Raw genomic sequence first — 72,089 nt, 5'->3', positions numbered from 1 at the left:
GAAGGGATGACCATAACTACTTATCATAAGTATATAGGCAGGTATATAACAGTCAATAATGAAATAATATACTATTATCGCTAAAGCTGAGAATTTATCATTGTATGTGGTATGTATATTAAACATATCGGGCAGGGCTCCATCCACACTCAAAGAAGTCCATAATCAAGGATTCCGCCAGAAGAGTGCAAATACTCCTAGAGTCAAGCACCCAAAGGCAGGATGGGTATTAGATGAGGCCATCATCCCATGGTCCCATTGTAGGACTCCTGGGTGAGAATCGGCTCTCTTAAGAACCCTTTTACTCCCATTCAGGACTACATCACTTAATCTCGCATCACCCTATTGCCCTTAGTATTAATTCCCTCACAAAATGATTTAATCTACATAATCAACATTGCCCACTAAAAAAAATACCCTTACATTCTAGGTCATCCCTGTAGAAACGTGTAGAAACAAGACCGTAATGAAATGGTTCGGGAATATAGGGATGTTGACAGAATATTCAAGCATTCTTTCCATCAGAAGTGAAACGTTCACCTTCATCCGGACCTTCTTATGAGTGTCTGCAATTACATAAAAAAATTGTGTAAGTGATACATCTTTATATATAAAACTCAATGGCCCTCATTTACTATTGCAAACCCGACATGTTTTGTTGGGTTGTGCGCCAGATTCTGTTGCGTTGCTTCAGAAATTCTGTCTGTGCCAGATTTTGCTCCAGAATTTGCGCCAAAATTTGCACCAGAATTAAAAAAAAAAAAAGATTTTCTCCATTTTGCTGAGAAAACCCGGGAAAAGCTGCGTAACCGTTGTGAAAGGGGGCATGGTCTCTGAAAAGGGGCGTGTTTCTGACATTGTCACAAAAAACAACATATTTACTAAGGTTTCCACATAAAATGTGGTGGATTTGAGTTGAGGAAAACCCTACAGATCAGAGCATGTGTTAAAAAAAAGCAAAGTGTAAGGAAAGTGGAAACTGTAGGGAAACCTTAGTAAATACCGTGGAAAATAAATTGTAGGGAATTAAAACCCACAAAGAAACCTACACAACACTCTTTGTAAATGAGGGCCAATGTGTGTTTATGTATGTATGTATGTCTGTATGTGTGCATGTTCCAGCATCACGTCCAAACGGCTAAAGATATTGACATGAAACTTGGCCACATGTTACTTATATGTCAACAACAAATATAGGATAGGTGATTTAACCCTTACTCACCCCCATTTACCAGCGTCTGGGTTTTTGTTTAAAGTCCCATACAAGTCTATGGGAAATATATGTTACTGCATAACTTCCAAACTGCTGGAGATATTTCAATAATACTTGGTCACATGTTACTTAAAATATAGGATAGTTAATTTAACCCTTTACCACCCCCATTTGTGAGGGTCTGTTTTTTTTTATAAAGTCCCATGCAAATCAATGGGAAATGTATGTTCCCACATAACTTCCGTACGGCTGGAGATATTTCAATACCTGTACACATATCACGGGTAGGGATATGAGGACGGGATAGGAGGTCGGGATAGGAGGTCGAGATAGGAGGACGGGATAGGAGAACGGGATGTGAGGACGCGATAGTAGGTCGTGATAGGAGGTCGGGATAGAAGGTCAGGATAGGAGGTCGAGATAGGAGGTTGAGATAGGAGGATGGGATAGGAGGAGGGGATAGGTGGACGGGATGCGAGGTCGGGATAGGAGGTCGAGATAGGAGGACGGGATAGGAGGACGGGATAGGAGGTCAGGATAGGAGGTCAGAATAGGAGGTCGGGATAGGAGGTCGAGATAGGAGATCGAGATAGGAGGAAGGATAGGAGGTCGGGATAGGAGGTTGAGATAGGAGGATGGGATAGGAGGTCGGGATAGGAGGTTGGGATATGAGGTCAAGATAGGAGGATGGGATATGAGGACGGGATATGAGGACAGGATAGGAGGTCGGGATAGGAGGTCGAGATAGGAGGACGGGATAGGAGAACGGGATGTGAGGACGCGATAGTAGGTCGTGATAGGAGGTCGGGATAGAAGGTCAGGATAGGAGGTCGAGATAGGAGGTTGAGATAGGAGGATGGGATAGGAGGAAGGGATAGGTGGACGGGATGGGAGGTCGGGATAGGAGGTCGAGATAGGAGGACGGGATAGGAGGATGGGATAGGAGGTCAGGATAGGAGGTCAGGATAGGAGGTCGGGATAGGAGGTCGAGATAGGAGATCGAGATAGGAGGACGGGATAGGAGGTCAGGATAGGAGGTCGGGATAGGAGGTTGAGATAGGAGGATGGGATAGGAGGTCGGGATAGGAGGTTGGGATATGAGGTCAGGATATGAGGATGGGATATGAAGTCAAAAGCTTCCTCCTTTGTTGATTTTCCTCCCCAACAAGGATTAGGAAGGAAAATCTGGGCAACTCCGGGTACTCCGCTAGTATATAAGATATAAACATTACAACTCTACTACGGACTTGCTGACATCAGGTATCTAGTAGAACATCGTAGATTATGCAAATACTCTATCTACCACATATCAGAGGATCTCTAGCCATCGTGTAAACACCCGAACTGGAAAGTCAACAATCAAACCGGCTGGTTGTAATGAGCCTAGTCTGTGTATCCAAGTTACTACCCTTTGTTTTAATATCTTAACCCTGTCACCGCCTCTCTTGGGGACTGGGACGTGTTCTACAATAGAAAACCTTAACTGATTAATCCTGTGACCATGCTCTATAAAATGTTGCAGGATTGGTAATTCAGTTTTTTTTTGGTCCTGATCAAGGACTTGCGGTTGTTCAGTCTGATGCTGCATTCATTGCTGGTCTCACCAACATAAATCATCTGGCAGGGCAGGAAATCACATATATATCACATGGTCCGACTTATATGTCAAATGTTGTCTAATCTTGTATCTCTGTTGAGTCTGGGGATGCACAAAAATGTCACCTTTGATCATTAAACTGCAATTCTCACAACCAGAAAGACACGGAAAACACCCTGGTCTAAGCTGTGAAGCCAGATCCTGTACTTTTGGTGTGATGTCTGATTTTACCAGTTTGTCCCTTAAAGGGGTACTCCACTGCCCCAATGTTCTGAACGCTGGGTGAGGGGGTCGTAACATCATGGCCATGCCCCTCGTGATGTCACACCACGCCCCTCAATGTAAGTCTATAGGAGGGGCTTGGCATTTGCTACGCCCCCTTCAACAGACTTACATTGAGAGGGAATGGTGTGACGTCATGAGGAACGTGGCTATGATGTCACGACCTCCACAGCCCACACCTACCGTTCGGAACACAATGTTCCGAACACTGGGGCAGTGGAGTACCCATTTAAATTAGTTGTTCTTCGATAGGAAAATAATGGAGGAGTGTGTCATTCCGGAATGTTTTTGTATGTGTGAGACAACACCGACCAATGTCTATGAATAACCTAGCAACACCTGCACTGTAAGTGTTGTATGTAGAAATGAATAGTATTCTATTCTGTTGGTTCTCCTTATGAACAGGCTGTAATAATTGTGCCCTATCCTTATTTTTGGCTTTATCCTGTTGTTCCTTCACCAGTCTCTTCGGGTATCCTCTAGATATGATTTTTTTAAAATATAAAATGTATTTTTATATATGATAATACATCCAAGGGCTTGAGAAAGGTCTCATTGTGTAGACCGAAACGTAGCACCTTTTGACTTGATGGATGAATAAAACCACAATATCACGTTTATCTGGAGTGCCGCTTCTTCTTTCATGGATCTAAATATATACAGTACATACCAAAAGTTTGGACACACCTTCTCATTTAAAGAGTTTTCTTTATTTTCATGACTATGAAAATTGTAGATTCCCACTGAAAGCATCAAAACTATGAATTAACACATGTGGAATTATAGACATAACAAAAAAGTGTGAAACAACTGAAAACATGTCATATTCTATGTGGAAAGTGTCCCCAAGTGCAGTTACAAAAACCATCAAGAGCTACAAAGAAACTGGCTGACATGCGGACCACCCCAGGAAAGGAAGACCAAGAGTCACCTCTGCTGCGGAGGATAAGTTCATCCGAGTCACCAGCCTCAGAAATCGCAGGTTAACAGCAACTCAGACTAGAGACCAGGTCAATGCCACACAGAGTTCTAGCAGCAGACACATCTCTAGAACAACTGTTAAGAGGAGACTGTGTGAATCAGACCTTCATGGTAGACTATCTGCTAGGAAACCACTGCTAAGGACAGGCAACAAGCAGAAGAGACTTGTTTGGACTAAAGAACACAAGGAATGGACATTAGACCAGTGGAAATCTGTGTCTTTGTGTGACCCAGAAATGGTGAACGGATGGACTTTACATGCCTGGTTCCCACCGTAAAAAATGAGGAGGAGGTGTGATGGTGTGGGGGTGCTTTGCTGGTGACACTGTTGGGGATTTATTCAAAATTGAAGGCATACTGAACCAGCATGGCTACCACAGCATCTTGCAGCGGCATGCTATTCCATCCGGTTTGCGTTTAGTTGGACCACCATTTATTTTTCAACAGGACAATGACCTCAAACACACCTCCAGGCTGTGTAGGGGCTATATGACCAAGAAGGAGAGTGATGGGGTGCTACGCCAGATGACCTGGCCTCCACAGTCAGCAGACCTGAAACCAATAAAGGCAAAAGGGCCAACAAGGGCTAAGCATCTCTGGGAACTCCTTCTAGACTGTTGGAAGACCATTTCAGGTGTCTACCTCTTAAAGCTCATCAAGAGAATGCCAAGAGTATGCAAAGCAGTAATCAAAGCAAAAGGTGGCTACTTTGAAGAACCTAGAATATGACATATTTTCAGTTGTTTCACACTTTTTTGATATGCATATAATTCCACATGTGTTAATTCATAGTTTTGATGCCTTCGGTGTGAATCTACAATTTTCATAGTCATGAAAATAAAGAAAACTCTTTGAATGAGAAGGTGTGTCCAAACTTTTGGTCTGTACTGTGTATATATATATATATATATATATATATATATAATGGTAGCAGCACACTTGGTCAACAAAATGGAGGCTCTTAGCGCAATTTTGATCAAAACTTGTCCACCCATCCACCACGTGGAGGTGGCCTCATATCGGATGGGACCCTAACATTGACTCACCTCAGGCTGGGTGACATGCTGGATCCACTAACAACCTAAAACCACCTCCTGTGAAAATAGAGGAGGGGATGCACGGCTACAGAGGGAGCCACTCCCCCCAAATTGCACAGCAAGAACAAAAAAACAGGAGGTGGTTTTAAGTTGTTAGTGGATCCAGCATGTCACCCAGCCTGAGGTGAGTCAATGTTAGGGTCCCATCCGATAGGAGGCCACCTCCGCGTGGTGGAAGGGGGGACATGTTTTGATCAAAAAGTGTGCTAAGAGCCTCCATTTTGTTGACCAAGTGTGCTGCTGCCATTTTCCTTTTTTACATATTTTGTACCTGCCACAGCAGCGTGCACCCGTGTATTGGGTTTAGGTGCTGGCTAAATTTTTGTTTTATATATATATATATATATATATATATATATATATATATATATATATATAAAAACAAAAATTTTGACATTTTGTTATGTTGCAGCCTTGTGCTAATATATATATATATATATATATATATATATATATATATATATATTATTTTATTTTATTTTATTTTTTTTAAGCACAAGGCTGCAACATGACAAAATGTCAAACAAAATAAAGGGTCTTAAAGCTTTCTGAATGCCCTGTATGATTTTTTCCATGCCTTCATTTTACTGCAGTTGATTTAATAAAGACATGTATGTAGATAGAGAACAGCGAGGACACATCTGCACATTTATCACAACAATTATCTTTCTTGGCAAATCTTACAGATCATTGGTCTCAAGTGAAAAAATGTCTTTAGAGAAACTTTAATAACTGCTCCTGGGGCGAGAATAATGTCACCGATTACCAACATTGTGCCTTATATAAACCTATGCCTGGAATGTACTATATCCATTGGGCTCAGGGTGTTACGTTCTACAGATACCCCACTCATTCTCCAGATTGGAAACCTTTGAGATATTTCTTCACTGTAAGTATATTACTTATTACTATGGACATCCTTATCTGTATACATCAAAGCTTCATGATATAAATGCATTAAGTGTTTGGTCCAAATAATTCCCAAGTGAAGACCACCCGAATAATGTATTGGTAGCTGTCAGAGGTCACCAGACACACAATATTGTGATCTTTCTCTTAAGACGTATAACCTTATTTACAGGTACATCTTCTATGATGAATGACGTTCAGAAGAAGATGACAAGCCCAGACCAATAGATCGTATACTCACAATGTATTCAGAAAGTCTTCAGGTCCTTCACTATTTTTCACATTTTGTTATGTTGCTTCTTGTGCTAAAATAAAAAAAAAAAAAAAATCCCTCCATCATTCTGCCCTAAAGTACCCCAAAATGAATATGTGAAAACAGAATGTTATGAATCTTTGTTAATTTATTGAAAAGTAAAAACTTAAAGTGTACCTGTCAGATCCAACAAAAAACTTATTTATATATATATATATATATATATATATATGTATATATATATATATATATATATATATATATATATATATATATATATATCACTCAGTACCTAATCCTGACCATGTACATCTATTTTTTATGTGTCTAGCACCTTTATTTATTTTTTTATTACACTTTTAATTTAGCTCACTAGTCTGAATTCCTTGCAAAGGGAGGGGGCGTGGCCTTACTGTGCAGGTCTCCGCCCCCTCCCTCAGTATGCCGTCTGCTCACTTCTCCCCTAGCATTAGCAAAACTACAACTCCCAGCTTGTCCTCACTGACAGTAGGAGGACACAAGCTGACAATGGGAGGAGTTTTCCTCCAGCTCTGAGCCCGGCACTCACAGCTGTCAATCAAGGAAGTGTGTCCATGACATAGGTGATGACACATGGACACAGCAAGACTAGTATGTGTCCAAGCAGGCAGGGGGGAAGCTGTTTGACTGGCTTTTTCAGTATGAAATACTGAAAATGTTCTAATGAAAGCAATTGCAAAACCTATTGGTTCTACATGCCTTACAACATAATAAAAGTTTTTATATCTGACAGTGCCCATTTAAATCTTTCAGTGACATCAGTATTTCAACCCTTTACCCAGGACTTAGGTGAAGCCCCTTTGGCAGTGATTACAGCCTCTAGTCTTCTTGGGGAAGAGGCCACAAGGTTTGCACACCTGGATTTGGGGATTTTCTGCCATCCGTCTCCGCAGATCCTCTCAAGCTCTGTCAGGGTGGATAGGGACCATCAGTGGACGCCATTTTAAGGTATCTCCCGAAATATTCCATTTAGTTGACGTCAGGGCTCTGGCTGTGGGACATTTACAGAGTTGTCCCTTAGCCGCTCCTGTGTTGTTTCGGTTGTGAGCTCAGGATCATGGCCTTAATGGTAGGTAAACATTTTACCCAGTCTGTGGTCCAGAGCATCCTGGATAAGGTTTCCATTACGACTATCTATGTACTTTTCTCTATTCAGCTTTCCCTCAACACTGGCCAGTCTTCCTGTCCCAGCCACTGAAAACACCCCCATAACATGATGCTGCCCCCGCCATGCTTCACTGTAGTAATGGTCTTAAATGGTCGCTCTCATTAAAACAAATTTTTGCTATGGCACTCCTTATGGTAAATAAAAAATATTTCTAATATACTTTGTTTAAAAAAAAAAAAAAAAAAAAAAGCATATGGCAGTTAAGTGTGAGAGGAGATATGATTGGATCAGGCTGGACCCCCCCCCCCCCCCTCAGCACTCCAGGCTGCATTTCCTGTGTTTGACTTCGGTCCAAAGTCTATGTATAAGATGGGGGAAAACTTCATTTTTTTTAAACAAAGTGTTTTAGAAATATTTTTTATTTACCATAAGGGGTGCAATAGCTTTTAATGGGGTACTGCCGTGGAAAACATTTTTTTTTTTAAATCAACTGGTACCAGAAAGTTAAACAGATTTGTAAATCACTTCTATTAAAAAATCTTAATCCTTCCAGTACTTTTTAGGGGCTGTATACTAATGAAAAAACCAAAAAATAAATGCATTTCCTGTGATTTCCTGACCACAGTGCTCTCTGCTGACCCCTGCTGTCCATTTTAGGAACTGGAGAAAATCCCCATAGCAAACATATGCTTCTCTGGACAGTTCCTAAAATGGACAGCAGAGGTCAGCAGAGAGCACTGAGGTCATGACATCAGAGGAAATGCATTTCTTTTTGGATTTTTTCTTTAGTATACAGCCCCTAAAAAGTACTGGAAGGATTAAGATTTTTTTTTATAGAAGTGATTTACAAATCTGTTTAACTTTCTGGCACCAGTTGATTTAAAAAAAAAAAAAAAAAGTTTTCCACGGTAGTACCCCTTTAAGCAGGTGATGAGCAGTGCCTGGTTTCCTGCAGATGCTCAGACCAGACAATCTTGTTTCTTACAGCGGTTGACCACGTTTTTGCCTGCGGTCAGGAAACGGCATACGGCCGAAAACGCAGCCAACCGGAGGCTGCGGTTCACTCCGGTCGGCTCATAGACATGCATTAAATACGGTTCCCGAATACGGCTGAGTGTGGGCGCCACAATTAAGCCCCCCCCCCCCTCCTCTCAGCCGTATTCGGGAACCGTAAGTACAAAACGTGGTGTGAAAGCACCCTTAGTTGTGTTTTTGCACACTCCAGGAGGAAAAGGCCAGATTGTGTAGTACCGTAGTGATGGTTGACTTTCTGGAAGTTTCCCATCTGTACACAGGACCTTTTAGCTCAGCCAGAGTTATCATTGAGTTTTTGGTCATCTCTCTTGCCCAGGCTCTCTTCCCCTGATTACTAAGCTTGGTAGGGAAGGCAAATGTAAGAATTCTGGAGGTCACTTTTCTTTTGGAAACTTTCATTCCAGCAGGAATGTTTTGGTCCCATTTTGCAAATCTGTGTCTCCATACAATCCTGTTTCTCCCCCCTCCCATGACTTGGTTGTTGCTCTGATATACATTGTCAGCTGTGAGACCTTGTATAGGCCGACCTGTGTCTTTCCAAATCATGTCCATTCATCAACTGAATTTTCCACAGGTGACTCCAGTAAAGGTGTAGAAATATCGCAAAATTTAATTTTTTTATGCATAATAATCTTGCAAAAAAGTCAAAAATTCTGTTTTCACATTCTCATTATTGAATATTGAGTGCAGATTTTTTTTTTTTTTTTACTCAGTCTGAAACATAAAACTTTAAACAGTGAAACGGTCTGAAAACTTTCTGAATGTGTTGTGCATGTACAGAATAAACCTATTTCTGCTGTTTGGGTCGCAAACTCTTCCACATGGTCGAAAACTCTTGGGAACATTGACAGGAAAGGTCCAGTGTCCAATAAAACATCTAAATAATAATTTAAAGGGGTACTCCCGTTGAAAACTGTTTTTTTTTTTTAAATCAATTGGTGCTAGAAAGTTAAACAGATTTGTAAATCACTTCTATTACAAAATCTTAATCCTTCCAGTACTTTTTAGGGGCTGTATACTAATGAAAAATCCAAAAAAATAAATGCATTTCCTGTGATTTCCTGACCACAGTGCTCTCTGCTGACCCCTGCTGTCCATTTTAGGAACTGGAGAAAATCCCCATAGCAAACATATGCTTCTCTGGTCAGTTCCTAAAATGGACAGCAGAGGTCAGCAGAGAGCACTGAGGTCATGACATCACAGGAAATGCATTTCTTTTTGGATTTCTCTTTAGTATACAGCCCCTAAAAAGTACTGGAAGGATTAAGATTTTTTTTTATAGAAGTGATTTACAAATCTGTTTAACTTTCTGGCACCAGTTGATTTAAAAAAATAAAAAAAAGTTTTCCACAGTAGTACCCCTTTAAGCAGGTAATGTGCAGTGCCTGGTTTCCTGCAGATGCTCAGACCAGACAATCTTGTTTCTTACAGCCTGAAAATTCTTTTAGGGTGCTTTCACACCACGTTTTGTACTTACGGTTCCCGAATACGGCTGGGAGGAGGGGGAGCGGGGCTTAATCGCGGCGCCCGCACTCAGCCGTATTCGGGAACCGTATTTAATGCATGTCTATGAGCCGACCGGAGTGAACCGCAGCCTCCGGTCGGCTGCGTTTTCGGCCGTATGCGGTTTCCCGACCGTAGGCAAAAACGCGGTTGACCACGTTTTTGCCTGCGGTCGGGAAACCGCATACGGCCGAAAACGCAGCCGACCGGAGGCTGCGGTTCACTCCGGTCGGCTCATAGACATGCATTCAATACGGTTCCCGAATACGGCTGAGTGCGGGAGCCGTGATTAAGCCCCGCCCCCCCCCCACCCTCCTCCTAGCCGTATTCGGGAACCGTAAGTACAAAACGTGGTGTGAAAGCACCCTTAGTTGTGTCTTTGCACACTCCAGGAGGAAAAGACCAGATTGTGTAGTACCGTAGTGATGGTTGACTTTCTGGAAGTTTCCCATCTGTACACAGGATCTTTTAGCTCAGCCAGAGTTATCATTGAGTTTTTGGTCATCTCTCTTGCCCAGGCTCTCTTCCCCTGATTACTAAGCTTGGTAGGGAAGGCAAATGTAAGAATTCTGGAGGTCACTTTTCTTTTGGAAACTTTCATTCCAGCAGGAATGTTTTTGTCCCCTTTTGCAAATCTGTGTCTCCATACAATCCTGTTTCTCCCCCCTCCCATGACTTGGTTGTTGCTCTGATATACATTGTCAGCTGTGAGACCTTGTATAGGCCGACCTGTGTCTTTCCAAATCATGTCCATTCATCAACTGAATTTTCCGCAGGTGACTCCAGTAAAGGTGTAGAAATATCGCAAAATTTAATTTTTTTATGCATAATAATCTTGCAAAAAAGTCAAAAATTCTGTTTTCACATTCTCATTATTGGATATTGAGTGCAGATTTTTTTTTTACTCAGTCTGAAACATAAAACTTTAAACAGTGAAACGGTCTGAAAACTTTCTGAATGTGTTGTGCATGTACAGAATAAACCTATTTCTGCTGTTTGGGTCGCAAACTCTTCCACATGGTCGAAAACTCTTGGGAACATTGACAGGAAAGGTCCAGTGTCCAATAAAACATCTAAATAATAATTTAAAGGGGTACTCCCGTTGAAAACTGTTATATTTATTTATTTTTTTAAATCAACTGATGCTAGAAAGTTAAACAGATTTGTAAATCACTTCTATTACAAAATCTTAATCCTTCCAGTACTTTTTAGGGGCTGTATACTAAAGAGAAATCCAAAAAAGAAATGCATTTCCTCTGATGTCATCACCACAGTGCTCTCTGCTGACCTCTGCTGTCCATTTTAGGAACTGTCCAGAGCAGGAGAAAATCCCCATAGCAAACATATGCTGCTCTGGACATTTCCTAAAATGGACAGCAGAGGTCAGCAGAGAGCACTGTGGTCATGACATCAGAGGAAATGCATTTCTTTTTTGGATTTCTCTTTAGAATACAGCCCCTAAAAAGTACTGGAAGGATTAAGATTTTTTTTTATAGAAGTGATTTACAAATCTGAATTCAGGTAGAAGACAGACATGGTGCACATCTACAATCTTGCACAATGATCTAATTGCTTCTCAGCATAATTTCAAAAACTAACAGGTTGTTAGTATATACGTTTTGATCAAAAAGTACAAAGCCCACTCGCCACGGTGGTGGTCGCCGTCCAGTGCTACGCCATTTTATGCTAGGGACGTTAGGGACCCTCTCTAAATAGGTGGCCTTGACGTGGCGAGTGGGCTTGTACTTTTTGATCATGTTTGAACGTATATACTAACAACCTGTTAGTTTTTGAAAATTATGCTGAGAAGCAATCAGATCATTATACAAGATTGTAGATGTGCGACCATGTCTGTTTCTTCTACCTGAATTCACATTGTGTTTTCTATCCCCTCTTTTTTTTTTTTGAACATGTGCTGCACTCTTCCCCACCCCCTCAGCCCAAACCTATATAAGTAGTAGTTAGCTACACAAGGGCCATTTCTTTCCTAGCAGCCTCCTAGTCTGACTGGGAGAGCATGGTAAGTGAGCTATTACACCTTGTTCACACTGTTGTGGTGCTGTGCGGCATCTGTTGCTGCCGTGGCGCCATGTCTGCGGGGAGGTGCGACCCATGGACTGGTTTGAGTGGCATTGGGGCCGCTCTGCCAGTGGGTCGTTCCCCCTGTGGGCAATGGTGTCCTGGCGGTGGTGGTCGCCGCCCAGTGCTACGCCATTTTATGCTAGGGACGTTAGGGACCCACTCTAAATAGGTGGCCTTGATGTGGCGAGTGGGCTTTGTACTTTTTGATCAAAACGTATATATATATACTAACAACCTGTTAGTTTTTGAAATTATGCTGAGAAGCAATTGGATCATTGTGCAAGATTGTAGATGTGCGACCATGTCTGTCTTCTACCTGAATTCACATTGTGATTTACAAATCTGTTTAACTTTCTGGCAGCAGTTGATAAAAAATAAAGTTTTCCACGGGAGTACCCCTTTAATCTTGATTTAAGTTCATCAGAGTTTATGCGCTTCAAGCCGAAATCATCTGACAACCAGGTAAGAGGTGGTGTATAAAAAAACAGGGAAAGAATCATTACTTCTATAAACTCCTGAACAACAGTTAAAAATAACATTGTTAAAGGGGTACTCTGCTGCTCAGTGTTTGGAACAAACTGTCCTGAACAATGGACCCCATGCCGGGAGCTCGTGATGCCATAGCCCCGCCACCTCATGACTTCACACCCCGCCCCCTCAATGCAAGTCTATGGGAGGGGGCGTGACGGCTGCCACGCCCCCTCCCAAGACTTGCATTGAGGGGCCGGGGCGTGACATCATGGGGGCGGAGCTATGACATCACAAACTGCTGGCTCCAACGTTCAGAACAGTTTGTTCCAAACGCTGAGCAGCGGAGTACCCCTTTAATGAAGAATACATTCTTGTTTCTGGTTTAAACTATTTGCAGCACATTTTTATTGCATATATTTAGTTTGGTTCACAAGTTGTTCTGCCTGTTGTTTAGATAACACTCTGAATGATCGATGGTGGATTCCACACCCTATTTATATACCAGTATCGGCAGACACAACCAATAAGAGACCTGAATGTGTGGATCTCACCAAAGCTTTAAAGGGGTACTCCGGTGGAAGAAAAAAAAAAATTCAAATCAACTGGTGCCAGAAAGTTAAACAGATGTGTAAATTACTTCTATTTAAAAATCGTAATCCTTCCAGTACTTATCAGCTGCTGTATGCGCCACAGGAAGGTAAGTTGTTCTTTTCAGCCTGACCACAGTGCTCCCTGCTGACATCTCTGTCCATGTCAGGAACTGTCCAGAGCAGGAGAAAATGCTCATAGCAAACCTCTCCTGCTCTGGACAGTTCCTGACACGGACAGAAAAATGAAATGTATGAAATGGATAAGTGGCGATATTTAACTTTTCACATAGTATGACATTAAAGGGGTTATCCAGGAAAAAAACTTTCTATATATATATATATATATATATATATATATATATATATATATATATATATATATATATATATATATCAACTGGCTCTGGAAAGTCAAACAGATTTGTAAATTATTTCTATTAAAAAATCTTCATCCTTTCAGTACTTATGAGCTTCTGAAGTTGAGTTCTTCTTTTCTGTCTAAGTGCTCTCTGATGACATGTGTCTCGGGAATTGCCCAGTTTAGAAGAAAATACCCATAGCAAACCTCTTCTACTCTGTGCAGTTCCCGAGACTAGCAGAGATGTCAGCAGAGAGCACAGTTGCCAGACAGAAAACAACAACTCAACTTCAGCAGCTGATAATTATTGGAAGGAGTAAGATTTTTCAATAGAAGAAATTTACAAATTTGTTTAACTTTCTGGAGCCAGTTGAAATAAAGAAAAAGTTTTTTTCCTGGATAACCCCTTTAATATTTCCTCTTGTAACATTAGAAAAATTTAAAGAATTTAGATTTTAAAATGTATATTGATGATAGGAAGAATCATAATATTCGATAGAATGGTACATGATATTGAGGCAGGAGGCCATTGATGAAAGCTGGAACTAATATGGTGACTTTTATTTTGAAAATCCAAACCTTTTCTTCATTCTTTTTTTTTTTTCTCCCGTCTTTTCTTCCTATGGTGGTAAAAACAAGACCACCCTCTTCTATCCTGTCCCCTGTAAGATATTTAAATGTTAAAATGTAAACAAGATCCATAAAAAATTCAATACAAACCATTGTTCATCAATGGGGGGAAAATTTATTTTTATTTTATGATTTTTTTTTTCTATTAGTTAATTTAATTTATCTAATGTATCCAAGAGGTGGTGACTGCTGGCTCCAGAAAGTTAAGCAGATTTGTAAAATACTTCTATTAAAAAATCTTAGTCCTTCCAATAATTATCAGCTGCTGAAGTTGAGTTGTTCTTTTCTCTCTGGTAACAGTGCTCTCTGCTGACATCTCTGCTTGTCTCGGGAACTGCACAGAGTAGAATAGGTTTGCTATGGGAATTTGCTTTTACTTTGGACAGTTCCTGAGACACGTGTCATCAGAGAGCACTTAGACAGAAAAGAACCACTCAACTTCAGCAGCTAAAAAGTACTGAAAGGATTAAAGGGGTACTCCGGTGAAAACCTTTTTTCTTTTAAATCAACTGGTGCCAGAAAGTTAAACAGATTTGTAAATGACTTCTATGAAAAAATCTTAATCCTTCCTGTACTTATTAGCTGCTGAATACTACAGAGGAAATTCTTTTCTTTTTGCAATTCTCTCTGAAGACATCAAGAACACAGTGTTCTTTGCTAACGTCATTATAATAATAATAACTCTTTATTTATTGTTGTCCTTAGTGGGATTTGAACCCAAGGCCCCAGCACTGCAAGGCAGCAGTGCTAACCACTGAGCCACCATGCTGCCTTTAGCATACATCTGCTATGCACGGTTGCTAAAATGGACAGAGATGTCAGCAGAGAGCACTGTGCTCGTGATGTCATCAGTGTTCCAAAAAGAAAGGAATTTCCTCTGTAGCATTCAGCAGCTAATAAGTACTGGAAGGATTAAGATTTTTAATTAAAGTAACTTACAAATCTGTTTCACTTTCTAGAAACAGTTGAGATATGAAAAAAAAGTTTTTTCCTGGAATACCCCTTTAACCTCTTAAGGACCAATGACGTTGTGGAACGTCATGGCACCCTGGGCTTTAAGGACCAATGACGTTCCACAATGTCATGGCGTTTTCCGGTCTCTGCCACTCGCCGGGCAGAGATCGGAACCGGGTGCCTGCTGAAATCCTTCAGCAGGCATCCAGGGCAAACGCCGAGGGGGGCCATGTAGGACGGGGGAGTGCTGGGGACCGGCCCCGATACTTACTTCGTCCCTGAAGACCCGGATCCCGGCATGAAGACGGCGGCAGCGGCGACAGGTGAGTAGATCTTCAGCCGCGGTCGGGCCCTTTACAGCAATGCACGTCGCCGTAAAGCGACATGCATTGCTGTAATGGGACCCTGTAAACTGCAACTCCCAGCATGCCCAGACAGCCCTTGGCATCTAGGCATGCTGGGAGTTGCAGTTTTGCAACATCTGGAGGTCCACAGTTCGGAGACCACTGTGCCCTTCAGATGTTGCAAAACTACAACTCCCAGCATGCCTGGACAGTTTTGGCATACTGGGAGTTGTAGTTTTGCAACATCTGGAAGGGCACAAATTGGGAACCACTGTATTAGTGGTCTGCAACCTGTAGTCCTCCAGATGTTGCAAAACTACAACACCGAGCATGCTGGGAGTTGTAGTTCGGCAACATCTGGCTCTAAAGATGTTGCCGAACTACTACTCCCAGCATGCCTGAGAATGTTTGGGAGTTGTGGTTTTGCAACATCTGGAGGCACACTGGTTGGGAAACATTCTCTGTTTCCTAACTCAGTGTTTCCCAACCCGTGTGCCTCCAGCTGTTGCAAAACTATAACTACCAGCATGCACTGATGGACTGTGCATGCTGGGAGTTGTGGTTTTGCAACAGCTGGAGGTCCCCCCCTGTGAATGTACAGGGTACACTCACATGGGCAGGGGGCTTGCAGTGAGTATCAGGCTGCAAGTTTGCGATGCAGCAAATTTTGCGCGGCAGCTCAAACTCGCTGTAACCCCCCGCCCGTGTGACTGTACCCTAAAAACACTACACTACACTACACTAACACAAAATAAAATAAAAAGTAAAAAAACACTACATATACACATACCCCTACACAGCCCCCCTCCCCTCCTCAATAAAAATGAAAGCGTCTGGTACGCCACTGTTTCCAAAACGGAGCCTCCAGCTGTTGCAATACAACAACTCCCAGTATTACCGGACAGCCGTTGACTGTCCAGGCATGCTGGGAGTTTTGCAACAGCTGGAGGCACCCTGTTTGGGAATCACTGGTGTAGAATACCCCTATGTCCTCCCCTATGCAAATCCCTAATTCAGGCCTCAAATGCGCATGGCGCTCTCACTTCGAAGCCCTGTCGTATTTCAAGGCAACAGTTTAGGGTCACATATGGGGTATCGCCATACTCGGGAGAAATTGCCTAACAAATTTTGGGGGTCTTTTATTCCTTTAACCCCTTATGAAAAGGTGAAGTTGGGGGTCTACACCAGCATGTTAGTGTAAAAAACATTTTTTTTTACACTAACATGCTGGTGTTGCCCCATACTTTTCATTTTGACAAGAGGTAAAAGAGAAAAGCGCCCCCCAAAACTTGTAACGCAATTTCTCCTGAGTACGGAGATACCCCATAAGTGGGCGCAAAGTGCTCTGGGGGCGCACAACAAGGCCCAGAAGGGAGAGTGCACCATGTACATTTGAGGTGATTTGCACAGGGCTGGCTGATTGTTACAGCGGTTTTGACAAATGCAAAAAAAACAAAACCCCACATGTGACCCCATTTCGGAAACTACACCCCTCACGGAATGTAATGAGGGGTGCAGTGAGAATTTACCCCCCACTGGTGTCTGACAGATCTTTGGAACAGTGGGCTGTGCAAATTAAACATTTTGTACAGCCCACTGTTCCAAAGATCTGACAGACACCAGTGGGGGGTAAATGCTCATTGTACCCCTTGTTACGTTCCTCAAGGGGTCTAGTTTCCAAAATGGTATGCCATGTGGGGGTTATTTTGCTGTCCTGGCACCATAGGGGCTTCCTAAATGCGACATGCCCCCGAGCAAAATTTGCTCTCAAAAAGCCAAATATGACTCCTTCTCTTCTGAGCATTGTAGTTCGCCCGTAGTGCGCTTCAGGTCAACTTATGGGGTACCTTCATACTCAGAAGAGATGGGGTTACAAATTTTGGGGGGTATTTTCTGCTATTAACCCTTGCAAAAATGTGAAATTTGGGGGGGAAACACACATTTTAGTGAACAAAAATTTTTTTTTTTTACGTATGCAAAAGTCGTGAAACCCCTGTGGGGTATTAAGGCTCACTTTATTCCTTGTTACGTTCCTCAAGGGGTCTAGTTTCCAAAATGGTATGCCATGTGGGCATTTTTTGCTGTCCTGGCACCATAGGGGCTTCCTAAATGTGACATGCCCCCGAGCAAAATTTGCTCTCAAAAAGCCAAATATCACTCCTTCTCTTCTGAGCATTGTAGTTCGCCCTTAGTGCACTTCAGGTCAACTTATGGGGTACCTCCATACTCAGAAGAGATGGGGTTACAAATTTTGGGGGGTATTTTCTGCTATTAACCCTTGCATAAATGTGAAATTTGGGGGGAAACACACATTTTTGTGAAATTTCTTTAACAGTTTTTTAAATATGCAAAAGTCGTGAAACACCTGTGGGGTATTAAGGCTCACTTTATTCCTTGTTACATTCCTCAAGGGATCTAGTTTCCAAAATGGTATGCCATGTGGGTATTTTTTCCTGTTCTGGCACCATAGGGGCTTCCTAAATGCAACATGCCCCCCAAAAACCATTTCAGAAAAACGTACTCTCCAAAATTACCTTACTCGAAAGAAATTGGGCTACAAATATAAGTATACATTTTCTCTTTTTACCCCTTGTAAAAATTCAAAAATTGGGTCTACAAGAACATGCAAGTGTAAAAAATGAAGATTGTGAATTTTCTCCTTCACTTTGCTGCTATTCCTGTGAAACACCTAAAGGGTTAAAATGCTGACTGAATGTCATTTTGAATACTTTGGGGGTGCAGTTTTTATAATGGGGTCATTTATGGGGTATTTCTAAGATGAAGACCCTTCAAATCCACTTCAAACCTGAACTGGTCCCTGAAAAATTGGGATTTGGGAAATTTTGTGAAAAATTTGGAAAATTGCTGCTTAACTTTGAAGCCCTCTGGTGTCTTCCAAAAGTAAAAACTCGTAAATTTTATGATGCAAACATAAAGTGGACATATTCTATATGTGAATTAAAAAAAAAACATTATTTGAAATATCCATTTTCCTTACAAGCAGAGAGCTTCAAAGTTAGAAAAATGCAAAATTTTCAATTTTTTCATAAAATTTTGGAATTTTTCACTAAGAAACGATACAAGTATCGACAAAATTTTACCAATACCATAAAGTAGAATATGTCACGAAAAAACAATCTCGGAATCAGAATGATAGGTAAAAGCGTCTTAGAGTTATTAATGCTTAAAGTGACAGTGGTCAGATGTTCAAAAAACGCTCTGGTCCTAAGGTGTAAAATGGCCTGGTCCTTAAGGGGTTAAGCTGCTCCTCGTGTTAAAATATATATATATATATATATAAAAAAAAAATAATTATAATAATAATTCTGTACTCAGTACTAGTGTTGAGCGGCATAGGCCATATTCGAATTCGCGAATATTCGCGAATATATGGACGAATATTCGTCATATTCGCGAATATTCGCATATTCGTAATATTCTCGTTTTATTTTCGCATATGCGAATATTCGCATGTACGAAAATTTACATATACGAAAATTTGCATGTGAAAAAATTAGCATAAGCGGAAATTCGCATATGCGAAAATCAGCATATGCAAATTTTCGCATATGCAGAAATTCGCACACCAGTCTCACACAGTATTATTAGAGCCTTCTTACACCACATAAGCTGGAAGCAGAGAGGGATGATCACTGTGATGTGTACTGTGAAAAAAAAAACAACGAATATTCGTAATTATGAATATATAGCGCTATATTCGCGAATATTCGCGAATTCGCGAATATGCGATATTCGCGAATAAAATTCGAATTACGAATATTCGCGAGCAACACTACTCAGTACCCCATAATGACAAAGTGGCAACAAAAATTATTTGCTAATTTATTAAAAAGGAAAAAAAAATGAAACTTGTTTCAGAAGCTTATAAATGCGCCTGTAACCAACACCATTGTTATGTTTTGTAACAATTAGGTTTTGAAGATCTTGAGACAGCTCTTTGCTTTTACCCATCATGAGATGTGTCTTGTGTGACACCTTGGCAATGAGACCTTTTCTGTAGGTCATCACCTGAAGCAGCTGATAATAATTTTCACTGACAAGGGGCTGTATTTTTTTTTTTAATTACTGATATATTTCAGCTGTTGTCTTGGCTTTCCAAACCTTTTTTCACCTTCCTTTCTTCATGTGTTCAATACTTTTCCCTTGTGTCATTTCACATTATTACACAGAACTTAAAGGGGTGCTCCAGGGAAGTACATATATAAAAAAAAAAGCTCCAAAGCCACCACACTACCTGGATATGTTCCCTGTAAATGATCCTGCCTGATATGCATGGCTCACATGGCTCCTGTTGTCTTCTCTGGCTGCTTCATATTCTTGCTTCTGGCTGCTTCATACTGCATCTCTGTTCTCATTGTTGTTCAGCTCTTCCCAGCTCCCTCTCGGAGAGCAGCCCCCACCCTCTTCTCTGTGAGCAGAGAGTTACAGTGTGATTGATTGAATGAGGCTGCACACACCTCCTACCTAAAGGGAGAATGACTAATCAGTACAGGGCAGAAACCACGTGGTCTGTGTCTCTCAGGAGGGTGGGGGCTGCTCTCAGAGAGGGACTTGGACTGGACTGGGACTCGGAGATATCTGTCATCTGTAGTTAAGTCCCCCAATATTGCGTCCACATTTGTACTTAGGCTCCCATAACATATGCCCGTCTCTTCTTTTTCTCACTTGCTCCTGCCTCCCCCATGCTTGTACATGTTGAGCCGGAGGGGGTAGAGCTATAACAAGCCTGGCACTGGTCCAACCAACTGCTTAAAAATCCATGCCTCCACTCTGTGGGTGAAGGTGAATTGTTATCTGTAAGGTTAAAGGGGTACTCCGCCCCTAGACATCTTATCCCCTATCCAAAGGATAGGGGACAAGATGTCTGTTCACGGTGGTCCCATTGCTGGGGACTCCCAGGATCTTGGCTGCGGCACCCCAGACATATGGTGCACAGAGCGAACTTCGCTCCATGCCGGATGACTGGCGATGCTGGGCGGAAGCTTGTAAGGTCACGGCCACGCCACGCTCGTGATGTCACGTCCACACCCACTCAATGCAAGTCTATGAGAGGGGGCATGACAGACGTCATGCCCCCTCCTATAGACTTGCATTGAGGGGGGGGTGGCCGTGAGGTCACAAGCCTCCAGTGCTGCGGAGTACCCCTTTAACCATTTTTAACTTTTATAACAATTTTATAACATCCAGGGCACCCCAACTTCTATCAATCATAATACTGTACCAGGGTGCGCCCTGAGGATATCTCTTTACTAACACCTGTGCAGACCCCTCTTTACTGTGCTGGCCTAAGGAAGAATGGGATTTGCCCTGCAAGACGTTTTAATCACTAATGTGTATTTTTCTTATTTTTACAGCTCATTCTATAGCTAAACACTGGTGCATGGCTCATGTGTATGTAAGATTTCTGGAGGTTCTTTTTGTACATTTCATGTTATTGATTTGTTCCTCGGGTCAGATGTGTACATTACCACCTATGTCAGACCTGGAGGGGATAAGACAACCCGGAGATATCATGATAGGAGTATTACTACCCATTAACTCTGACAAGATCTACCAAACACCCACATTCAATGTACAACCACCCAGGACCACCTGCAAACCGTAAGTAAGCCCAATGCCAAGATGATGCTACTGGTTTAGAACTATTGCTTTCTTATGTGATGGTATAATTTATATATTAGGTGTAGAATAGTCTTTCTTTAGATTAAAGGGGTATTCCAGGAAAATACTTTTATATATACCGTATATACTCGAGTATAAGCCGACCCGAGTATAAGCCGAGACCCCTAATTTCAACCCAAAATCCCAGGAAAAGTTATTGACTCGAGTATAAGCCTAGGGTGGTAAATACCTCATCCCCCCGTCATCATCCAGACCCGTCATTAACATCCTCATCATCATCCCCTTGTCATCATCCCACACATCCCCCCTTCATCATCCCCTTATCATCCCACACATCCCCCCTTCATCATCCCCTTGTCATCATCCCACACATCCCCCCTTCATCATCCCCTTATCATCCCGCACATCCCCCCTTCATCATCCCCTTATCATCCCACACATCCCCCCTTCATCATCCCCTTGTAATCATCCCACACCCCCCCTTCATCATCCCCACCCCCCTTCATCATCCTCTTCTCAAGCCATCGGCTGTCCGGGCTTGCTGGGAGTTGTAGTTTTGAAACCTCCGGAGGTCCGCAGGTTGAAGACCACTGCGGCCTTCAACATCATCCAGCCCCCTCTCACCCCCTTTAGTTCTGAGTACTCACCTCCGCTCGGCGCTGGTCCGGTCCTGCAGGGCTGTCCGGAGAGGAGGTGGTCCGGTGAGGAGGTGGTCCGGGCTGCTATCTTCACCGGGGGCGCCTCTTCTCCGCGCTTCCGGCCCGGAATAGAGGCGTTGCCTTGACAATGACGCAGAAGTACGTTGGCAATGAACGCACCTCTGCGTCGTTGTCACGGCAACATGACTATTCTGAGGCCGGGCCCGAAGCGCTTAGAAGAGGCCTCCCCGGTGAAGATAGCAGCCCGGAACCACTATGCCACCGGACCACCTCCTCTCCGGACAGCCCTGCAGGACCGGACCAGCGCCGAGCGGAGGTGAGTACTGTACAGAACTAAAGGGGGTGAGAGGGGGCTGGATGATGTTGAAGGCCGCAGTGGTCTTCAACCTGCGGACCTCCGGAGGTTTCAAAACTACAACTCCCAGCAAGCCCGGACAGCCGATGGCTGCCCGGGCTTGCTGGGAGATGTAGTTTTGAAACCTCTGGAAGTCTGCAGGTTGAAGACCACTGCGGGTGGGGGAGTTCACTCGAGTATAAGCCGAGGGGGGTGTTTTCAGCACGAAAAATCGTGCTGAAAAACTCGGCTTATACTCGAGTATATACGGTATATATATATATATATATATATATATATATATATATATATATATATATATATATATATATATATATATATATATATATATATATATCAACTGGCTCCAGAAAGTTAAATAGATTTATAAATTACTTCTAGTAAAAAATCTTAATCCTTTTAGTACTTATGAGCTTCTGAAGTTAAGGTTGTTCTTTTCTGTCTAAGTGCTCTCTAGTGACACGTGTCTCAGGAACCGCCCAGTTTAGAAGAGGTTTGCTATGGGGATTTGCTTCTAAACTGGGCGTTTCCCGAGACACGTGTCATCAGAGAGCACTTAGACAAAAAAGAACAACCTTAACTTCAGAAGCTCATAAGTACTGAAAGGATTAAGATTTTTTTAATGGAAGTAATAAACAAATCTATTTAACTTTCTGGAGCCAGTTAAACGGGATCAGTATTTTCCTCAGGGAGAGGACACAACTTCTGGCATAGGACGGAGATTTAAGTAGGCCATTTAGCACTCTGCGGGCTCCTGGGTAAAAAAACATGCAAATTAGCTCACCACACCACCTACATAGGTAGTGCGTCCTGCAAAAAAGCTCAGGCTCCACTTAAGAAGTCTCAGAACTGATTGGGATTCATGCCAAGCCAGAACTCTCTCTCCAAAAGGAAAGAGGACCCATCTGCAGACAGCCAGTTCATATATTAAAAAAAAGTTTTTTCCTGGATAACCCCTTTAAGTGCATTTTCACATCTACACACATAAGAACGTCTAGAAGGGGAGCGGGCAACAGACGTAAATGTACATCCATTGTCCTTAAAGGGGTACTCCAGTGTAAAACTTTTTTTTTTAATCAAGTGATGCCAGAAAGTTAAACAGATTTCTAAATTACTTCTATTTAAAAATCTTAATCCTTCCAGTACTTATCAGCTGCTGTATACTCTACATGGAGTTATTTTCTTTTTTGAATTTCTTTCCAGTCTAACCACAGTGCTCTCTGCTGACACCTCTGTCCATGTCAGGAACTGTCCAGAGCAAGAGCAAATCCCCATAGCAAACCTCTCCTACTCTGGACAGTTCCTGACATGGACAGAGGTGTCAGCAGAGAGCACTGTGGTCAGACTGGAAAGAACTCGAGAAAGAAACAGAACTTCCTGTGGAGCATACAGCAGCTGATAAGTTCTGGAAGGATTAAGACTTTTAAATAGAAGTCATTTACAAATCTAGAATACAAAAGAGAAGACAGACCTCAAGGTATATATATATATATATATATATATATATATATATATATATATATATATATATATATATATATATATGTAAAGATGAACAAGCTAGTTAGATATGCATGAACAGTTTATTAATAAAATACAATTGAAAGTATGTCCAAGCAGGGCCCTTGCTGTGGACTATATACTCATTTGTGCTCAAAATTCATACATGAACAAAATGAACTGTTAAAATAATCTAAAATTATTTAAAATTATTAAAAAAGTCATTGGAGGTATATATGTTGTAAAAATGTTGTAAAATATCCTCAGTACGGCCACCCACAAGTAGTTCAATATATTGATATTGTATCCGTGGTATTTAGTAGCAAAGTATATTTGTAGCAAAATTATAGTTTGTAATAAGGGGCTGGTGCTGTGCACCACTCACCACGCCGCTTCTAAGATCACCGCTTCTAAGATCACCGCTTCTAAGATCTCTGCTGGACACACACGAGGACGCTGTCTGCCCACACTCACTGCTAGACTGGCGCCATCTTTCCAGTGCCAAAACACCAGCCAGACGCTAACCTGTGCCACTCCGGATACCAAGCCAGACCAGCGCACGGACATCACCCCGGGCCGGCCGCATAACCGTGCCGGTCCTAAGAAGCGAGGTTCCTCTTCCAGTGATCTTAGAAGCGGTGATCTTAGAAGCGGTGATCTTAGAAGCGGTGATCTTAGAAGCGGTGATCATAGAAGCGGTGCGGTGAGTGGTGCACAGCACCGGCCTCTTATTACAAACTATAATTTTGCTACAAATATACTTTGCTACTAAATACCACGGATACAATATCAATATATTGAGCTACTTGTGGGTGGCCGTACTGAGGATCTTTTACAACATGTTTACAACATATATACCTCCAATGACTTTTTATAGAAACATAGAATGTGTCGGCAGATAAGAACCATATGGCCCATCTAGTCTGCCCATTAATCGGAATACTATGAATAGTCCCTGGCCCTATCTTATATGGAGGATAGCCTTATGCTTATCCCATGCAGGTTTAAACTCCTTCACTGTATTTGCAGCGACCACTTCTGCAGGAAGGCTATTCCATGCATCCACTACTCTCTCAGTAAAGTAATACTTTTAAATAATTTTTAATAATTTTAGATTATTTTAACAGTTCATTTCGTTCATGTATGAATTTTGAGCACAAATGAGTATATAGTCCACAGCAAGGGCCCTACTTGGACATACTTTCAATTGTATTTTATTAATAAACTAGCTTAATACCCGGCGTTGCCCGGTTTTTCCTTCCTAATCCTTGTTGGGGAGGAAAATAAACCAAGGAGGAAGCTTTTGACTTCATATCCCATCCTCATACATTGTTGTCATATCCCAACCCCATATCCTGTCCTCATATCCCGACCTCCTATCCCGACCTTCAATCCCGTCCTCATATCCCATCTTCCTATCTCGACCTCCTATCTCAACCTCCTAACCCGACTTCCTAGCCCGTCCTCATATCTCGCTCTCCTATCTCGACCTCCTATCTCGACCTCCTATCACGACCTCCTATCCCATCCTGCTATCCCGTCCTCATATCCTGTCCTCATATCCCGACCTCCTATCCCGTCCTCATATCCCATCCTCCTATCTCGACCTCCTATCTCAACCTCCTATCCCAACCTCCTATCCCGACTTCCTAGCCCGTCCTCATATCCCATCCTCCTATCTCGACCTCCTATCTCAACCTCCTATCCCGTCCTCATATCCTGTCCTCATATCCCGACCTCCTATCCCGACCTCCTATCCCGTCCTCATATCCCATCCTCCTATCTCGACCTCCTATCTCAACCTCCTATCCCAACCTCCTATCCCGACTTCCCAGCCCGTCCTCATATCTCGTCCTCCTATCTCGAACTCCTATCTCGACCTCCTATCACGACCTCCTATCCGATCCTCCTATCCCGTCCTCATATCCCGACCTCCTATCCCGCCCTGTAATATGTGTACCAGGTATTGAAATATCTCCAGCCGTACGGAAGTTATGTGGGAAAATACATTTCCCATTGATTTGCATGGGACTTTAAACAAAAATCCTGACCCTCACAAATGGGGGTAGTTAAGGGTTAAATTAACTATCATGACAACAACAAAGAACGTGGTCTCAAATGGCTGGAGGTGCTCAACCCCAAACATTCTTTGTTGTTGTCTAAATTTTATACTTGGAGGTGTGTAAACTCCATATGTAATGCACCTTGAATATCTTCCAAGCAGCATTAAGGTAGCACCTGTGAGGCCATGCACCTATATTAGCCAACTTATGTGGGGCTTGCAGCTTGCCTCCCCCCTCCCATTGTATGTGTGCTTAGCCACACTGGAGGGTACCTGGGAGCAGGCTGTGAGTCGATCTAATGCTGCCGTAATTGCCCAATGGCCCCTGTTTTGCTTATCACGCACAGGTAGGTTTGGCGCTAGGTCCGGTGCCATTTTGAGAAACCTTGGCGTTGGTGTGCGGGCTCTGGTGTGTCCTTCATATAAGGATATACTGGCGAATGTCTCAATTTTAACATCAGTGTTGAGGGATAGCCAATGTCATTGTATACATCTACCACAGTAGTGTATTAAATTAAATATCATATATTTTAAGTGGACATATAAGTAACATATATTTCCCATTGACTTGTATGGGACTTTAAACATAAACCCCGCCCCTGGCAAATGGGGGTGAGTAAGGGTTAAATCACCTATCCTATGTTTGTTGTTGACATATAAGTAACGTGTGCAAAGTTTCATGTTAATATCTTTAGCCGTTTGGAGGTTTTTGTGGAACATACATACATACACACACACATTGAGTTTTATATATATTTTATGTATATATATATATATATATATATATATATATATATATATATATATGTAAATTGTTCATGCATATCTAACTAGCTTGTTCATCTTTACATAAATATACCTTGAGGTCTGTCCCTCCTCTTTATTCCTGTACCGTATCTTTTGACATGTAGGGTACGTGCAACACAAGTACCTCGGTATATATACATATAGCGTGAGCCCCCAATCTCCTAATTTACAAATCTGTTTACCTTTCTGGCACCAGTTGATTTAAAAAAAAAAAATTGTTTTCCACCAGAGTACCCCTTTAAGGGGTTATGCTTGAAGGGTGTTTAGGGAGTTTTTATTCATTACTTTTTTATTGATGATTAGGCTTAGGCTTCTATAGAATAAAGTACAATCCTATAAATACCTTCCTCACAGCCTTGTCACTTCCGCTCTGAAGGTGCCTGGCCCGGCTGTGCAGTGCTTCCTTGTGTCAGTGTGGTACAACGACCTGCTTAGCCTATTACTTGCCACAGTGGTCTCTTGTCTTGGCCAGTGATTAGCTAAGCAATGAAGTCCTGCTCAAAGCTTTTGTCTCGGAAGCATCAAAAGACAGAAGCAGCGGGGGACCAGACGCAGCCGAAGCGGGGGACCAGACACAGCCGAAACAGGTAGACTAGACTATAAATAGAGCTACTCATTAACATGCAATGTTTGGGATGTTTTATAGTTGTTTTTTTACTGTCAACATTAGAGATGAGTGAGCCAGATCCGGAAAACCCAGATTCGACCCGAACTTTAGGATTTTTCTCTGCGAACACTCGAGCTTTTACCTGTTCGGCTCACGCGAGCCGGTAAATAGCGTGAAAACACGTAAATGCATGTTTTTTTGTGAACGGAAGGAGCAGGGCGGGCAGGGGGCGGTGAGATGACGTAGGGAAAGCAGCAGATCACATCATAACCCAGATCTATGAAGTAGGTGATTGGCTGCTTACTGTGTCAATCAAGCACAAAGGCCAATAGGACACAGATAAAAGGGCAGTAGTCACCCACAGAGTTCAGAGCGCTTTTAACTTCTGCAGAGTGCGAGAGAAAAGTAAAAAAAAAAGGTAGGGGCGCGCTCTCATGTGTAATGGGGACATGGTTGGATGGCCAGAAACCACTACACTCAAGGTAATGTGATGTCCTGCTGAGGTTATCAGCGGCGGCAGCACCTCACCTGGGAAGTGGGTACAATGGAAGGTGGTAGCGGCAGTTGTGCAGCTCGAAACCCCTATCCGTATCCACAAAGGGTACGGAAACAGTGGAAACAGTGGAAGGAGAGGAAAAAGGGGGTTATAAACGAGTGCTACTGCTTTGAGAAATGAATTCAGGACGCCACTGTACCACAGGACAGTTTATTATGGTTCAGAGCTATAGGACAACGCGTTTTGGCACCAGCATGTCCCTTCTTCAGGTCCACAAAACAATTAATTTAAGACATCCTGTAGCCTGTGTTGTGCTAGGATGGCGTGCCCATCCAAAGGATAGGGGATAAGATGTCTGATCGCGAAGGACCCCCACAATCTCCCTGATGCAACCGGTGTTCGTTTAGAGCGTTAGATGCAGTCACACCTCCTCCCATAGACTTGCATTGAGGGGGCTTGGCTATGATGTCACGAGCCTCCACCCCGCATCGTAAGTCACCTGGCACGGAGAGAAATTCGCTCTGTGCACCACATGTCTGGGGTGCCGCAGCTGAGATCAGGCATCTAGGATGTCTAGGGGCGGAGTACCCCTTTAAGTGTACAGCGCTGTGGAATCTAAATGTGCTACATATAGAGAGAATTATTATAAAATTCACAATTGCAGATTTTAAAACCATTTTTACTCCGACCGCCCCCCCCCCCCCCCCCCCTCTAAATCTGCAGTCTGACACAAATTTGCATGGTTTGGTGCATATTTTCCACTGCAGCTTTCCCCGTGAAAATGCTTCAAATTTCCAGATCTATTTTTCCAGGCCTGCTGTCCAGTTGCTGTTGCACACAAGCATTAGCTGCCATGTATAAGAGGCACACACTGCTTCATACACTGGTGCACCTGGTGCTGCTGAACCCAAAAGTCGCACATTGAACATTAATCAATATTCTATCTATCTATCTCATATCTATCTATCTATCTCATATCTATCTATCTATCTATCTATCATCTGTCTATCTCATATCTATACATATCTATCTATCTTATATTATCTATCTATATCTATCGATATATCTCATATCTATCTCATATCAATATATATATATATATATATATATATATATATATATAGCATATCTATCTCTCATATCTATCTATTTATCTATCTCATATCTATCTATCTATATCATATCATATCTATCTCATATCTATCTATTTATCTATCTCTTTATCTCACATGTACAGTGGGTATAATAAGTCTTCACACCCTTTTAAAATGTCAGGTTCTTGTGATATTAAAGAATGAGACAAAGATAAATCTCGTCCGAACTTTAATGTTACCTATACGGGGAATAATTTAATTACAAAACAAACTGCAATCTTTGAGGGGAAAAGAAATTAAAAAAACACACACTATATCCTAGTTGCATAACTGTGCACACCCTCTTATAATTAGGGATATGTTCCATAGAAGTCATTGCACATCGGCTATCACTTAAAGTGACTGAATAATCACAAAAAAGTTCAGCTGTTCTAGTAGGATTTTCCTGACCTTTGCTTAGTTGCTCTTTATCTCAAAGCAAAAGCCACGGTCCGCAGAAAGCTTCCAAAGCATCAGAGGAATCTCATTGTTAGAAAATATCAGTCAGGAGAAGGGTACACAAGAATTTTTAAAGCATCAGATTTACCATGAAACATAGTGAAGACATTATCATCAAATGTAGAAGATCTGACACAATAAAGACATTAACAAGAACTGGATGTCCCTCCAAAATTGATGAAAATACGACAAGAAAACTGGTCAGGAAGGCTTCCAAAAGACCTACTGCAGCATTAAAAAAAAACTGCAGGAATTTTTGGCAAGTACTGGCTGTGTGTTACATGTAAGAACAATCTCCTGTATTCTTCAAATGACTGGGTCATGGGGTAGGGTGTCAAGATGGAAGCCTTTTATTACAAAGAAAAACATCCAAGCCTGGCTGAAGATTGCAAAAACAAACATCAAGTCCCCCAAAAGCAAGTGGAAATATGTGTTATGATCTGATGAAACCAAGGTTGAACTTTTTGGCCATAATGCCAAAAGGTATGTTTGGCTTAAAAACAACTTTGCACATCACCCAAAGAACACCATCTCCACAGTGAAGCATGGTGGTGGCAGCATCATGCTTGTGGGCTATTTTTCTGGGGCCTTAGTAAGGGTGGAGGGAATTAAACAGTTCCAAACAGCAGACAATTTTGGCATAAACCTTCAGGCGTTCATAGAAACCAAAATGACATTCAGTCAGTCATGGACCTCCATTAGGGAGGAAGACTAATGAATCGGTTGATGCATGTGTCTTTATAGAGGAAGAGGTTCTACGTTTGCTGTCTAAAGTGAAGACAAATAAGTCACAGGGGCCTGATGGGATACACCCAAAATTATTAAAAGAGCTTAGTGGTGATCTAGTAAAACCGTTAACAGATTTATTTAACCAATCACTGGTAACAGGGGTCGTCCCAGAAGATTGGAAATTAGCAAATGTCGTGCCCATTCACAAGAAAGGAAGTATGAAGAAATCAAGCAGCTATAGGCCAGTAAGTCTGACATCAATAGAGGGGAAATTAATGGAAACCATACTAAAGGATAGGATTGTGGAACATCTAAAATCCCATGGATTGCAAGATGAAAAACAACATGGGTTTACTTCAGGGAGATCATGTCAAACAAATCTTATCGATTTTTTTGACTGGGTGACTAAAATAATAGATGGCAGTGGGGCAGTAGACATCACATATCTAGATTTTAGTAAGGCTTTTGACACTGTCCCACATAGAAGACTTATCAATAAACTACAGTCATTGAGCTTGGACTCCCATATTGTTGAGTGGATTAGGCAGTGGCTGAGTGACAGACAACAGAGGGTTGTAGTCAATGGAGAATATTCAGAGCAAGGTCTTTTTACCAGTGGGGACCTCAGGGATCTGTCCTGGGACCAATTTTGTTTAATATCTTCATTAGTGATATCGCAAAAGTTCTCGATAGTAAGGTGTTGGTCTTTTTGCTGATGACACAAAGATATGTAACAGGGTTGATGTTCCTGGAGGGATCCGCCAAATGGAAAATAATTTAGGAAAACTAGAAGAATGGTCAGAACTCTGGCAACTGAAATTTAATGTTGGGAAGTGCAAGATAATGCACCTGGGGCATAAAAACCCTCGGGCAGAATATAGAATATATAACACTGTCCTGACCTCAGTATCTGAGGAAAGGGATTTACGAGTAATTATTTCAGAAGACCTAAAGGGGTTATCCAGGAAAAAACTTTTTTTTATATATCAACTGGCTCCAGAATGTTAAACAGATTTGTAAATGAGAGACAAAGGGTGCATACCCGAAACGCGTCCACACTGATCATTGGTTGTTTGTTACCTGGCTGAGTCCCGCTTGCATGCGGTTTTATGGGATCTGAATAAACAGAATTTTTCATCGCACCACTGGCTACCTATTTCTGTTCTAGATTTGTAAATGACTTCTATTAAAAAATCTTAATCCTTTCAGTACTTATGAGCTTCTGAAGTTAAGGTTGTTCTTTTCTGTCTCAGTGCCCTCTGATGATACGTGTCTCGGGAACCGCCCAGTTTAGAAGAGGTTTGCTATGGGGATTTGCTTCTAAACTGGGTGGTTCCCGAAACACGTGTCATCAGAGAGCACTTAGACAGAAAAGAACAACCTTAACTTCAGAAGCTCATAAGTACTGAAAGGATTAAGATTTTTTAATAGAAGTAATTTACAAATCTGTTTAACTTTCTGGAGTCAGTTGATATATATAAAAAAAGTTTTTTCCTGGATAACCCCTTTAAAGGTAGGAAGACAATGTAATAGAGCAGCAGGAAATGCTGGCAGAATGCTTGGATGTATAGGGAGAGCTATAAGCAGTAGAAGAAAGTGCTCATGCCGCTGTACTTAACACTAGTGAGACCTCACTTGGAGTATTGTGCGCAGTACTGGAGGCCGTATCTCCAAAAGGATATAGATACTCTAGAGAGAGTTCAGAGAAGATACTAAACTAGGATATGGATTGCAGGATAAAACATACCAGGAAAGATTAAAGGACCTTAACATGTATAGAAGAAAGAAGAGACAGAGGGGATATGATAGAGACTTTTAACTCCTTAAGGACCAGGCCAATTTCCACTGTAGGACCAGAGCGTTTTTTGCACATCTGACCACTTTCACTTTAAGCATTAATAACTATGGGATGCTTTCACCTTTCATTCTGATTCCGAGATTGTTTTTTTGTGCCATATTCTACTTTATGTTAGTGGTAACATTTTGTCGATACTTGCATAATTTTTTTGTGAAAATTCCCAAAATTAGAAAAAATTTGAAATTTTGCATTTTTCTAGCTTTGAAGCTCTCTGCTTGTAATGAAGGGGTGTAGTTTCCAAAATGGGGTCACATGTGGGTATTTATTTTTTTGCATTTATGTCAGAATCGCTGTAAAATCAGCCACCCATGTGCAAATCACCAATTTAGGCCTCAAATGTACATAGTGCTTTCTCACTCCTGAGCCTTGTTGTGCGCCCGCAGAGCATTTTATGCCCACATATAGGGTATTTTCGTACTCAGGAGAAAGTGCTTTACAAATTTTGGTGTCTTTTTTTCCTTTTACCTCTTGTTAAAATAAGGGCAACACCAGCATGTAAGTGTAATTTTTTTTTTTTTACACTAACAGGCTGGTGTTGACCCCAACTTTTCTTTTTCATGAGGGGTAAAAGGAGAAAAAGCCCCCAAAATTTGTAGTGTCATTTCCCGCGAGTACGGAAATACCCCATATGGGGCACTAAACTTTTTCCTTGAAATACGACAGGGCTCTGAAGTAAAAGAGCGCCATGTGCATTTGAGGACTAAATAAGGGATTGTATAGGGGTGGACATAGGGGTATTCTACACCAGTGATTCCCAAACAGGGTGCCTCCAGCTGTTGCTAAACTCTCAGCATGCCTGGACAGTCAGTGCTGTGAGTTGTTGTTTTGCAACAGCTGGAGGCTCCGTTTTGGAAACACTGCCGTACAATACGTTTTTTATTTTTATTGGAGGGACAGTGTAAGGGGTATATATGTAGTGTTTAACCCTTTATTATGTGTTAGTGTAGTGTACTGTTTTTAGGGTACGTTCACACTGGCGGCGGTTTAGACTGAGCTTACCGCTAGGAGTTTGTGCTGCGGTGAAAAATTTGCCGCAGCTCATATTTGAAGCAGGAAACTTACTGTAAACCTACCCGTGTGAATGTACCCTGTACATTCACATGGGGGGGGGGGGCAAACCTCCAGCTGTTTCAAAACTACAACTCCCAGCATGCACTGACAGACCGTGCATGCTGGGAGTTGTGCTTTTGCAACAGCTGGAGGCACACTGGTTGGAAAACCTTCAGTTAGGTTCTGTTACCTAACTTAGTATTTTCCAACCAGTGTGCCTCCAGCTGTTGCAAAACTACAACTCTCAACATGTACTGATCGCCAAAGGGCATGCTGGGAGATGTAGTTATGCAACAGCTGGAGGTACGCAACTACAACTTCCAGCATGCCGAGACAGCTGTTTGCTGTTTGGGCATGCTGGGATTTGCAGTTTTGCAACATCTGGAGGGCTACAGTTAGAGACCACTGCACAGTGATCTCCAAACTGTGGACCTCCAGATGTTGCAAAACTACAAATCTCAGCATGCCCAAACAGCAGTCTGGGTATGCTGGGAGTTGTAGTTTTGCAACATCTGGAAGGTTACAGTTTAGAGACCACTGTATAGTGGTCTCAAACTGTAGCCCCCCAGATGTAGCTAGGCAACTCACTGGCTTCCGTAGGGTCCAGGGAGCCAGCCGCACGATATTGCCGCCCACCGATCTCCGCAGCCAATCATCGCCCGCAGCTGGGTTAGTGGACTCCGGCGCCGGTCCCTTACGGTTTCCCCGTTCTTCCCACCTATTGTGGGCCCCCCCGATTTGCTATTGGTGGTCGCTTCTTGATGACCAATAGCAGGGATAGGAGGGGTGACACCCCTGCCACCTCACTCCTATCCCTTCAGGGGGACCGTGGGTGTCTTGGACAACCGTGATCCCCCTTATTTTCCCGGTCACCTGGTCACCATAGACCCGTATGACCCGGAATAGCCGTAAATCACAAGTGTGAGGGGTCTGATGACCCCCCTGGGCATTTGCGCGGGGTGCATGCTGATCAATATCAGCAGTCACCCCGGTCCGTTCCCCGCCCGGCGGGCAGTGGAGACCAAAATTCCCAAGGGCGTACAGGTACGCCCTTGGTCCTTAAGTACCGGGGAGCAAAGGCGTATCTGTATGCCCTTGGTCCTTAAGTGGTTAAATACATAAAGGGAATCAACACGGTAGGAGAGCATATTTAAAAGAAGAAATACTACCACAAGAGGACATAGTTTTAAATTAGAGGGGCAAAGGTTTAAAAGTAATATCAGGAAGTATTACTTTACTGAGAGAGTAGTGGATGCATGGTATAGCCTTCCTGCAGAAGTGGTCACTGCAAATACAGTGAAGGAGTTTAAACATGCATGGGATAAGCATAAGGCTATCCTTCATATAAGATAGGGCCAGGGACTATTGCTAGGACTCAGATTATTGGGCAGACTAGATGGGCCAAATGGTTCGTATCTGCCTACACATTCTATGTTTCTAAGGAGAAAATTCAAAATCTTAAATTTTTTACACTTGCATGTTCTTGTGGACCCAGTTTTGGAATTTTTAGATGTAAAAGGAGAGAAATCACCCTAAAATTTGTAACCCAATTTATCTCGAGTAAGGAAATATCTCATATGTGTATTTCAAGTGCTCTGTGGGTGCACTAGAGGGCTCAGAACGGAAGGAGCGACAATGGAATTTTGGAGAATGAATATTTCTGAAATGGTTTTTGCATACACATTTAGGAAGCCCCTATGGCGCCAGAACAGCAAAAAAAAAAAAAAACACATGGCATACTATTTTGGAAACGACATCCCTCAGGGAACACAACAAGGTCCAGTGAGCCTTAACACCCCACAGGTGTTTGACGACTTTTCGTTAAAGTTGGATGTGTAAATTAATTTTTTTTTTCACTAAAATTCTGGTTGTTCCCCAAGTTTTACATTTCTACAAGGGGTAATAGGAGAAAATTTCACCCAAAATGTGTAAACCCATCTCCTCATGTGTGGACGTCAAGTTCACTGCAGGTGAACTACTATGCTCAGAAGAAAAGGAGTCACATTTGGCTTTTGGAAAGCAAATTTTTCTGAAATGGTTTTTGGGGCATGTCACATTTAGGAAGCTCCTATGGTGCCAGAACAGCAAAAAAAAAAAAAACACATGGCATACTATTTTGGAAACTACACCCCTCAAGGAATGTAACAAGGAGTACAGTGAGCCTTTACACCCCACAGGTGTTTCATGACTTTTCGTTAAAGTTGGATGTGTTAATGAAAAAATATATATATTTTTCACTAAAATGCAGTTTTTTCCCCAAATTTAACATTTTTACAATGGGTAATAGGAGAAATTTGTAACCCCATTTCTTCTGAGTATGGAAATACTCGATATGTGGCTGTCAAGTGCTCTGCTGGCGCACTACAATGCTCAGAAGAAAATGAGAACCATTGAGCTTTTGGAGAAAGAATTAGTTTGGAATGGAAGTTAGGGGCCATGTGCGTTTACAAAGCCCCCCCGTGGTGCCAAAACGGTGGACCCCCCACATGTGACCCCATTTTGGAAACTACACCCCTCACAGAATTTAGGGGTGCAGTGAGCATTTACACCCCAATGGCGTTTGACAGGTCTTTGGAACAGTGGGCTGTGCAAATGAAAAATTACATCTTTAATTTTCATGGACCATTGTTCTAAAAATCTGTCAGATACCTGTGGGGTGTAAATGCTCACTGCCCCCCTTATTACATTCCGTGATGGGTGTAGTTTCCAAAATGGGGTCACATGTGGGGGGGGGGTCCATTGTTCTGGCACCCTGGAGGCTTTGTAAACACACGTGGCCTTCAATTCCAGACAAATTTTCTCTTCAAAAGCCCAAATGGTGCTCCTTCTCTTCTGAGCATTGTAGTTCGCCCGCAGAGCACTTTACATCCACATATGAGATATGTTCTTACCTTGTGAAAATGAAAAATTAAAGGCAACACCAGCATTAGTTCAAAAAAAAATTTTTTTTTCATTTCTCCATCCAACTGTAATGAAAATTCGGCAAACACTTGTTGGGTGTTCATACTCACTATACTCCTTGTTACGTTTGGTGCTGGATTTAGTTTCCAAAATTGGGTCACATGTGGGTATTTATTTTTTTGCGTTTATGTCAGAACCGCTGTAAAATCAGCCCCCCCCCTGTGCAAATCACCAATTTAGGCCTCAAATGCGCATAGTGCACTTTCACTCCTGAGCCTTGTTGTGCGCCCGCAGAGCATTTTACGTCCACACATGGGGTATTTCCGTACTCAGGAAAATTGTGTTACAAATTATGGGGGTCTTTTTTTTCCTTTTACCTCTTGTGAAAATAAAAAGTATGGGGCAACACCAGCATGTTAGTGTAAAAAAAAATGTTATCATTTATTTACACTAGCAGGCTGGTGTAGATCCCAACTTTTCCTTTTCATAAGGGGTAAAAGGAGAAAAAGGGCATGCTGGGAGATGTAGTTATGCAACAGCTGGAGGTACGCAACTACAACTTCAAGTATGGCGAGAAAGCCATTTGCTGTTCGTGCATGTTGGGAGTTGTAGTTTTGCAAGATTTAGAGGGCCACAGTTTAGAAACCACCGCACAGTGATCTCCAAACTGTAGCCCTCCAGCTGTTGCAAAACTACAAAGCCCAGCATGCCCAAACAGCAAACAGCTGTTTGGGCATGCTGAGAGTTGTAGTTTTGCAACATCTGGATGGTTACAGTTTAGAGACCATTGTATGCTTCAACAAAGCATTAGTTTAAGGATGTGCACACTTATGCAACCAGGTAATAGGTTTGTTTGTTTTTTCCCTGAAAGATTTCACTTTGTTTTGTAATTGAATTGGTCACGTTATCGGTCACATCAAAGGTGGAAAAAGTTCTGACATGATTTATCTTTGTCTCATTTTTCAACATTACAAAAAACTGGCATTTTAAAATGGTGTGTATACTTTTTATATCCACTGTATCTGTCTCATTATCTATCTATCTATCTATCTATTTATCTCATATCTATCTATCTATCTATCTCATATCTATCTATCTCATATCTATCTATCTATCTATCTATCTAGATAAAGTAAATATGATGCTGCACTCCACAGATAGCAAAAAGGTGGTTTTATTCCATCATGTGCAAAGACAACGTTTCACCAGTCTCACACTGGCACCCCGAATTTCTTTTCTACTCTGGATATTGGTAGTGCTGTTTTTATTTGCATTGTATCTATCTATCTATCTCTCATATCTATCTATCTCATATCTATCTATCCATCTCATATCTATATCATATATATCTATCTCATATCTATCCATCTCCTATCTATCTATCTCATATGTATCTATCTATCTATCAACAGGAGAATACAGCAGCACACTGCTAGCACAAAGATATAGATAAAACATGAGTATATAGATACAACATGAGAAGCTATTCAGCTCCTATTGCAGGATCTGGAACATCCAAATCACCTTATATACACCTGATAGAGGTGGGTGGGGTGCAAGAATCAACATGGAGGTAGCCACTCCCCCATATGTGTAATACAAACAAAGAATAAGTTGGCCAGCACTATTGATTCCAAACTATTAGACGGACCTGGCTTACAGGTGCAGGTTGTTGGGCTAAATATACAGCAACAGGAGAATACAGAAGCACACTGCTAGCACAAAGATATAGATATAACATGAGTATATAGATACAACATGAGAAGCTATTCAGCTATGGTGCAGTAATGAAATAGTGAGATACTTAGCTTGCAATTTGGCGGCCAAATAGCTTGGACCGTCCCACCACGGTAAGGTGATCTCATTGGGACAAACCCTACACTATGAATATGCCTCTGTGTGAATAGATCAGCAGGCATTGCAGGTTCTGGAACATCCAAATCACCTTATATACACATGATAGAGGTGGGTGGGGTGCAAGAACCTGCTGATCTATTCACACAGAGGCATATTCATAGTGTAGGGTCCGTCCTAATGAGATCACCGTACCGAGGTGGGACGGTCCAAGCTATTTGGCCGCCAAATTGCAAGCTAAGTTACTGCACCATAGCTGAATAGCTTCTCATGTTATATCTATATACTCATGTTTTATCTATATCTTTGTGCTAGCAGTGTGCAGCTGTATTCTCATGTTGCTGTATATTTAGCCCAGCAGCCTGCACCTGTAAGCCAGGTCCGTATGATAGTTTGGAATCAATAGTGCTGGCCAACTTATTCTTTGTTTTTATCTATCTATCTAACCAAAGGATAAACTGGCCAGCACTATTGATCCAAACTATTGTAAAAACCTGGCCTGCAGGTGCAAGCTGCAGGGCTAAATATACAGCAACAGGAAAATACAGCAGCACACTGCTAGCACAAAGATATAGATGAAACATGAGTATATAGATAACACATGAGTATATAGATAGAACATGAAAAAGCTATACAGCTGTAATGCAATAAATGAAAATATGAAACTATGAAAATATGAGGTACTTAGCTTGCAAATTTGGCGCCAAATAGCCAGGTTTTTACAATAGCCAGGTTTTTACAATAGTTTGGATCAATAGTGCTGGCCAGTTTATCCTTTGGTCGTATTACACATACGGGGGAGTGACTACCTCCATGTTGGCTCCTGCGCCCCACCCACCTCTATTAGGTGTATATAAGGTGCCTTGGATGTTTCAGACCTTGCAATGCCTGTTGTACTGTTCACACAGAGGCATATTCATAGTGTAGGGTCCGTCCCAGAAGGAGGTCACCTTACCGTGGTGGGACGGTCCACGCTATTTGGCGCCAAATTTGCAAGCTAAGTACCTCATATTTTCATAGTTTCATATTTTCATTTATTACATAACAGCTGTATAGCTTTTTCATGTTCTATCTATATACTCATGTGTTATCTATATACTCATGTTTCATCTATATCTTTGTGCTAGCAGTGTGCTGCTGTATTTTCCTGTTGCTATCTATCTATCTATCTATCTACTCATATCTATCTATCTATCTATCTATCTCATATCTATCTCATATCTAAAAAACATATACAAAAACTAACATAATTCTGTCCTATAGGTTTAGAGTGGAAACATATCAAATGCTTCAAACCTTGATGTTCACTATGGAGGAGATTAACAGTAATCCCAATATGTTGTCTAATAATACATTAGGTTACCAGATGTATGACACCTGTAATATACCTCACTATGAATTACAAGGGGCTTTACAGTTCCTGACTGACTCTAGTATTACTATCACCGACAACCAGTGTCAGTCTACATCGTCCTTCACAGCTGTTATTGGAAGCATAGCTTCAGCCAACTCAATAACCTTGGCTCATTTTTTGGGAACCTTCAAATATCCTCAGGTAAGAAGATATGTTGAGATGATACTTCTACTTTGCAGTGACATCAGTCATTTTTCCCAAAAATCTACGGCGAAACTGAAAAAAAAATCATTGTGCGACGAAATTGAAGAAAAAAAACGCCAGTTTGTGACTTTTGAGGGCTTCCGTTTCTATGTAGTACATTTTTTGGTAAAAGTGACACCTTATCTTTATTTTGTAGGTCCATACGATTCAAATGATACCCTACTTATGTAGGTTTGATTTTGTCGTACTTCTGTAAAAAATCATAACTGCATGCAGAAAAATGTATACGTTTAAAATTGTCATCTTCTGACCCCTATTACCTTTTTTTTTTTTTACCGCTTATGGGGCAGTATGAGCATTTTTTGCGCCGTGATCTGAAGTTTTTAGCGGTACCATTTTTGTATTGATCGGACTTTTTGATCGCTTTTTATTCATTTTTTCATGATATAAATGTGACCAAAAATACGTTATTTTGGACTTTGGAATTTTTTGCGTGTATGCCATTGACCGTGCGGTTTAATTAATGATATATTTTTATAGTTCGGACATTTACGCACACGGTCATACCACATATGTTTATATTTATTTTTATTTACATGTTTTTTATGGGAAAAGGGGGGGGGTGATTGGGACTTTTATTAGGGAAAGAGTTAAATTACATTTATTAACTTTTTTTTTTTACACTTTTTTTTTGCAGTGTTATAGCTCCCATAGAGGGCTATAACACTGCACACACTGATCTTATACCCTGTTCACTGCAAAGCCATAGCTTTGCAGTGATCAGGGTTATCGGCGGTTGATTGCTCAAGCCTGCATCTCAGGTTGGAGCAATCAATCGCCGAAGGGACATGCCGGAAGAAGGTAAGAGGACCTCCGCTCGTGTCCCAGCTGATCGGGACACCGCATTTTCACTGCGGTGGTCCCGATCAGCCCCACTGAGCAGCCGGGCAGCTTTCACTTTCAGTTTAGACGTGGCGTTCAACTTTGAACGCGGCGTCTAAAGGGTTAATAGCATGCAGTACCGTGATCGCTGCCGCTCACTATTAGCCCCTGGTCCCGGCTTCAGATACATGCCGGGACCGACCCGATATGACACTGGGTCACCGCGTGACCCCACGTTATATCGCGGGAGCCTGCCAAGGACGTAAATATACGTCCTTGGTCGTTAAGGGGTTAACCTGCAAAAAGGATCTCTGGTCCACCATGGTGACCTCCGGCAGGAAGAGACCCAACAAGCCGGGCGATTTCAGGTCCCTGCAGCAGTTTTTATGGCGGGGAAGCCCGGTTGCTCGGGAGCCTAAAGATGGCGCGGACCCTCCTGTCTCTCAACGAGAGAACTTCAGAACCCCGAGATCCCAACTACCGCTACCACAGAGAAAAGGCAGATCGGCCACCCTAAGGTAGGAGACATGAAGCTGCCTACCAGAGCCCAGAAGGACTGTGTGCTACCTCTTCTTCCAGCTGTGGAGTCCAACATGGCGGACACTGGAGAGGGTGATGATACCTTACCCCTGCCTCCAAGCGAAACCTCCACTACCTGGTGGCTCTCCCCACCAGTTTGCATCATCCCCGCAGGTCAGCCCTGTCAAGCAAAAACCTCAACTTACCTCAAACACTGTGAATGACTGGACGGCAGAGTAGGTAGAAGACCCGGGCAACCAGAGGGATGAGGGGGACATGTTTGCTACGTACCAGACCTCTGATAGAACCGTCTACAAGACTGCACTGAAAGATATGCTCCAACTTCTCTGATCCTCCCTTCATAGAGACTTCTCCTCCTTGCTGGCTCTGGTCAGAACTTCAGTGAGAGTCCTGGAACAGAAAGTGATGCATGTGGAAAGCAAAATCGTGTCCTTTGCTGAAGCGCACAACGGGCTGGTAGATTCCCACAATGCCTTAGATGATACAGTAGCTGCGGTTAACTCATTTACTACCAGTATTCAATGCGGCTGTAGAAACGGGTTCTCTTTCCACGGACATGCTGGACGCTCTTATCACGACATTTCCCAAACCTGGCAAACCTACTGGCCAATTATCGACCTAATTATCGAGCTATATTTCTACCTAATGGTAATGCAAAAATATATGCAAAGATATTGGCTTCGCAACTGTGCCCACATATACCGACGTTACTGGGACGGGATCAAGTAGGTTTTACTTTGGGGAGACAGGCCCCGGACAATACGAGGAGAGTGATTTCTATTTTACAACATTGCGTACGAGGACGAATAGCTAAATTTTTTTTTTACCTTAGATGCTGAGAAAGCATTCGACAGGGTGAACTGGCAATATTCATCTTCAGCCTTGAGAGCCTTCGGTTTTGAAGGTTCCATTCTTACTGTCATACAAGCTCTATATTCCAACCCGGTAACGAGTGTATTTACTAATGGTGCGAGATCCAGCTGGTTCACCCTGTCAAATGGCACGTGCTAGGGATGCCCCCTGTCGCCGTTAATTTTTCTAATCACCATAGAACCGCTGGCGCAGGTTATATGCCTGCGAGCAGACATCAAAGGGGTGACTATAGGCGGAGTAGAGCATAAATTGGCACTTTTCGCAAACGACGTCCTTCTAACTCTGACGGATCCCCTTTCCTCCCTGACATCCCTTTTTCAAACGCTCGACTCTTTTAGCCTACTATCATACTAAAAATTAAATGTTGCCAAATTACAAAAACTCCCAATTGACTTCCCCTCTGCCTTATTAAACGCACTAAAACCCAAATTTCCCCTGGACTGGCAGAAACCGTCTGTCTCGTATCTGGGGATACAACTCACGCACCCATCTTCTTCACTTTTTCAAACCAACTATCTCCCACTCCTCTCTAACTTCTCCTTCTCTATTACAAAATGTAAAAAGCAAATCATGTCCTGGTTTGGCAGACTAGCAGCCTTCAAAATGCTCCTGCTTCCGAAACTTTTGTACCTATTTCGTACTTTACCGATAGCAATCCCTAAATCATTTTTTATCTCGATGAACAAGTTACTTGATAGCTTCATCTGGAACCTAAAGCGCCCCAGAGTTTCCAGAGGGGTTATGATACATAATAGGTTATCGGGTGGTATGGGGAGGCCTGACATTGAAGGACACTATAAAGCATGTATCCTTGACCAGATGAGAAATTGGTGGTCCGGTAAGCCTGACAAGCTATGAGTCACATTGGAACAATCTTATAGCCCAGGGTGTTCCTTGAAATCTGGGATGATAGCCGCACTCTCTCATAAAAGTTTAGCCAAAACACACCTCTCAGCTATTGATCTTACAGAACAAATATGGAGATCTAGCCTTAAAACTTTCCCTAACCCTATCAAATGCCCCACTGGGTCTATACCAATAGATCACTTATCTCTCTATATCCCGGATCTGGATCTTACAGCCTGGATATTACAGACATCTTAGACGACAACGGCACAGTACATTTCCCAACAATTAGGGAGAGGTTCCTTATCTCACATAAAGAATTCTACAAGAGCCTATAAATTAGAAGTCTTATCAACACAGGGGTGCTTGATACTAAAAAAAATACCTGCAAGGCTATTAGGGCTCTTCAACTCCTCCAATAGGGGCATTTCCTATTTCTATGACTCTTTGGGAAACAAATCTAATGTGACCTCGTTTCCCTACATGCTGAGGTGGGAACATGATTTACAACTCACTATCACCCTAGAACAGTGGCAGGCTGCCTTTAGAAATATCTGTTGCATTTTCAAATGCGCAAATCACCAGGAAGCCATGTTAAAGACGATTCACCAATGGTTTTACGCACCTTACAGATTACATAAAATTGAACCTTCCTGCTCTGATAGCAGTTGGAGGAGCTGCAGGAATGTGGGTACTCTGTTGCATACACTGTGGGAATGTCCGGTACTTCAGCCAGTCTGGAGGGGTATTGAATTAGTAATAACTACAGTAGATTACTGGGAACTGCACAGCCCCTTTCCCCAAAGACAGCACTACTAATGGTAGACTTAGACAAGTACCCTCCCCCCCCCCCCCACTTCCAGAACCGTTATAGCTCATCTCCTTATGTCCACTAAGCTCTTCATATCTAGGAAATGGAAGACTCCACCGGTACCTATTCTGTCAGAGATTCATACATATGTTAACCTCACGTGTGAATATGAAAGAACATTTGGCTAGCAAACTCCCGGGATCTATACTTTTTGAAGCAATGGGATTTGTGGATTCATAGTCCACATTATGTTTCCCCTTTTTAAGACTATCCTGGACTGGGTGTCCTCAGCAATATACTTCTCTTTTTGTCTTTATTTTCTTCCCTTTCTTTCTTTCTTTCTCCCCCTTTATGAGAGAAGTTTACTACTTACCTCCATGATATGATTGAGAAGAGAACTTCTCATTTCTGTAGTAATTAGAGACTTAATAGCCTCCAGTCGTTTTTATTTTGTTTCACTAGGCAGTTTGTTTTTCTTATGCATTAATGCTCATTCAAGTTCCAATGACAATGCATATGGATGGACAACAAAGACTGGTCGACACTGGGACTCATCCATGTTTTTCCTGAAGGACTGTTGCTTTTCGGGAATTTGGACATTTATAACTGTTAGATTGTTAGCTGTTTCTGTTAGATTCCCTGATAGGGTTAGACGTTTTTACTCTGAGTGCCTTATGTCATGGTACTTTGTATACATTGTATCACACTATGTTTGTCTTTATGAAAACAATAAAATGTTTAAAATTAAACAAATATAGAAAGCAAAATGAGAAATGAGAAAAAATATCACCAAGAATTCTAAAAAAACATGTTTAACATAAAAACCTGATTTAAACAATAAGCCATTACCGATGACACATTCTCTTTAACAAAGGTTACAGCGAGATATTCTGTCATTATAGTGGAATATGCCACATGAAGACTCAACATGGCCCACAGAGTTGAGAGCAGAGGGACTAACATTAATAATATTTATTAATAGAGTATAGCAAACTTGGAAGGTGTTCAGTTTGCAGCAAAGAAAGGGTTAAGTTGTGTGCGAGCAGCAGCGCAACTTAACTCTTTTCTCACAGTATAGCAGCGCATCCGCTGGTTAACTGTAACATCTTGCTTGGCTGAGCGATATACGCCGACCCAGCAAGGAAGGAGTTAATTTGTGTTAACTCCTTTTTGGTGGGGGTAGGGTGCTGGTGGTGTATTTATTATACTGAATAATGTGTCCAGTGAAGAAAGCTGGTAGCTGGTTGGGGCCTTTTTTTGTGTAGCTCCGCCTCTAGTGATGATGTCACAAGGAGGGGGAGCTACACAAGAAAAGCACAAAACAAGCGACAAGATGGTAAGTATTACTCTCTTCACTTTACACATTATACAGCTGTATAATGTATACACCCCCTCCTCCAAGGAGTTAACTAGTGCTGCTCAGCAGTGCTAATTAATTTCTTCATTGCTGGGCTGAGCTGTAATCGTGGCTATCATCTACAGGCACAGCTCAGCCCCGACATTGCCAGGTTTGTGCAAATTCAGATCAAATCCGGGTTAGGGAGGTTCAGCTCACTCAACTCTATTTACTAATAATAATATTTATTTATATAACGCCAACAGATTTCACATAAGTTTACAATTCTGGGGATAAAAATAAATACAAGTATCAAACATTACAATATTTTGCACTAAATATTCAAACAGGAGGAGTGAGGACCCCACTCTCGAGCACTTACTGTCTATGAAGAATGGGGCTGAGACAAAAAGCAGAAATTGCTTTATTGATACAATGGTCCAGCCATGTTTTATAAAAAGGGTAGGTTACTTAACCCCTTAAGAACGCAGGGTGTATGGGTAAGCCCCCTTTCTCGAGTCCTTAAGGACTGAGGGCGTACCTGTACACCCTGATCCAGCTAATGGGGTTTAAACCGTTCTCACGAGCGGAGAATGGGTTAAACCCTGTGGGTCCCTGTTGCTATGGGCAGCCAGGATCCATGGTTAATGCCGGGCATCGCTGATCAGGCTAATGCACGGCATTAACCCCTTAGACGCTGCAATCAAAGTTGATTGCGGAGTCTAAACTGAAAGTGAAACTTTCCCAGCAGCTCAGCGGAGCTGATAGGGACTATCGCGACAGAATCGCGATGTCCCGATCAGCTTACTGGACGACGGGAGGGTCCTCACCTGCCTCCTCCTCGTCCGATAGGAGATCTACTGCTCCATGCTGGCAGCAGGCTAGAGTAGCAGAGCGCCGGCAACACTGATCAATGCTATGCTATGACATATCATTGAACAGTGTATGCAATCAAAGATTGCATGGTATAGCCCCCTAAGGGGGCTAAAAAAAAGTAAATAGTGGTAAAAAAAAATAAGAGAATAAATGTGAATAAACCCACCCCCTAATAAAAAATTTTAATCAGCCGCCTTTTCCTATCTTTTTTAATAAAATAAAGTAATAAATAATCATATGTGGTACCACCACGTGCGAAAATGTACGAACTATTAGAATATAAGGTTAGCTAAACAGTACAGTCGATGGTGTACACGTAAAAAGAAATACCATTAAAATGTTATAGGGGTCAGAAGATGACAATTTTAAACATACTAATTTTGGTGCAAGTAGTTATAATTTTTTTAAAGTAGTAAAATAAATAAAACCTACATAAATTGGGTATCCTTGTAACCGAATGGACCTATAGAATAAAGATAATGTTTCATTTTTACCGAAAAGTGCACTGGGTAGAAACAGAAGCCCTAAAAATTAGCAAAATAGGTTTTTTTCTTTTCATTTCACGCCACAAATAATTTTTTTGCCGCAGATTATGTTATAAAATAAGTAATGTTGTTACAAAATACAATTAGCACACAAAAAACAAGCCCTTATAAGGCTCTGTAGGTGCAAAATTAAACACGTTATGATTTTCAGAAGATGAGGAGGAAGAAACGAAAGTGCAAAAACGGAAAAACGCTCAGTCCTTAAGGTGAAAATGAGTCCTTAAGGGGCTAAGGAAGGCGAACCAGTCAAAAACTAATATTTGAATGTCTAAAGTGCATAGAGCCTGGGGGAGACTACCAAATATGGCATTCTTGATGTTTCTAAGACCCAGGGGTCTCAAAAAGCGCGAAAGTCATAACAGGGGAGACCGTAGTTATCGGCCTGCTTGAAGATATGTGTCTTTAGGGCACGGTTAAAACTGTGGGTGTTGTAAATGAGTCTGAAGGTTTGGGGTATCACATTTCGGGGAATTAGTGCAGTACGAGCAAAGTCTTGGAGATGACAGCAAGACAATAAGTTCAATAAAACATGAAAGAAAAGTTGGTAGGCAGCAAATTGAGAGGAAAATATGTACAGGACAACTAAGGGTAAAAAGATGAAAAATGAAAAGAAAAATAGTTGAGAAAGTTGAGTAAAAATTTGAAATATGGAAAAGATGTCAATTGATATAGAGGATCAAAGAAATGTCATGTGTCATACAGAGAGCACTGCTTGACATACCCCACAATATTTAAAATGTTATTTACCATTCTGGAGTTAGGATTCTCCTAAATTTGTTTATTTAAAAAAAAATGTTAAATTACTTTTGCTTTTGAATATATGGTTATGGTATAATCATCCTTCACCACTATAATCAAAGTTCTAAGTCTTTGTATGTTAAAGTTTTCACAATTATTATTTTTTTTTTTTAGATCAGTCCATTATCAAGTGCTTCTCTTCTAGGTAATAGGAAAATGTTTCCATCCTTCTTCAGGGTGGCCGCGAGTGATCAATACCAATCCATTGGACTGGCTCAACTTCTTCTGAAATTTGGCTGGAAATGGGTTGGTATTGTAGCAAGTGACAATGATTATGGCCTACAAGGAATTTCCCCGATTAGACAAGAGTTAATCAAAGCCGGAGCATGTTTGGCTTTTACTCAATATATTCGTTTGAGTCAACCTGATCGCAATGCTCCTCGAATAGTGCAGACCATCAAAGAGTCCACAGCGACGGTTGTCCTTGTGTTTGCCTTTGAAGTTGATTTTCTTCCTATTGCGAATGAGTTGGTGAAGCAGAATGTCACAGGGAGAATTTTTATTGGTAATGCCGGTTGGGCCAGATCGACATTTTTGTCAACAAGTTATTATTTCCCAGTTTTAATTGGTGCACTTGGCTTGGCTAGCAATGATTATGTAATACCGGGCTTCGACCAGTTCCTAAAGAATATTCGTCCTCTCGCATCTAAAGGACCAAATTGGGTGATGCAATATTGGGAGACTATCTATAACTGCACATTTTCTTATAGTGACAACAGTATAAGTTCTGTGAAGACTCCGGTGAGGAACTGCACCGGAATGGAACAGCGAGATGAAAGAATTTACAGTTCTACATTTGTCAAGAGTCTATTATATACTTCTTATATGTACGCTTCTGTGCACACCGTGGCTAGAGCTTTAAATGATCTAAAAATCTGCAAGCCAGGAGAGGGACCATTTTATAATGGGACCTGTGCGAACCTCTGGAATTTCAAACCATGGCAGGTAAATGTAGAGAATGGATCTGAATGATGAAATCTACCAACAATAATAACTTTCTGGTATAATGTACAGTGTTCACAAAGCTTTCCCAATTTAAAATCAAATGCAAATCTTTACCCAAAAGGGTACTCCAACGTTTACCATTTAAAAAAAAAAAAAAATCATGCCCAGACTGCCAACATGAAAACAAAAAGCCTCTTCTTATCTCCTGATGCTTCCCTGTTGCCTCCGGTATAGCTACTCTGATCCCCGCTGCAATATTCTTCCTGATGCCGGGGGTTGACCTGTCAGACTGCAGCTCAGCTAATTGTTGCCCTCAGTAATGTCACGCATCGGCCAATGATTAGTTAAATACCGGTGTGTCGTTTCAGCCCCAGCTCTGGTCTTCTTCCAGGTCACACTGCTGCTTAAAGGGGTACTCCGCCCCTAGACATCTTATCCCCTATCCAAAGGATAGGGGATAAGATGTCAGATCACGGGGGTCCTGCTGCTGGGGACCCCCGGGATCTCGGCTGCGGCACCCCACTATCATTATTGCACAGAGCAGACTCGCTCCATGCGTAATGACCAGCGATACACGGGCCGGAGCATCTAGACGTCATGGCTCCGCCCCCTCGTGACATCACAGCCCGCCCCTTAATGCAAGTCTATGTGAGGGGGCGTGATGGTCGCCACATCCCCTCCCATAGACTTGTATTGAGGGGGTAGGCCGTTACGTCACAAGGGGGCGGAGCCCTGACATAACAATGCTCCGGCCCCTGTATTGCTCGTCATAACGCAGTGAGTGAGTCTGCTCTGTGCAATAATGATAGTGGGGTGCCGCAGCCGAGATACCGGGGATTCCCAGCATAAGATGTCCAGGGGCAGAGTACCCCTTTAACCAATCACTGGCCAAGGTGGTACATAGCTGGGGCCATCTATTAGCTGAGCTGCTGTCTGATGAGTTGAACCCCGGCACCAGGAAAGGATTGTACTGGGCATCAGAGCAGAAATACTGAAGGCAATAGAGGAGCAGCGGGAGGTAAGTAAAGAATTTAATTTTTTTTTTATGCCGAAAGCCTGGGCAGGATTTGAAAAAAAAAAGTTAACCACTAATTCTTCAATTTGGGAAATCATTCTAAGTTTGTCCCTTAGACCCAATGCAAACTATTTGATCCCCTGCTGATTTTTTTGTTTGTCCACTGAAACATAGAATGTGTCGGCATATAAGAACTATTTAGCCCATCTAGTCTGCCCAATATTCTGAATACAATGAATAGTCCCTGGTCCTATCTTATATGAAGGATAGTCTTATGCCTATCCCATGCATGCTTAACCCCTTAAGGACTGAGCGATTTCACGTTTTTGCATTTTCGTTTTTCCTCCTTGCCTTTAAAAAATCATAACCCTTTCAATTTTGCACCTAAAAATCTGTATTATGGCTTATTTTTTGCGCCACCAATTCTGCTTTACAGTGACATTAGTCATTTTACCGAAAAATCCACGACAAAACGGAAATAAAATTCATTGTGCAACAAACTTGAAGAAAAAATGCCATTTTGTAAATTTTGGGGGCTTTCGTTTCTACGCAGTACATTTTTCGGTAAAAATTATACCCTACTTATAGGTTTGATTTTGTATCACTTCAGAAAAAAATCATAAATACATGCAGGAAAATGTATACGTTTAAAATTGTCATTTTCTGAGCCCTATAACTTTTTTATTTTTCTGTGTTCAGGGCGCTATTAGGGCTCATTTTTTTGCGCCGTGATCTTAAGTTTTTAGCGGTACCATTTTTGTTCTGATCAGACTTTTTGATCACTTTTCATTAACTTTTTTGGGGTATAAAAAGTGATCAAAAATGCGCTATTTTGGACTTTGGAATTTTTTTTGCGCGTACGCCATTGAACATGCGGTTTTAAAAGCAGTATATTTTTATAATTCTGACATTTCCGCACGCGGTGATACCACATATGTTTATTTTTATTAACACTGTTTTATTTTGTTACAAGGAAATGCTGGGTGATTTAAACTTTTAGTTCAGAACGGAATACCTGAAAGGGTTAACTTTTATTTTACACTTTTTTTTGCGAGCTCATAGCTCCTATAGGGACCTATGAGCTTGCAATGGCTGATTTCATTCACAGATTGTTGCCTTGCCGTTGCATGGCAACAAGCTGTGTAATCGGCGGTTGATTGCTCCAGCCTGTAACTCATGGAGCAATCAATCAGAGCCGGGACACCGACGGAAGAAGGTAGGGACCTTCTTCTCTCCAGGTAGCTGATCGGGGCATCGCGATTTTATCGCGATGACCCCGAACAGCCCGACTGAGCAGCCGGGAAGCATTTACTTTCACTTTCGATGCGGCGCTCAGCTTTGAGCGCCGCATCGGAAGGGTTAATAGCGTGTGACCGAACGATCGCGGCCGCATGCTATTAGCCGTGGGTCCCGGCTGTGAATAGGCGCCCGGACCATCCCGCTATGACGCGGGGTCCCGCCAGGACCCCACGTTATAGACAGGGACCGGACTTAGGACGGAAGGAGTTAAAGGGGTATTCCAGGAAAATACTTTTTTTTTTATATCAACTGGCTCCAGAAAGTTAAACAGATGTATAAATTACTTTCTATGAAAAAAAATCTTAATTCTTCCGGTAGTTATCAGCTAGAGATGAGCGAATTTACAGTGATTGGATTTGTCACAAACTTCTCGGCTCGGCAGTTGATGACTTTTCCTTCATAAATCAGTTCAGCTTTCAGGTGCTCCCGTGGGCTGGAAAAGGTGGATACAGTCCTAGGAGAGAGTCTTCAAGGACTGTATCCACTTTTCCAGCCCACCGGAGCACCTGAAAGCTGAACTGATTAATGCAGGATAAGTCATCAACTGCCGAGCCGAGAAGTTTGTGACGAATCAAATCACTGTAAATTTGCTCATCTCTATTATCAGCTGCTGAAGTTGAGTTGTTCTTTTCTGTCTGACAACAGTGCTCTCTGCTGACACCTCTGCTTGTCTCAGGAACTGTCCAGAGTAGGAGCAAATCCCCATAGCAAACCTGTAATGCTTCAAACATTTCCTTAGACACGTATAGGTGTCAGCAGAGAGCACTGTGGTCAGAAAGAACAACTCAACTTCAGCAGCTGATAACTACTGGAAGGATTAAGCTTTTTGTAATAGAAGTAATTTACAAATCTGTTTAACTTTCTGGAGCCAGTTGATATCATTTTTTTTCCTGGAACACCCCTTTAAAATCATTCCCTGTATTTGCAGCTGCTACTTTTGTAGGAAGGCTATTCCATGCATCAACTACTCTCTCAGTAAAATAAATGATCAGTCTGTAATTTCATTGGTCAGTTTATTTAAACAGAATAACAATAAAAAAATCCAGAAAAACACAGTTCTAATAGGATATGAATTGATTTGCATTTTACTAGTGAAATAAGTATTTTATCCCCTATTAATTAGCAACATTTCTGGCTCCGAGTTGTCTTTTATACAGATAATGAGCTTAGATTAGGAGCACTCTCTTAAAGCGCAACTGTCAGGACTGTTGACCCCCACAACTTAAAGGGGTACTCCGGCTCTAAGACATCTTATCCCCTATCCAAAGGATAGGGGATAAGATGCCTGATCGCGGAGGTCCTGCCGCTGGGGACCCCTGTGATCTTTCACGCAGCACCTTGTTACCATCAGCCCCCTGAGCATGTTCGCTACGGGTCTGATGACTGCCGATCATGGGGCCAGAGTATTGCTCCACCCCTGTGTGATGTCACGCCCCGCCCCCTCAATGCAAGCCTGTGTGTGACAGCTGTCATGCCCCCTCCCATAGGCATGCATTGAGGGGGTGCAGCGTGACGTCACACAGGGACGGAGCCGTGACATCACAATACTTCGGCCCCGTGATCGGCAGTTATCAGACCCGGAGCGAACATGCTCCTGGGGCTGATGGTAACGAGGTGCTGCGTGAAAGATCACGGTGGTCCGCAGTGGCTGGATCCCCGCGATCAGGCATCTTATCCCCTATCCTTTGGATAGGGGATAAGATGTCTTAGAGCCGGAGTACCCCTTTAAGTTGTGGGGGTCAACAGTCCTGACAGTTGCGCTTTAAGAGAGTGCCAGTTTGTGGAAGATGATGAGAAGCATAGTGCAGCTTTACCTGGCTGCTTTTTTAGTAATAAATACCTATAATGAATACCCATAATAAACACTAGACCAATGTATTAAATTACAATTACATGCTTATTAGAATATTAAATAAAAAACATTTAAAATGGACAGCGCGAGTCAGACTAACCTGACTACTGTGAGGTAAATAGAACAAACAAGATAAAGTGCGTAGACCACAGTCGGACACTATGGGGCCACCAGTATATTAACCATATACATAAATAATGAAGCTATGCAACAATCTTGAACTTTAATAGGTGTAAAAAACGACATAGTCATATTGCCGGCATGTACTGGGTCCGCAGAAAACATGGGAGACCTACAAATACTCTGCAGAGGTGTGAATCTGCTGCACAATTATGCACCACACTTCCTCCAATATAGCCAGCAGAGTCAAGAGAAAGGTATATTCACATAAGGCTGGGTTCACATCACGTTTTTCCCAATACGGGACCGCTTACGGCTGGGGGAGCTAAAACCTTGCACTCCGTATCTCAGCCGTATGCCGTCCGTATTTAAACACTGACTCCGGTTGGCTCATTTTTGCCCCGTATGCGGTTTCCCACCGGACCTAAAATCGTAGTCGACCCCGATTTTAGGTGCGGTGTGAAAACCGCATAAAGGGCAAAAATGAGCCGACCAGAGTCAGCGTTTCACTCCGGTTGGCTCATTGAAATGAATTACATACGGGCGGCATACGGCTGAGATAGGGAGCGCAAGGTTTTAGCTCCCCCAGCCGTAAGCGGTCCCGTATTGGGAAAAACGTGATGTGAACCCAGCCTACGCAAGCAGACAAAGTACCGAACCTAGCAAATACACCATCACAGAGCATCCGCACCCCAACACCATTTCACCATCAGGCTTCCTCAGGGAGGGAGGACTTATTTTACTGAGTAAAATACAAATCAATTCATAACTTTTATTAGTTTTTATGGCTTTTTTTAATGTTATTCTGTCTCTTACTGCTCAAATAAACCAACTGTTAAAACTACTGACTATTTTAGTCAAGGTCCTCTTTGGTCATTGAAACACTTTGTTGGCTTATGATTTCACTACTTGATTTTCCCATTGATTTGCAGCTTACATACTATATAAGGAAGGTCAAGTCAGCTTCGAACAATGGAAAAGAAAACTACTTCGATGAGAGTGAGGATTCAACTGTCGCCTATGGAATCGTGAACTGGCAAATGAAACCAGATGGAACTGTGACGCAAGTTAAGATTGGAAAATTTAGTATCTCAGGCCCCCCAGATAAAGCCCTGGTCCTTAACTCAAGTCTGATCTCATGGCCTACTGGAGGTCAACAGGTGAGATGTTAAAGGAGTACTCCGGTGGATTTTATTGATGTATTTTTTTAAATCAGCTGATGCCAGAAAGTTAAACAGATTTGTAAATTACTTCTATTAAAAAATCCTAATCCTTCCAGTACATATTAGGGGCTATATACTACAGAGGAAATTATTTTCTTTTTGGATTTCTTTTGTGTCACGACCACAGTGCTCTCTGCTGACACCTCTGTCCATGTCAGGAACTGTCCAGAGCAGGAGGAAAATCCCCAAACAGATGCTGCTCTGGACAGTTACTAAAGGATAGGGGATAAGATGTCTGATCATGGGGGTTCTGCCGCTGGGGACCCCCGTGATCTCCTTGCAGCATCTGGCGTTCGTTTAGAGCATCAGGTGCAGCGCCAGAGGCTCTTGATGTCGTGGCCATGCCTCGCTTGTGATGTCACGGCCAAGCCCCCTCAATGCAAGTCTATGGGAGGGGGTGTGAAGTTTGCTCCGTGCACCGGATGTCTGGAGTGCCACAGCCAATATCTTGGGGGTCCCCAGGGGCAGGACCCCCGTGATCAGACATCTTATCCCCTATCATTTGGATAGGGGATAAGATGTCTAGGGGCGAAGAACCCCTTTAAGGTGGTGGTTGTACCTTTATGATCTACACTGCTCTTCGTTATGAATAAGTGGTTGGCCTGAAAAGAGTCTAGATTATAATTATAAACCTTGTACTAATGTTTTCTGAGGACATTGACCCCTCCATCAACTTTCAACATATACATTATTTCTCGTTTGCATGTTGCATAGTAAATACAGTATACAGGTGAAACTCGAAAAAATTTGAATATCGTGCAAAAGTTCATTATTTCATTATTTCATTAGTGCAACTTAAAAGGAAAGGAAGCATGAAGTGCACCAAAATCTCCTGGTAGAAGGATGTGTTGACCTTGGACTTAAAGAGTATTCTGGCTTTATACATCTTTTCCCCTATCCAAAGGATAGGGGATAAGGTGTATGATCGCAGGGGTCCCGCCGCTGAGGACCCCCGTGATCTCGGTGTGGTCCCCGGCATTCTGTGCCGGCGCTGCCTCAAAGACGGGGACGTGACATCACGGCCATGACCCCTAGTGATGTCATGCACACCCCTTTTTCAGTGACCACACCCCCTTTCCCAGATGGTCACACCCCTTTTTGGGTTTTTTCCAAATCAAATAGAAAGTTGGTCGGGTTTTTAAAATTCTGTTGCAGATAAAATTCTGGCGCAATGAGCACATCTGGCGCAAACCTGACAAAACATGTCGGGTTTATAATAGTAAATCAGGGCCACTATTTCTTTGTGGTAGTCTGTGGCAATTCTTCTGTACCTTCCCAGAGGAAGAAAGCCAGGCACAGTGCCGCATCTGCAAGCGGAAAGCAATTACTGCTCTGCGTAAGCACATGGAGCGCCATCACAAGGCTGTGTGGGACTGTCAAAAGATCCCAAAATGTGATCAAAACCTTGAGGCTGCAGTTCCCAATCTGTGTAGTGTGTCTGGCAGCCCGGCCTCATCCACAGGCAGTGCAGTTTCTGTCTTGTTCTAATCACTGTCATGTAGTGTTCCTCCTACTCCATCCACTCAGCTATTTATAATGGAATCTATATCCCTCGGAAAAAAAAACTGTATTTACCCAGTCATCCAGATGTTGTGCAGTGTTGTAGGTGGTGCAGTTGCTTCGGTACCATCTAGTTAAATCCACAGCCTATAGGCATTTAATGGGGTACACCAAGCCTAGGTGGTATATATTTAGTTGCCATTACTTTTCTTAAAAAAAAAAAAAAAAGCCATCACCGCCTTTCACCATTATTTGGAGAACAGGGTGGGCTACTGCATTGAGTTGACAGTGTGCTGCTGGGGACCCCCGTGATCATGCACGCGGCACCCCGTTAAAATCAGACCCCGGAGTGTGTTCGCTCCGGGTCTGATTACTGTCGATCACAGGGCCGGAGCATTCTGAAGTTACGGCTCCGCCCCCTTGTGACGTCACGCTCCACCCCCTCAATGCAAGCCTATGGGACGGGGCGTGACGCCCCGTCCCATAGGCTTGCATTGAGGGGGCGGAGCGTGACATCATACGGGGTGGAGCCGTGACATCACAGATTCATCAATACATGTTTTATTGTTTCATAAATAAAACATTGCAGAAAAAAGTATCTAAAAAATGATCGGAATTATACAATAAAATCCTTTTATACTACCAGGTCCCACGTTCTGTCTGTAGCGAGAGTTGTCCTCTGGGATTTAGGAAGGCAGCTATTCAGGGCCAACCTATCTGCTGCTTTGAGTGTGTTCCTTGTCTACAAGATGAGATCAGCAATCAGACAGGTAAGTAGTCTCACAATAGTTTCCATGGATTTTTTTTTGTCAATTTTAAAATAATTATAATATTAATAACACCTCAAAAATAACAGCAACAATTATTATTATTTTATTCATATTTTGTTTTCTATGGAATGAAGTAAAAATGTGCAACTTTTTTTTATCTTCTCCAGATTCCATTAACTGTGTCAGGTGTCCATGGGACCAGTGGCCGAATTACGAAAAATCCAGCTGTCTCCCAAAACCCTTTGACTTCCTGTCTTATGAAGATGTGTTAGGAGCCATCTTAGCGGCATCCAGCTTGATTTCTTCCATTGTTCCTCTTCTTATTTTGAGGCTTTTTCTTAAATACAGAAATACCCCTATTGTAAAAGCCAGTAATTATTCTCTAAGTTGTCTTTTGTTGATGTCCCTTTGTCTCTGCTACTTCTCCTCCTTAGGGTTTATAGGATATCCAGAGCACACCAGATGTCTCCTGCGTCAGGTGACCTTTGGTCTGGTCTTCACTCTCTGTGTTGCTTGCATTTTGGCCAAGACGATCATGGTTGTATTTGCATTCATGGCCACCAAACCAGGAAGCAGTCTGAGAAAATGGACGACATTCAGGGTCTCCTATACGATTATTTTCATCTGTTGTCTGTTACAGTTCATCCTGTGTGCCACCTGGTTGTCCATTGCTCCGCCATTTGCACAACATAACACTGGCATTAGACCTGAAATCATCATTGTTGATTGTAATGAGGGATCACCCATCGCCTTCTGGACTATGTTGGGTTATCTCTTTCTTCTGGCCACCATAAGTTTCATTGTGGCATTCCTGGCCCGAAGACTTCCAGACCGTTTCAATGAAGCCCAGTATATTACATTCAGCATGTTGGCCTTCCTCAGTGTCTGGATATCTTACATCCCAGCCTCCCTCAGTGCACAGGGCAGGTACACAGTGGCTATGGAGATCTTCGCCATCTTAGCATCCAGTTGGGCTTTAGTCATATGTATGTTTCTTCCTAAATGTATTTTCATATTATTCATACCTAAGATGAATTCTAGGAACAATAACATACGAAAAACCAAGGATAGCACCGTATATGTTCTATGAAATTCTTCAAGGTTAACTGTTGATTCAATAACAACAATTATTAGTTTTAATACAAATTTGATACTGTATTATTATTAATAAATAATAAACTAAGATTGTATTTATTTATTATTGAGACAGGCCTGTGTTGGAAAGGTGTTGGTTTTGGTAAGTCAATATCAGTAAGATGTCTATATTCCATCATGATAAAAACTATTTCACTATTAAAGGTATATCCTATCAAAATGTCAAATAATGTATCTCTTTTTGTCATGTCCTAGTCCTCACAGAGAACTCCTAATGTGGAAAACGGCTGACCCCCACATTACAGTGGTCCCTCAACATACGATGGTAATCCGTTCCAAACTGACCATCGTTTGTTGAAACCATCGTATGTTGAGGGATCCGTGCAATGTAAAGTATAGGACAATGGTCTACAACCTGCGGACCGCAGGTTGTAGACCACTGTTAGAGGAACTTGTACTCACCTGTCCCCGTCGCTCCGGATCATCACCGCTGCCCGGGATGTCGCCGTCCATTGCTGTCGCCGCGTCCCCGGGGTGTCCCCGACGCTCCAGTAAGGCCTCTGCTTCCCCGACATCCGCGCTCTCCGTCGCTGCCATCGCGTCGCTACGCACGCCACTCCTATTGGATGACGGGACGGCGTGCGCAGCTACGTGATGACGACGATGAAGAGCGCCGACGATGCAGAGGATCCCAAAGAGGACGCGCCGGAGCCCCGAGGACAGGTAAGTGATCGTCAGCAAAGGGCATGGGGCACCGTAAACGGCTATCCGGCGGCAGCTGAAGCAGTCTGCGCTGCCGAATAGCCGTTTATGCGATGGCCCCGACATACAAAAGCATCGTATGTTGATACTGCCTCTGAGAGACCATCGCATGTTGAAATTATCGTATGTCGGGGCCATCGTAGGTCGAGGGGTCACTGTACATGTTCAATGATGATGTTATTGAAATAGAAGGCCCTAGCAAGACTTTACCTAGATAGCGAATATGTTTATTTTCCGCACATTTAAAAAGAAGGGCAGAAAGAAAGACATGGTCGCACATCCACATGTTATACCTTTATCTATTACTTCTCAGCACAATTGTAACAACTGACAACTGGTATATAGTATACATTTTGATCAATCTGTACTAGCCCACTTACCACTTAAAGGCTACAGGATTTAAGTGGGTGCCTAACTTGAATGGAGCTGGGGGGCAACGACCACCACCACAGCAACACCAGTGCTCATAGGAGGAATAACCTAGTGGTGCAGCAGTCCCACTACTGGCAGACCTAACCACACTACTGCACCAGTGGCGTTGCTTGGGAGATGCGGGGGGTTCGGACCGCATGGGGTGACACCCATAAATGGGGTGACACACCACCAAGTGGTAAGCATTCCCACAATGATGTTACCCCATCCACCCTTCAGTGCCTCTATACAGCAGTGTTTGCCAAGCAGTGTTCATCCTGCTATTGCAAAACTTCAGCTCCCAGCATGCCCAGACAACCAAAGGCTGTCCGGACATGCTGGGAGTTGTAGTTTGGCAGTGTCCGTAGGCACCTTGCTTGGGAAACACTACTATACACACAGTGATCTCAGCCTCCAGCTCAACTCCTCTCCCTGCTGGTCATGTGATCACAGACTCCTACGGAGGCCTGCTGGGGTCAGAGAAAAGACAAGAGTGCAGGAAAAAAGAGGATTATGGCCTGGTTGGCAGGATACACTATAAATACTGTGCCATCCCTCACTACACTACCACTTCATTGTGAATTCTAACCCTGTGTTGTTTTGTAACTGCATATTAACCCTGTACTGTGTATTATCCCTATACTGGAGTAGGGCCAATTGGACCCTTTATGTGAATAGGATTGCATGATCTCCTATTTCACAAGATATCTCATTATGCTATAGGGTGGGGCCTTTTTTTTTTATAAGAAATACCTAGGTGATAGTTTGGCATCAGGAGTTGGAATTAGTGGATATAGACAGACATGGATATGGGACCATTGGACATGGGATATTGTAGAGACACATATAGAGGAATTTCCTAAGGAGTTTACAGGTATGGACATATTTGGGTATAACTGCCCATTTAACTGTCCATTGTTTGTGCACATGATGGACATTGGTGTATAGGGAGTATGGGTGTCTTTGAGCACACCCAATTACATTTCTTTAAATGACTTGGGATATTGGATGTTCTTTCAGACACCCATGTATTAGTATCATCTAGTATTTATTTAATTTACATAAATTATATATATATAATCCTGAACATACCACAATCATAAATGTATATATGTATAAATATATATATATATATATATATATATATATATATATTTATATACATATATAAAATATTATATATATATATATATATATATATATATATATATATATATATATATATGTATGCATTTATGATTGCGGTATGTTCAGGATATGGCCCATTTAGTGTGAATATGAATATTTATAGATATATACACACTATCTGGGTTTCTATATTTGCATTTCTATATGAGATGTATTGGGGGTTTTAGTATTTTGACTGAGTGATCACATTCTATCCTCTGCATGTATATAGAAATCTTTATCCCATATAATAGCATTATTGTGTACTTACATAACAAGAATGTGGTTGCCGATATTGTAAGATAGTGGTTGTACTACTAATCATAGTCATACATTTTATATCCGCCTAACTTGCAAATTAGTGATATGCGCATGTGTCTTGTATTGAGATGCTGGAGCACTGATATGCATAAATAATGGACTGATACGTTGATATTCTTGTGCCGATATTGTTGTGTGATGTGCGCAGGCGTGATGTATTGAGTTGCCGAGATTGACAGCTACCCATACTGATATTGTCAGATACTTACATGCGCATGAGGGGCACAGAGTGTTTTGCCTTTCAGAGGTATGGTGTATATTATAAAGATTTTCTGGGGTTGTACAGTTTTAAGTGCCACAATATGTTGCTGTTTTGTATACAGAGGGTGCACTGTATGGTAAGGTTATCTTCAGAGGCGCAGTGTGTAATATAATTATATTCAAAGAGCACAGTGTGTGGTATTATTATATACAGATAATACAATGTGTGGCAGTATTATATTTAGAGGCACAGAGTGAGGTAGTATTATATTCAGAGGGTACAGTGTGTGGTAGTGTTATATACAGAGGACACAATGTGTGGCAGTATTATGTTCAGAGGCACAGTGTGAGGTAGTATTATATTCAGAGGGTACAGTGTGTGGTAGTGTTATATACAGAGGACACAATTTGTGGCAGTATTATATTCAGAGGTACAGTGTGAGGTAGTATTATATTCAGAGGGTACAGTGTGTGGTATTGTTATATACAGAGGATGCAATGTGTGGCAGTATTATACTCACAGGGTACAGTGTGTGGTAGTATTATATTCAAAGAGTGCAGAGTGCGATAATATTATATTCAGTGATTACAGTGAGGTAGTATTATAATAGGAGGGTACAGTGTGTGGCAGGTTTATATTCAGAGAGAGCAGTGTGTGGTAGTATTATATTCAGTTGGTATATTGTGTGGTAGTATTATATTCAGAGGGTACAATGTGTGGTAGTATTATATTCAGAGGGTACAGTGTGTGGTAGTATTATATTCAGAGGGTACAGTGCGTGGTAGTATTATATTCAGAGGGTACTGTAACGCTGCTGGATGTGGTTCCACTGACCTTTGTGGCTAATGACACGGGCCGTATCGGCATATGTTTGCTATGGGGATTTTCTCCTGCTCTGGACAGTTCTTAAAATGGTCAGAGATGTCAGCAGAGAGCACTGTGCTCGTGATGTCAGCAGAGAGCACTGTGTTCCAAAAAGAAAATAATTTCCTCTGTATTATTCAGCAGCTAATAAGTACTGGAAGGGTTGAGATTTTTTAATAGAAGTAATCTACAAATCTATAAATATTTAACCACACCTCAAGAATCTCACCATACTAGATGGAACACAACAATAGTGGTCCCTCAACATGCGATGGTAATCCGTTCCAAATGGACCATCGTTTGTTGAAACCATTGTATGTTGAGGTGTCCCCGACACTCCGGCAAGGCCTCTGCTTCCCCGTCATCCTCGCTCTCAATCGCCGCCATCATGTCGCTATGCACGCCGCTCCTATTGGATGACGGGTCGGCATGTGCAGCGTCGTGATGACGACGATGGAGAGTGCCGATGATGGAGTGGACCCCGAAGAGGACTCTCCGGAGCCCCGAGGACAGGTAAGTGATCGTCAGTGGACCACACGGGGCCCCGTAAACGGCAATTTGGTGGTAGCTGAAGCAGTCTGCGCTGCCGGATAGCCGTTTATGCGATGGCCCCGACATACAAAAGCATCGTATGTTGATGCTGCCTTCAACATGCGATGGTCTCTGAGATGGTCTCTGAAATTATTGTGTGTCCGGGCCATCGTAGGTCGGGGGGGGTCACTGTAGTTGGAAATAATGTGTTTGAAAAAGTTATAAAATTTATTATACACTTTAGATCATAAATTTAAACAAAATGGTTTCAAAGTTTCAATTTATGGTCTAAAGTGTATAATACATTTTATAACTTTTTCAAACACCTTGTTTCCAATTATTGTTGTGTACCATCTAGTATGGTGAGATCCTTGAGGTGTGGTTAAATATTTATTTATAGTTTTCCTTTATTTTGGGTTTGTGGGGATCGATATTTTAACCACTTATACCTTGGATCCTCGGTTGTGAGCTGCACACTCATTTTCTCTAATCTACAAATCTGTTAAACTTTCTGGCACCAGTTGATTTTTAAAAAAAAATTAAGTTTTCCACTGGAAACTCAAATGCACATAGCGCTCTCTCACTTCGGAGCCCTGTCTTATTTCAAGGCAACAGTTAAGGGCCATATATGGGGTATCTCCGTACTCGGGAGAAATTACACAACAAGTTTTGGGGGGCTTTTTCTCCTTTTACGCCTTATGAAAGGGTAAAGTTGGGGTCTACTCCAGCATGTTAGTGTAAAAAATGTAAAAAATGTACACTAACATGCTGGTGTTGCCCCATACTTTTCGTTTTATAAGAGGTAAAAAAATGACGCCCAAAATTTGAAATGCAATTTCTCCCAAGTACGGAAATACCCCAGATGTGGATGTAAAATGCTCAGTGGATGCACAACATGACTCAGGAGTGAAAGCGCACCATGTACATTTGAGGTCTAAACTGGTAATGTGAACAGGGGTGGCTGCTGGTTACAGCGGTTCTGACATAAATCCAAAAAAAAGTGACCCCATTTTGGAAACTACACCCCTCAAGGAATGAAACAAGGGGTGCTCTGTGCATTTATATCCCACTGGTGTCTGACATATTTTAGGAACAGTTGTCTTTGAAAATGAAAAATGTAATTTGGAATTCGCACAGCCCACAGTTCCAAAGATCTGTCAAGCGCCAGTGGGGTTTAAATGCTCACTGCACCCCTTGTTACATTCTGTGAGGGGAGTAGTTTCCAAAATGGCGTCACATGTGGGGGGTCCACCGTTCTGGTAGCACGGGGGTCTTTGTGAAAGCACATAGCCCCCGACTGCCATTCCAACCAAATTCTCTCTCCAATGGCACTCCTTCTCTTCTGAGCCCTGTAGTGTGCCCGCAGAGTACTTTACATCCACATATGGGGTATTTTCATACGCAGAAGAAAAAGCCCCCCAAAATTTCTAACACTATTTCTTCTATTATCCCTTGTAAAAATGAAAAATTTGGGGTAACACCAGCATTTTTGTGAAAAAAAATCTAATTTTTCATTTCCACATCAAACTTTAGTGAAACACCTGTGGGATGTTGAGGCTAACTGTACCGTTACATTCCTTGAGGGGTTTAGTTTCCCAAATTGTGTGCCATGTGTTATTTTTTGCTCTTCTATACATGCCCCCCAAAAATAATTTCAGCAAAATTCGCTTTCCAAAAGCCCAATGTCGCTCCTTCCCTTCTGAGCCCTCTAGTGCACCCTCAAAGCACTTTACATCCACACATGAGATAGTTCCTTACTCGAGAGAAATGGGGTTACTAATTTTGGGGGACAGTTTCACCTATTACCCCTTGTGAAAATGAAAAATGTAGGTTAACATCTGCATTTTTGTGAAAAAAATCTAATTTTTCATTTTCACATCCCACTTTCACAAATTTTTTTTCCAGTGGAGTACGCCTTTAAAGCTTCACTGCTTATTCCTGAGTGGCCTGTTGGCCTAGATTTCTGTGCAGGCCCAGAAAATGTTAACCAAGCAGTGATGCATGCCTTACTTCTTTGTGTTCAATAGCAGGAACTCCTGCATTTGGCAGAAGTTTTGCTCCTGTACATACAGTAGGTTCCAGGCACCCTACCCCATATTAAAATAAAACTGTGTACAGGAGCAAACTGAAGGCTCAGGCAAAAACATGCTAGAGCTTGGACCGCATGGGAATGTGCTGGACAAGGAAAATGGAATTTCCGATTTCCGTGCCGGTAACATCTGGCTTAGAAAGTCCGCCTTGTGCACAGTGCAGCAGAATCCTGTTGAATTCAACGAGACTCTGATGCAGTAGAATCTCTGTGCCGAATTTCATCTCTATAAGGGACAGAATTGTTTAGCACAGAATTGATTCATTTATCTCTATTAAACCCTTCCCGACCTATGACATACCTGTACGTCATGAGTGGCAAGGTGTTCCCGACCCATGACATACAGGTACATCATGAACATTTTTGCCGCTACTCGCGGCATCCCGCAGCGCCCGGTAAGATGGTGGCTATCACTGATAGCCAGCCATCTTACCATGCGACCACGGGGGGTTTCCTCCCCCACCCCACCCCCAGCGATCGCTGCTATCAGCTGGTCAAATCTGACTAGCTGATAGCAGCGTTTTGCTATCAGAATACTTAGCAGCGCGGTGTGTAAGTCCCGATCACGGGGATCGGGACACACACCGCTCTGCTAAGTGTCCCTGACCCGTCCCCCGGCGTCACTTACCCAGCCATGCGGTGTCCCGAGCGGTCCCGGCGCGAGCGACGTCCTCCAGGCGGTCCCGGCGGCGCTGCGTCCCGGCGGTGAGTTTCCGGCAGCAGTGCGGCATCTTCATTGGCAGCAGTGAGATCGCCGTAAAGCGATCTCACTGCTGCCTCTGGGAGTTTCAAAACTGCAACTCCCAGCATGCCCAGACAGCCTTTGGCTTTCTGGGCATGCTGGGAGTTGAGGTTTTGCAACATCTGGAGGTCCACAGTTTGGAGACCACTGTATAATGGTCTCCAATCTGTGCTCTTCCAGATGTTGCAAAACTACAACTCCCAGCATGCTCAGTCTGTCCAGGCATGCTGGAAGTTGTAGTTCGGCAACATCTGATCCTTCAGATATTGCCGAACTACAACTTCCAGCATGCCTGGGCAGTCTGGGCATTCTGGGAGTTGTAGTTTTGCAACAACTGGAGGCACACTAGTTGGAAACATTGTCCGTTTCCTACCTCAGTGCCTCCAGCTATTGCAATTATTGCAAAACTATAACTCCCAGCATGCACTGACAGACCATGCATGCTGGGAGTTTTAGTTTTGCAACAGCTGGAGGCACACTGGTTTGGAAACACTAAGTTTGGTTGCAAAACACTTGAAAGTTTATTACTTAACTTAGTGTTTCCAAACCAGTGTGCCTCCAGCTGTTGCAAAACTACAACTCCCAGCATGCACGGACAGCCAAACGGCATGCTCGGCTGGATGTTTGCTGGATGTTTGCCCCCTCCCCCCAATGTGAATGTACAGGGTACACTCACATGGGCGGAGGTTTACAGTGAGTGCTGCAAGTTTGAGATGGCGCAAATTTTGCGCTGCAGCTCAAACTCCCAGCGGCAAACTTGCTGTGAACCTCTGCCCATGTGACTGTACCCTAAAAACACTACACTACACTAACACTTACCTAAAATAAAAAGTAAAAAACACTACATATACACATACCCCTACACAGCCCCCCCCTCCCCCCCCAAAAAAAGAAAAACGTCTGGTACGCTACTGTTTCCAAAACGGAGCCTCCAGCTGTTGCAAAATAATAACTCCCAGTATTGCCGGACAGCCACTGACTGTCCAGGCATGCTGGGAGTTTTGCAACAGCTGGAGGCACCCTGTTTGGGAATCATTGGCATAGAATACCCCTATGTCCACCCCTATGCCAATCCATAATTAAGGCCTCAAATGCGCATGGCGCTCTCTCACTTTGAAGCCCTGTCGTATTTCAGGGCAACAGTTTTGGGACACATATGGGGTAAATAAAAATTTTCATTTGCACAGTCCACTGTTTCAAATATCTGTCAAATGCCAGTGGGGTGTAAATGCTCACTGCACCCCTTATTAAATTCCATGAGGGGTATAGTTTCCAAAATGGGGTCACATGTGGGGGGGTCCACTGTTCTGGCACCATAGGGGCTTCCTAAATGGGACATGCCCCCCAAAAACCCTTTCAGAAAAACTCACTCTCCAAAATCCCATTGTTGCTCCTTCCCTTCTGAGCCCTCTACTGCACCCGCCGAACACTTTACATACACATATGGGGTATTTCCTTACTCGAGAGAAATTGGGTTACAAATTTTAGGGTGGTTTCTCTCCTTTTACCCCTTGTAAAAATTCAAAAATTGGGTCTACAAGAAAATGCGAGTGTAAAAAATTAAGATTTAGAATTTTCTCCTTCACTTTGCTGCTATTCCTGTGAAACACCTAAAGGGTTAAAACACTTACTGAATGTCATTTTGAATACTTTGGGGGGTGCAGTTTTTATAATGGGGTCATTTATGGGGTATTTCTAATATGAAGACCCTTAAAATCCACTTCCAACCTGAACTGGGCCCTGAAAAATTACGATTTTGAAAATCTTGAGAAAAATTGGAAAATTGCTGCGGAACTTTGAAGCCCTCTGGTGTCTTCCAAAAGTAAAAACTTGTCAATTTTTTATGCAAACACAAAGTAGACATATTGTATATGTGAATCAATATGTAATTTATTTGAAATATCCATTTTCCTTTCAAGCAGAGACTTTCAAAGTTAGAAAAATGCAAAATTTTCTAAATTTTCATGAAATTTTTAGATTTTTTACCAAGAAAGGATGCAAATATCAGTGAAATTTTACCAATAACATAAAGTAGAATATGTGACGAAAAACAATCTCGGAATCAGAATGATAACTAAAAGCATTCCAGAGTTCTTAATGTTTAAAGTGACAGTGGTCAGATTTTCAAAAAATGCCCAGGTCCTGAAGGTGAAAATGGGCTGGGTCATGAAGGGGTTAAGGAATTTGTACAACAAATACCACTTGGTCAACTTCAATAATCTGTCCACCAGATATGAAGAAATATTAAACATAACTTGATAACAGTTAACCAGTCAGCAGTTGCATTGGAACCTTCACAAAACTGGGGGGCAGAACTCTTATGGGGAAATGGAAGTGCATTGTGGGAGGCGGAGTCTAAGGAGGAGGCATAGCCTGGAGAGACCATGCCACCGCAGCACCCGCTTTTCGAAACTGAATTGATGTTACTCCCCAGTCACTACTCGTGTGATGCACACCATCAGAAGTGTGAAAACTACTGGAGCCTCAAAGTCTTCACCCAGGACTTGGCAAATAAGATAGTGGTAAGCCCTGGGTGGGCGCAGGAACTTTAGCTCTACATGTTCCAATAATAATCCAGTCTTGCACATCCACTGCCCTCAGTTCCACTTTTTAAGTTGCAGGCACTATAGATGTGCTTAGCCTATTGCATTAGGTTGTTCACACAAAAGCACAAATATATGCACACGCATATATACATATATATATATATATATATATATATATATATATATATATATATATATTCCTATACATATAGTAGAAAGGACCACTGCCCCAATATTATTTGTCAGGGAAGAGGTAGACAAGTTTAAAGTTTTCAGCTGGTTCAGACAAAATCACTTTTTTGATGTATCTGGGCATCCTAGTATTCCAATATCAGCCATCTCAACAAATATACTATGCAATTTTAGATTATAGCCTCCCTACATCCTACTTGCTAATTGTATTTGTGTCTTTTTGTTCTTCTCACTATGATGTTTCATGGCTTCTAAGCCTAGTATAGTGTGTTTTGTGAACATGGGAGTCTATGTATGTATCTATATATGTATTGGCATGCCTATATAGTGACATATCTTGACAGCATCCATCAGAAGTATATGATAGAAAAACTTTCTGGCATATACCTGTACACTGCAAAAGCAATTTCAATGCACCCTGAGAAAAATATTGTTATGCAAACAATATATTATTTATTTCCAAATATAGATTCCTTGTACTGCTTCAGATGTCCATGGGACCAATGGCCAAATCCTGAAAAATGCAGGTGCCTCCCTAAACCCACAGAGTGCCTGTCTTATGAGGATATATTAGGTGCCAGCTTAGCTGCCATCAGTATAATGTCTTCGATATTTCCAGCTCTTATCTTGGTGCTTTTCTTCAGTCGCAGGAACACTCCACTCGTGAAAGCCAGCAATTACTACCTAAGTTGTCTTCTACTCATGTCCCTCAGTCTCTGCTTCTTCTGCTCCTTAGGATTTATTGGTTACCCTGATCATGATAAATGTCTTCTACGTCAGGTGTCTTTTGGTCTGGTATTCACTCTCTGTGTTGCATGTATATTGGCCAAGACGATCATGGTGGTTTTTGCTTTCATGGCCACAAGACCTGGGAGCAGTCTAAGAAAATGGACCAACCTAAGAGTCTCCTACTCAATCATTTCTATCTGCGTCCTTCTACAATTATTATTGTGTATCACTTGGATATCAGTGGCTCCTCCATTCCCACAATTCAACACTGAAGATAAACCAGGACTTATTATAGTCGACTGTAATAATGGGTCACCCATCGCCTTCTGGGCCATGCTGGGCTATCTATTTCTTCTGGCTACTATTAGTTTTATAGTGGCCTTCTTGGCAAGAAAACTTCCAGACAGTTTTAATGAAGCCCAGTTTATAACATTTAGTATGTTGGCCTTTCTGTGTGTTTGGATATCTTTTATTCCAGCCTATCTCAGTGCCCAGGGTAAATATACAGTCGCCATGGAGGTATTCGCCATCCTGGCATCTAGTTGGGCATTGTTGAGTTGTTTGTTTTTTCCTAAATGTTTTATTTTACTGTTCAGACCTGAGATGAATTCCAAAGAATATCTCATGATGAGGGATAAGAATAAAGAAACGACAAGCAGATAATAGACAGAATAAACCTTTAAAATTATGATGTCTATAGGGCTGGTATCATGCAAATGTTTTGTAAAAATGATTTGTAGATTTTTTTAAATTTTTAAAATATAACCAAATGTGTCAGGTTTCCATCGTACCAGTGAGCTAATCATGAAAAAATCCAGCTGTCTGACGAAACTTATTGAGTTCAAGTCTTATGTTCTTAAATTGAGGTATTTTATTAAATATAAAAATACTCTGATTGTCTCTGATTGTAAAAGCATTAATAATTTGCTAAATTGTCTTTTGTTGATGTCACTTTGTCTCTCCTCCTTCTGTTCCTAAGTGCTCAGGCCAGGTACATATTCGCTATATTAGCATTAGAGATATATTAACTTTGGAAAAGTTCAATTTTCCAGGCTTACCGAACTTTCACAAAATGTTGGGTAAACCAGCAAATTCTACCTCTTCAGTGCGACCACGCCGAGCATCCCCGCTGGGGACCTCCGGAATCTCGGCTGCAGCACCCACCTGTTGCGGCTTCCGGAAGCACTGGAGGCTTCGGCTCCTGACCACGGTGACGGGAGATCGTGACATCACGACTCCGCCCTGTGTGATGACACGCCCCGGCCCCTCAATGCAAATCTATGGGAGGGGGCGTGACAGCCGTCATACCCCCTCCCATAGACTTGCAATGAGGGGGCGGGGAGTGTCGTCACACGGAGCAGTGTCGTGATGTCACGATCTCCCGTCACCGTGACCGTGAGAGCCTCCAGCGCTGCCATGAGCCGCAACAGGTGGGTGCTGCAGCCGAGATCACGGGGGTCCCCAGCGGCGGGACCTCCACAATCTGACATCTTATCCCCTATCCTTTCGATAGGGGATAAGATGTCTAGGGGCGGAGTACCCCTTTAAGGACCAGGCCAATTTTATTTTTGCATTTCTGTTTTTTCCTCCTCGCCTTCTAAAAATCATATCTCTTTTATATTTCCATCCACAAACCCATATGAGGTTTGTTTTTTCGCGTCACCAATTTTACTTTGTAATGGCTTCACTTATTTTACCATAAAATTTACGACGCAACCAAAAAAATATCATTTATGTGGGAAAATTGAAAAGTAAACAGCAATTCAGCTAATTTTGGAAGGTTTTGCTTTCATGCTGTACACTTTATGGTATAAATTTTTTCTTTATTCTGTGGGTCAATACAACTAAAATGATGCCCATGTTATATGCTTTTCTATAATTGTACTGCTTTAAAAAAATTTCAAACAATTTTAACAAAATTTGTATGAAATTGCCCTATTTTGAACACCTATAACTTTCTAATTTTTCTGTATACGGGGCGGTATGAGGGCTAATTTTTTCTGTGATCTCATGATCTGTAGGTTTTATCAGTACCTCTTTTGCTCAGGTTCTACTTTTTATAATTTTTTTTATAAATTTTTTTAATTAATGTGACAAAAAACAATTTTTGATTTTTTTTTTTCCGTTTACGCCATTCACCATACGGAATAATTAACAATATATTTGAATTTTTTTATGCTTTTTTGGAGGTAAAATGGGAAAAATTTATTATTTATATTTTTATTGGTAAGGGTATTTTTCACATTTCTTTACATTTTTAAACTTTTTAGTTTTTTACACTCTAAAAGTCCCCATAGGGGACTATTTATAGCAATCCTTTGTTTGCTAATTCTGTTCAGTTCTATGCATAGGGCATAACACTTCTCAGTGTTATCGGCGATCTTCTGCTCTGGTCTGCTCGATGTCAGACCAGAACAGAAGACCCGTGGAAACAGACGGAGGCATGTGAGGGGACCTCTGTCCGCCATTATGGACGATCGGATCACTGCGGTGAAGGGTTAATGACATACATTTACGTCCATTGTCATTAAGGGGTTTAAGTTTTAAGGCTCAGATAACATACACATAGAGGATTGGTCTCAGCACCCAAATGAATGAACACCTGATCCACACAGTCCCTGGAAACCAGCAAATTCTACGTCTTCAGTGCTATCACGCCGAACATCAACAGCAAATGATATCAAGCAAAAAGAAAATAGTGGAGCACTCACCAGGTCAGTAAATGGCTTCTTTATTGATCATCTCGATCAGTTGGGATACATGCAGGGGAGGATGGAATGGACGCGGGGGTACAAAGAGCGGTGACGGACCGTTTATGTGCTGGGGCACTTCTTCAGGCAGAGGCTTAAGCATCAGCCTGACAAGCGCCCCGGCGCGTAAACGGTCCGTTGCCGTTCTTTGTACCCCCACGTCCATTCCATCCTCCCCTGCATGTATCCCTGCTGATTGAAATGATCAATAAAGAAGCCATTTACTGACCTGGTGAGTGCTCCGCTATTTTCTTTTCGCTTGATAAAGTTTTAAGGCTGTTTTGGTGACATGCGGTAACCCATGGCAAATAACAGCTTGTTTAATGTGCTTGAGGAATTTTTATTTATTTATTAAGAATAAAATAAAGCTGCATAAAGTATCCCTGGTTGTTGGTAGATTCCTGCCAGTGTTAAAATGTACAGGGTGGGCCATTTATATTCCACTGGCCCATGACGACCAATCCACTTTCCAGGAAACTGTTCATCTTGGAATGCTCGGACCTTGCACGTTCCCTGAGTTTTCCAGCAAGATGGTGCACCACCACATTATGGGTGTCAGGTACGAGCATTCCTAGATGAACATTTCCTGGAAAGTGGATTGGTCGTCGTGGGCCAGTTGAATGGTCCCCAAGGTCTCCCGATCTGACCCCCTTAGACTTTTATCTTTGCGGTCATCTATAGGCAATTGTCTATGCTGTGAAGATACGAGATGTGCAGCACCTGAAACTACAGATACTGGAAGCCTGTGCTAGCATTTCTCCTGCGGTGTTGCTATCAGTGTGTGAAGAGTGGGAGAAGAGGGTTGCATTGACAATCCAACACAATGGGCAGCACATTGAACACATTTTATAAGTGGTCAGAAACTTGTAAATAACTCATGAAAGAATAAAGTTACGTTAAAACCAAGCACATCATTGTTTTTCTTGTGAAATTCCCAATAAGTTTGATGTGTCACATGACCCTCTTCCTATTGAAAAAACAAAAGTTGGATTCAAAATATCCGACTTCAAAATGGCCGCCGTGGTCACCACCCATCTTGAAAAGTTTCCCCCTCATATACTAATGTGCCACAAACAGGAAGTTAATATCACCAACCATTTCCATTTTATTAAGGTGTATCCATATAATTGGCCCACCCTGTATATCTAACTTATTTAAGTTGTAGTTTTTTACCACTTTTGGATGGATATCTCCTTTAAGGCCGTACAAAATTAAACGTTTAATATGTTATTGTTCTGTTTGTAATTATAAGACACTTTGCTATTTACTTGCTGTTAAAATTATCAACCTTAATATGTTTTAGGGTAGGGGGAGTTTGCTATGGGGATTTGCTCCTACTCTGGCCAGTTCCTATGACAAAGGTGTCAGCAGAGAGCACTGTTGTCAGACAGAAAAGAACAACTCAACTTGTAGCATAAGCAGCATAAGATAAGTACTGGTAGTATTAAGATTTTTTTAATAGAAGTAATTTACAAATCTGTTTTACTTTCTGGAGCCAGTTGATATGATTTTATTTTTTTTTTTAAACTGGAATAACCATTTAAAGGCAGACATTAGCACAATCGTTAATGTCCGCTATTACCGGCAGGTCTTTAACTGCTGACAGCAGATGGGACCTGCCATGAATGATGCGAGCACCGCTCCTGTGGTTGCGTCATGTACAGGATGTAAATGTACGTCTTGGTGGGTTAAGTACCAGGACACCAGGAGGTGCATTTACATCCTGTGTCCCAAAGGGGTTAATTGCAGCCCTTGGTCAGTCCACAGTCTAGCGTAAAAGCTGCCCCGTGTCACTACATATTCTAGTGTAAACACTGCCCTGAGTCAGTCCACACTCCTTTGTACATGCTTCCCCCGTCCAGTACTCACATATGTGAGAATGCATTCCCTGGTCAGTCTACAGTCTAGTGTAAATACTGCTTCTAGTCAGTCCATATTCTAATGTAAATGATGCCCCTGGTCAGTCCTCATTGTTATGTAAATGATGCCCCTGGTCAGTCCTCAGTCTAATGTAAATGATGCCCCTGGCCATTCCTTATTCTAATGTAAATGATGCCCCTGGTCAGTCCATATTCTAATGTAAATGATGCCCCTGGTCAGTCCATATTCTAATATAAATGATGCCCCTGGTCAGTCCTCATTCTTATGTAAATGATGCCCCTGGTCAGTCCTCAGTCTAATGTAAATGATGCCCCTGGTCAGCCCATATTCTAATGTAAATGATGCCCCTGGTCAGTCCTCAGTCTAATGTAAATGATGCCCCTGGTCAGTCCTCATTCTTATGTAAATGATGCCCCTGGTCAGTTCCAGTCTAATGTAAATGATGCCCCTGGGCAGTCC

The 72,089-nt window shown here is 42.2% G+C and overlaps 1 protein-coding gene across 1 annotated transcript; it reads left to right on the top strand.

Annotated features, from left to right (window-relative positions):
- Window positions 1–13,260: 13,260 nt before the first annotated feature.
- On the top strand, window positions 13,261–56,554 carry LOC130367586 (extracellular calcium-sensing receptor-like). The gene is made up of 6 exons (XM_056570096.1): window positions 13,261–13,267; window positions 20,822–21,068; window positions 47,335–47,569; window positions 52,788–53,015; window positions 55,225–55,348; window positions 55,516–56,554. Exons 2-6 carry the CDS (start codon window positions 20,848–20,850, stop codon window positions 56,436–56,438), a joined length of 1,731 nt encoding a protein of 576 aa, XP_056426071.1. The 5' UTR covers window positions 13,261–13,267; window positions 20,822–20,847; the 3' UTR covers window positions 56,439–56,554.
- Window positions 56,555–72,089: the final 15,535 nt, after the last annotated feature.

The sequence above is a fragment of the Hyla sarda genome, chromosome 4 (assembly GCF_029499605.1).
Source record: "Hyla sarda isolate aHylSar1 chromosome 4, aHylSar1.hap1, whole genome shotgun sequence".
Taxonomy (NCBI): domain Eukaryota; kingdom Metazoa; phylum Chordata; class Amphibia; order Anura; family Hylidae; genus Hyla; species Hyla sarda.
Note: the sequence above shows the minus strand (reverse complement) of the source record. Positions and strands in the feature narration are given on the sequence as shown.

What these genes read in the sequence shown, in the direction of transcription:
- LOC130367586 (XM_056570096.1), top strand. Translation starts at nt 20,848, where the DNA reads ATGGCTCATGTGTATGTAAGATTTCTGGAGGTTCTTTTTGTACATTTC. An exon ending in GGAATTTCAAACCATGGCAG is followed by an intron (nt 47,570 to 52,787) that starts GTAAATGTAGAG and finishes ATTGATTTGCAG; the next exon opens with CTTACATACTATATAAGGAA. An exon ending in GGCCTACTGGAGGTCAACAG is followed by an intron (nt 53,016 to 55,224) that starts GTGAGATGTTAA and finishes TTATACTACCAG; the next exon opens with GTCCCACGTTCTGTCTGTAG.